Source organism: Tiliqua scincoides, chromosome 4, assembly GCF_035046505.1.
Source record: "Tiliqua scincoides isolate rTilSci1 chromosome 4, rTilSci1.hap2, whole genome shotgun sequence".
Taxonomy (NCBI): Eukaryota; Metazoa; Chordata; class Lepidosauria; order Squamata; family Scincidae; genus Tiliqua; species Tiliqua scincoides.
This window is the reverse complement of record NC_089824.1, coordinates 30,494,947-30,567,035: the sequence shown is the minus strand read 5'-3', so window position 1 is coordinate 30,567,035 and position 72,089 is coordinate 30,494,947. Positions and strand designations below refer to the sequence as shown.

At 45.0% G+C, this 72,089-nt stretch overlaps 1 pseudogene; it reads left to right on the top strand.

Moving 5' to 3' along the window:
* Window positions 1-38,375: 38,375 nt before the first annotated feature.
* On the top strand, window positions 38,376-38,503 carry LOC136649856 (5S ribosomal RNA; annotated as a pseudogene).
* The last annotated feature ends 33,586 nt before the right edge of the window (window positions 38,504-72,089 follow it).

The window sequence follows — 72,089 nt, the reverse complement described above, 5'->3', positions numbered from 1 at the left end:
CATTGATAGCACATTTGAGCCTGAGATGCTTGCTCACAACAATAGGAAAATTATTTTGGATTGTATTCTAATATCCTCTCTCATGAACAAAAGGTTCTTCAATTCATGCAAGAGGTGGGTTGATTTTCACCTATCTCCCCCTTAACCTTGGAATGCCTGTACCCTCTACAGTTCTGTTCCAGAGGGTCTCCTGACCCTACAGAGTGGGTTATGGGAAGGCACATAGTGCTGCCATACTGAGGAGGAGGAACGTTTGCTTCTGCAAGTGTTCCTTGGGATACAACCTGATGTGTCATAATAATTCAATGATGGATAAATGATTGCAAATTAGCTTTCCTAATAATGCACAAGGTAAGGATATAAGAACATAAGAACAGTCCTGCTGGATCAGGCCATAGGCCCATCTAGTCCAGCTTCCTATATCCCACAGTGGCCCACCAAATGCCTCAGGGAGCAGTAGGTGAGTAGATAGGCAGAGATCTCACCAGTCTGTCAAGGTGGGTCAGGTGATCACACAAGATTGCCAACTCTCCAGAGTGGGAGAAAAATCTGGAGCTGGGACCCCAAAGTAAAGAGGCAGAGCCCAGATGTAAAACGGAAGAAGCCAGCAGTGGTTCTAAGATTACCTGAGATTAACCTCTACCATCTGTGTATCTGAGGGGAAAAGTAAGAAAGAAGAAAACTGGAAAATGAGTCCTTCTCTGGCCACATGGCAATTCTATTGCCAACAGACTTGACACTGGTCCAACCCTTGGTGTGACAACTGGACGATTGCCCTTGGGAGGCAGCATCCCCATCATCACAGCAATAGAGTTGCTGTCCCCTGACATGGTTGCCAGGGCAACCAGATTGCCAAGGCCAATGTGTTCCATCAGGAGAGGCTGTGGGGTGTTCCTCTGTCACTCTCGTAGACAGGGCAGCTGCTAGGCTTGTTCCCTTTCACTGGTGTTCCCAAGGCTCTCTGTTAAAAACAGTCAAGCGAATATTTTTAGAACATTATGAAACTGCTCGAGAAAACTGTATTGCAGTGACCTCCAAAAAACTTTGGTTTCTCACAGTAACAGTGTATCTAATGGGGTTTTCCTGTTCCTTGGCTGATCCAAACCACCTTCATCCTGCCCTTATCTGCCTTCCACCTCCTCTATCTTGCTCCTTTCCTGCACAAGTCTGTCCTCAAACTGAAATCCTCTTCCCACACAATGGTTGTTCCCACCCCCACCTGGAACGAGATGCATGTGTTTTGCTTTGCACCAGATGTAATCAGAAAAAGCGATAATGAAAATGATATGATACTCCGACAAAAAGCCTGAAGTTCTGTTGTTATAAGTATATGGAGAAGAAGTCTACATTTTCTGTCTGTGTGGATGAAAACAGTGGCTAAAATATAAAGAAAAGACATAGGATGGTTACCAGGGCAGTACAAAGCAAAATGTTGAGCCAACGTAATACAATTTTTAGCCTGCATCAGTTGTACCTGTCTTTTAATTAGAATTGGAAGGTGTATCATTTCATTCATTGAGGGTTCAAAAAATCAATAGAGTAACCTGGGTTTTGTTGGGAATGATTGTGGGTTTTGTTTTTGTTTTTTTTTTTTTGCTGAAGTTGTGTGTTCTGATTGGTTTCCCCTATTAAATCTAAAACTTGTTGGTTGGACTGAAATGGAAAGCTGAAACAAAGGAGAGTATCAGGGGTTAATTGGTTTGATGCAATGTCTGAGTGACCAAGGAAGCATCAAAGACACAGGGGTTCTTTGAGCAACACCAATCTAACTAATAAAATGGTCTGCCTTATGTAAACAAGTATAATTATCTGTCAGTGTTAATTATTGTGTGGTGGGTTTGTATTAATGGAATCCTATAAATTCTGGCTCTCTGCCTATGGCTCTGTCTTGTTCAATTTGCATGTAAAATATCTCCCCCGTATTTAGAGGGACACTGTCTAGAAGATTTAGGCTTGGTGGTGGTGGTGGTTTTGTTAAAGACACAAAAAGGCTTCCCAAAAACATGATCAATACAAATGGTTCACAACAAATATGAAGTATCAGCTAAAACAGATTGCTAAGTCCACGGGTTTGGTTTCCTTGCACAGAGTATGAAAAAGCTTACACAGTCATCAGAACTGCCACTGGTGTATCACTGATTTAGCACCTCTTGAACATTTCTGGTATTGGTGCTGGCATACCCTGAGTGGAGGTGAAGAAGCTGTTTCAGGAGCTTACTGAGCTCCTGAAGTAAGCTTTGTCTCCTTACTTCCTCCTCTTCCCTCTTGCCCACTCTGTTCTGCATTTCAAGTGGCAGAGCTGTAGAGCAGGGACCACACTGCCAAAAAAAAGTGGGAAATGACCTTTTTTTTTAAAGTGGGGAGGCTTTCCTTTTTTTTCCTGTCCTGACTCTCTATTCTGCAGAAATGTTCACTGCCAGCAACCATGAGGCAAGGTAAGACAGATACAAAAATTGTGGGCTATAAACACACTCATGCACACAAAACACACAAACACCTCTCGGTAAAATAAATCAAAAAACGTTTATCCCTGCTCAGTGTTCTGGTGGATTCTGTAAGGCAGAATGGGTCAGGGATGATGGGAGCAGAGCAAGGATGTTCTGCAGTGCGCATCTACTGGTCTGTCTTTGTTCTGAGAGTGCAATTCATCCATGTGGCACTGCACATTTTCTTAGGTGATTAACTGAGCTAGCTTTGTGACTGCTTTTAAGCAGAAAGAGATTATCCGCTGCATGAACATCAGCAAAATGCTTGTCACACAAACAAGCCCAAAATTCTTCACTTTCATAACATGCCTGGGATAATGATAGTGTGAAGTCAATTTTCACCAGGTGAACTGTCTCTGAGGGTCCAATCCTATCGACAGGATATACTGGTGGATCTTGGGATCCTCTAGTGCAGGGGTGCCCAAACCCCGGCCCGGGGGCCACTTGCGGCCCTCGGGGGTTCCCAATCAGGCCCTCAGGAAGCCCCCAGTCTCCGATGAACCTCTGGCCCTCTAGAGACTTGCTGGAGCCCTTGCTGGCCCGATGCAATTGCTCTCAGCATGAGGACAACTATTTGACCTCTCACCTGAGCTGTGGGATGGGGGCTCCCTCCACTACTTGCTGTTTCACATCTGTGATGCAGCAGTGGCAGTGAAGGAAAGGCTGGTCTTGCTTTGTGCAAGGCCTTTTATAGGCCTTGAGCTACTGCAAGACCTTCATTCATTCATATAAGTTCCATCTCTGATAAATTCATTTATGTAAATTTATTCAAATTTTAAATGTAAATTAATTCTTTTTTCCCCCGGCCCCTGACACAGTGTCAGAGAGATGATGTGGCCCTCCTGACAAAATGTTTGGACACCCCTGCTCTAGTGCATCTGGTGGAGTGCAGTAGCCACACTGCCATTCTGTGCTCCCACCAGTGCAAGGTTCACAAGGACATGCACAGGCAATGGCAGCACACAGATCAGCTGGCAGGTATGTGGGAGGTGGAGGCGGATTGGGCTGGACCAGGGGTGGGGGGAGCAGTTATGGCAGTGGCAGCAAACAGCCTGGGTGCACCACCCCAGGTTTACCTCTTTGGACAGTTCAGTTGGACCTGCAGTGTCCCAGTCCCACTGGCTACCCTCAACCCCTCTCCCCCACCTCCTCATCATAGGCAGACAGACAGGCACTATTGTAGTGTCTCCTGCAGTAGGGACTTCCTCTTCTCTTCCCCAACACAGACTGCACTGCTCCTTCATTTCTCAAGATGAGCACAGGCAGGTGCTTTCTCAGCTCATCTTTCAACACTCTGGCTTCTCCATGACTGGGCTCATGGTTCAGCCCTGACCTGACATTGTGGGTCCTTTCCTGTACTCTCTCCTGGTAAGCCCATAGACGTACACCCCCTTCCTACTGTTACTCTAAGACCTTGTGGCAGCATCTGCCTGATTTAGCTCCCGAGAGATTGAACCGTAGCCATATTTACCCTGTGTGTAGGAGGAGCAAGATGCTTGACCCCACTGACCTGCCATTGCCCACAAATGTATTGCTATGGATTTTATTTTATTTTGATTAGTTATGTTCTTGAACTCATTTTTGCACAGAAGGACAGGGCATAAATTTATTATTGTGATTATTAGTTTTACTATTATTATTTGCATGTGAGCAAGTCCAATGAGACATGTTGAAGTACCATTAATTATCAACTTTAATTGTGAGCTAATTAGCCATTCCTTCTGTTTTAATGCCAACAACCATTATGGCATGGTTGTTGGAGTGTCACAGGCTAGGTGGGGGAGACTCAAGTTCAGGTTCTCACTCAGCCATGAAACTATGGCCATAGTCAGCCTTCCTTTATAGGTGGGGCTGCCATGGTTCTAAGATGGAATGTCTTAGAACCTGCTAATGTCTGCCTGCTAATAAGGTATGATGGATTATCAAGTGGTAGTAAATTGGCAGGAAGAGTGCCCATTGATGTTCTGCGCTCAGCATTTCCACTCCATTTTGCCCAGCTTATCCTAGCCTGGCTCAGCCCTACCCTACATTACATCAACAACTGCTCTTTCTCCTAATCTTCCTGCTCTTGTGATTTTAAAAAGAGCAGAAGAGCAAGTACATGGAGGAGATGAAAATAGAGGCCTAGAGTGTCTCCTGGGAGATGATCTAGGCAACCATGGTAATCTCTTCCACATGCTTCTTCCTCTCCCATCCGCTTTAAAAAAAATCACAGGTGTAGAAAAAAGAGGTACAGGCTGCACTGGGTGATGTGCACAGGGGAGTGACACCGCTACTAGTCAAATTTTTTTAAATCTTGGTATTTTTGAATAATACCATCATGTTATATGTCATTCAATGCATACTTTCATGCAGAACGCAATGAAACAAACCACATTGAAATATCTCTAATTTATCAAAAGTTTATAGCCAAAAAACCAGAGGGGTGGGGCAATCTTGCATTACCATGCCCACCGCCCAGGGTGTTGCCCCACCCACTGAATGAGAGAAGGTCCATCATGGGAGTGTCATGCTGGCCTCCTGCACTGGGTGATACAAACCCTAATGACACCACTGGTGTGATTATAAATGCAAAAAAAAGAGATGAAAATTTAGCACAGAAAAATGCAATCCAAATCATTTAGATTACCTTAAATGAAACCCATTCTGATATATATGGCATGATCTGTGTGTATCTTTAAATAAGACAAAGATTACAAATCTCTCCCTATTTGTGCTTTGCCGCTCCGTCTCCTAAAAAATGCCGTTCATATGCAGAGTTGGCTCGATGAATTGATATGATGAGACGGAGGTAGACAGAGAATAAGAGCATAATCTCATATAAAAGATCACCATCCTCTTGTCAGATTATGCCTTGGCCAGTGAAAGGCCAGGTCCAAAATTTGTATGGATTAATAAGGGCAATACTGCATTCATTTATTGAGTTGTGCCAAAATATTTTCCATGGGGAAGCAAAAATATGTGAAAGAAGGAAACTGCATAGTGGTTCTGATTCATGAAAAGTTATATGACACATCAATGAAAGAGTCAGAGATCCAGCTAAGTATTTACACCCTTCTAATCTATGTTAAGTGATCAATTTCGATACCTTGTCATGCCAAGGTACAGAGCCTTTGTGTTAAGAATTACGCTAAGGCTGTTGAATCTATAGTCTAAATTGTATTTTGCATCTTGGCTTTGTTGTGCTGAATCTTGTTTGGATTTTATTCTTCAGTGGATTTTATTCTTTTTCTTCTTTCCTTTCTACAATGGCCTTTGGTTTTTAGCAAATGATGTATTGATAAACTGGAGTTCATAAAGCAGAGTGAACCAGACTAGCTATGAATGTCAGGTTTTGACCATGTTTCCCCTAGAGGTGACCAATCCACTTCAGTTTTGCCTCTAAATATCAGAAATTTTCTAACTCCTCCCCCCAAGGATGATCAGATGTTCTCTTTTTCCAGGACATGTCATCTTTTTTAGACTTGTGTCCTGGAAAATAACTTAAGTGTCCTCCTTTTACCTGTGAGCAGGTCCCTGCAGTCAGCGCATAGCCTGCTTGTAATTATATGTAATAAATTATATGTAATAGTTTTAACATAAGAACATAAGAACAGCCCCACTGGATCAGGCCATAGGCCCATCTAGTCCAGCTTCCTGTATCTCACAGCGGCCCACCAAATGCCCCAGGGAGCACACCAGATAACAAGAGACCTCATCCTGGTGCTCTCCCCTACATCTGGCATTCTGACTTTAACCCATTCCTAAAATCAGGAGGTTGCGCATACACATCATGGCTTGTACCCCATAATGGATTTTTCCTCCAGAAACTCGTCCAATCCCCTTTTAAAGGTGTCTAGGCTAGACGCCATCACCACATCCTGTGGCAAGGAGTTCCACAGACCGACCACTCGCTGAGTAAAGAAATATTTTCTTTTGTCTGTCCTAACCCGCCCAACACTCAATTTTAGTGGATGTCCCCTGGTTCTGGTGTTGTGTGAGAGTGTAAAGAGCATCTCCCTATCCACTCTGTCCATCCCCTGCATAATTTTGTATGTCTCAATCATGCTCCCCCTCAGGCGTCTCTTTTCTAGGCTGAAGAGGCCCAAACGCCGTAGCCTTTCCTCATAAGGAAGGTGCCCCAGCCCCGTAATCATCTTAGTCACTCTCTTTTGCACCTTTTCCATTTCCACTATGTCTTTTTTGAGATGTGGCGACCAGAACTGGACACAATACTCCAGGTGTGGCCTTACCACACCTTGTTAAATTTAATAACACACAATTGTTAAATTTAATAACAAGTAATATAGGGTTTAAATGAACCACATGAAATCAATATTCAGGTGTTTTTAGCTTTTATTTTGTCATGTCCTACTTTTTTCTTGGATGTCCTACATTTTGGGGTGCCTTGTTCTCTTTTGCAATTGACATCTGGTCACCCTGACCACCCACCCCCCAAAAAAATCAAGAAAAATTTGATTATTCACTGAGGCTGCAATCCTAGCACCACTTACCTAGCAGCAATTCTCATTGACCTCAATAGGACTGACATCTGGGTAGGTTTGAATAGGATTGTACTGTAAGTCCTTTTGAGGCCCACCAAATGCCTTTTCAGCTGTCCTACCCTGCCAATCTGTATCTCCCCAAACAACATTTTCCCATTTTCTTTACATTCCAGGGCAGCAGGAATGACGGGGGGGGGGGGGGTCAGGGTAAAGGATGGCTTTTTCTTCTTCCTTCCACCCTGTCATCTCCATACATGCTTTTAGCATCTGGAATACCAGGAACTTGTCCCTTGGAACTTACAGTATAACCTTTCAAAGGGATACTGCAATAATAACTTCTTCTAACGAGTAAACTTAAATGTGTTAAGGTTATAAGAGATGGAACCTTGGCTTTCCCCAGGTGTGAGCAGGATGCACAAACACAGCAGAGTCCTTTAAATGCAGCAGTTGTATTATAGAGCAAGGGTTTTCACAAGTAGAGTAGTCAGTAAACAGTCCAAGTCATATACGATGAGCAGTCAGTTCAGTATTAACAAATCCAAATCAGCTTTCCACAATACACAGTCAAAGTTCAGTCCACAGTCAGTAACAACATATACATACATCCAGCCTCCAAAGTCTCAGGCAGCAGTTCAACAGTTGTCTCCCTCTACACTCCTACTACTGCACTGGAGGTTCAGCAGACTAACCCTTAAGTAGTCTGAATAGCCAATCAGTGTAGGCTCAGTTACACCCAGGGTGTGGTAGTCACAGGTGCTGGTTGATTCAGCTGACTCAGCAGCCTGCACCTGTCCCTGAACCAATATGTTAGCTGTGTCTCTGGCTTTTACAGAGCACTGAGCTAACATCCTCCTCCTTGGTTCAGGCCATTTATATTGTTCAGACCCTTAGTCCCAGCATCTTGCAGTTTTCCTGATGCTTAGCCATGCCTTGCACTTTTGTCAGTGCATCTGCCATGTTTTTGTTTGATTCACAATACTGTAGAGTGATCAAACCATCTGTCACACACTGTTTCACATTCTGGAAATGTACATCCGTGTGTTTAGATCTGCCCCAAACACCAGCAGCTGATGCCATTTGAATGGCGGCCTGGTTGTCCTCCATTACAGTTATTGGTTTCAACATTTGTACCCCAAGATCTATCATTAACTGTTTGTACCAAACAAGTTCTGAGCACTGTACAACCAATTTCTGAGCGTGGGTGCGAAAAGTTCATCATAGTCAGTGGCATCTTGGCCAAATCCTTGTGCAACCAACCTTGCCTTGCATTTTGGATGACCATTGGCATCTCTCTTTACTTTGAATACCCACTTGCAACCAATTGCCTTTTCTCCAGGTGGGAGATCAGTTTCCTCGTACACCTTTAACTCACTCATGGACTTCAGTTCAGAGTCAATAGCCTCTCTCCAGGCTGCCTGTTCGTTACTGGACATGTCTTTTATGGAGTCAAATGACACGGGTTCAATGGATGCCTGACAAACTGTTCCAGGCTTGAACCTGTCAGGTTCTCTCCTTTCCCTGGTGGACCTACGAAGTATAAAGCTGTCCTCATCCTTGGGTTGCAGTGCACTGTCAACTAGTGTAGGTTCCTGTTGATGCCCATTCATGTCTATTTCCTGTGGTGTTTCACTATCATGTGCTCCTCCTTCAGTTGTGGAAGCAATTTCTTGGGCAATTTCTCACGGGTAGGGATGGTAGATCGTTGCACTTCGCCTCTGTCTACCACTGGGAATGAGGATGTGACACAGGGACCCAAGCGAGCCCAGCCCGTGGTATCTTCTAGGAATTTTGCACTCACACTAATGACAATGTCCTTTGAGTGCAAGTAACCAAACCAGAATGCTTTATAGTTTGATTCCTACCCCAGGAAGTACATCTTCCTACTTTTCTGCTGCCCCTTCCATCGCAGCCCCTTGGGGATGTGTACAAATGCAGGTACACCAAACACATGCAAGTAGTCTAAAGATGGTATTCTCCCATGCCAGAGTTTATATGGTATTTGGCCAGTTGCAGAATGCCAAATAGCATTCTGATTGTGTGACGCACACATATTACCTCACCCCAATACTTGAATGGTAATCCACTGTCCTTCAGCATGCAAAACGCCATGTTCTGCAGTGTCTGTCCACGCCTCTCACAGTGTGCATTATGCTGAGGTCTATATGGGGCTGATTTGCGGTGCTCAATCCCTTTGTCTTTGAGCAGCCTTTCAAATCTTTGGTTCATAAATTCTCCCCCATGATCAGTAATAATGCATTTAGGCAATTTTCCTGTCTTTCTATGCACAAATTTCAACCAGCCTTCCACATTCTGGCAGGTTTCACTTTTTGTTTGCAGCAAATAACAGAATCCATAACGCGAATGATGGTCTTCTATGGACAACACAAAGCGAGCCCCTCCCATGCTGGGTGAGAATGGCCCTATCAAGTCCATGAACACTAAATCAAGTATGTCATTTGTATGATAATTTCCAGGCTTCCTGGTGGGAGTAGCCTTTGACTTAATTGCTCTGCACACCTCACAGTCCAAATATAAGCCACATGGTTTCAACTTAATCCCTTCAGAGTGTTCAACAGTTTTCCTGAGGGCTGGGAAACAAGCATGACCCAGTTTCCGATGTAGCTTATGTATGCAGTCCAAATGAGCTGGTTTATTTGCAAAAACAGACCCCACCGTTCCTTTGGGGGATTGCAACACATATAGATCTCCCTGCAACTGAGCAGTGGCCACATGCCCAGCAGCTTCTTTGATCTGGCATTCCTCAGCAGAGAAATGCAGGGTATAACCCTCCTTCGTTAGTGCAGCAACAGAAAGGAGATTGTAGGTGAGATTTGGAACAAAAACCATTTCAAGAGTTCTTTTGAGCATAGGCAGAAAGACATCACCTTTCCCTTTAACACTTGCTGTGACCCCATCTGCCAGTGTGATGTACTGGCTCTGTATGGGCTGAAAGAATTTGAACAGTCTCTTAGCATTGCAAATATTTACAGTGGCCCCACTGTCCACAATAAAGTTATCAACACAGTCTTTAGGCATTTCAGTTACTGTTAAATGGACCCCTCCTCCTTTGCCAGAACACAGGGGTTGTTTTCCCTTCCTGGATTTACAGTCCTTAATCAAGTGAGAAGTGCTGTTACAATGAAAACACCTCCTCATGGCATAAGCCTTCACAGACTCATCAACAGGGTGATTTGAGAATTCCAGAGCTGTTTGCTCTTTGCATTTATCTCTCTGAGGTTTGTCTTGCAGCAATAAATTATCCTTTCTGCACCGGTCCTCCTCAAGGAGTCGGCCTGTTATGCTTGCAAGAGTCAGGTCAGCACGAGGTAACACCTCCAGGCTTGTAACAAACATCATAGCTCTGATCCAGGGAGCATAGGATGATGTAAACCTGCTGGAGTTCTGAAAAAAACCACTTCCTTTTCTTAGAGTTCCCTTAGAGTCCTTTTCATGAACTCAGTATGGTGCAACATGTCCCCTCCATTCTAGAGGCGTGCCCTGAGCAACTTTTGCATTAAATGTATTTGAGCTCCAACACTGTCTCTTATGTAAATTGCTCGCAGGGCATCCCAGCATTCTTTCGCTGTGCCTAATCCATCAATGTGGACCAGCTGCTGGTCCTCTAGGGTCTGGCCAATAAGGCACAGAGCCTTTTCATTGTCCCTGTGGTAGGCCTGTATAAGCTCTGCATTGTCTTCTTCATTGAAGGTTCCTAGGTCAGGTGGATCAATTACCACTTTCCAGAGGGATTCTCTTTTCAGCAGCAGTGAGACTTTTCTAGACCAGGTGGCATAATTAAGTCCATTCAGGCAGGTTATTAAATACCCTGTGGTAGAGACTGTACTCATTTCCATGCTCTTGATATAGCCACCTGCAGTGTTAACAAACAGCAGCTCCTGCAGCACACACCAGCTCACAGGATCAATGCAGCAGTTCCAGGAATCAAATTAGCAGTTCCTGGGCCCATAACCCATGTTAAGATTATAAGAGATGGAACCTTGGCTTTCCCCAGGTGTGAGCAGGATGCACAAACAGCATACACAGCAGAGTCCTTTAAATGCAGCAGTTGTATTATAGAGCAAGGGTTTTCACAAGTAGAGTAGTCAGTAAACAGTCCAAGTCATATACAATGAGCAGTCAGTTCAGTATTAACAAATCCAAATCAGCTTTCCTCAATACACAGTCAAAGTTCAGTCCACAGTCAGTAACAACATATACATACATACAGCCTCCAAAGTCTCAGGCAGCAGTTTGACCATTGTCTCCCACTACACTCCTACTACTGCACTGGAGGTTCAGCAGACTAACCCTTAAGTAGTCTGAATAGCCAATCAGTGTAGGCTCAGTTACACCCAGGGTGTGGTAGTCACAGGTGCTGGTTGATTTAGCTGACTCAGCAGCCTGCACCTGTCCCTGAACCAATATGTTAGCTGTGTCTCTGGCTTTTACAGAGCACTGAGCTAACAAAATGCACATGATTGATGACTAATTTGAAGAACTCCTGGTTTGAATGCTATTCTGACCTTATTCTGGCAATGTCATGGGATGTCAGAATGTTTATAACTAGCCTTCCCTGCGAGCTGCACGGCTGTGTCTGTGCAACTGGAATTTAAGGTCCTCACAGCTTCCAGCTGTGGTACTGTGGAGCTGCCCTGCTCAGTCACCCAATGGCTCCACATGCTTCTGTCAGAAATTAGAGGAAACATTGCTTGTAAATGTTCATGCAAGAATAGTGTGGAAAAAGATAAACCAGGAACCAGGAAGCCATTTTCTCCTGTGAAGCCAATTACTATGGTAATAGGGTTGTGTTTTGGCTAGATCAGAGCATCTTTTAGGCAACTTACTTTTACCAATAGTCTTTTTTTTTAAAGGAAATAACATGAAGCATAAATGAAGGAGGATAAGGAAGGTAACCTGAAAAGTATTTTTCTCCCACCCAAAACTGTGGGAGTGATTGGCACTGACATTTTGAAGAGGTGGAATTCAAAGCAAGTTTCAGAATTCTTCATGAGGAGAAGCATCTGAGCATTTTCTAGATAAGCCAGATTAGTTCCTATAAGACAAGTGACATTCATCAGTGAGATTCTGCACATCCCTGGTGGTCAGAAAGAATAATGAATTTGCAACGAACTATGCAGTGGTTATCTATCCTCTGGGAGTTACACAACGATGTGATTTTTAGTTTGCAGCTAATCAGCTGGAATCAATTTCCACTTAATTTTCACCCATCCAAATCTATTATATTGAAGATGTCGGTAAAGCTGGCAACAGTTTATTGAAATTAGACAGCTATCAGAAGGTAAATGAAGGTAAAACCACTTCCTTAAAGGGAAAATAATTTATTTACCCCAGCAGGTTTCTGACCTCCCAATGATCCACTGTGTTTACTTGCCAACGGCTTTTTAAAGGGAGGTGGAATTGCCTCTGTCGTAGGTGAGAAACACACCATTTTGTCCAGCCATGTACTAGATATGAACTAATACCTGGCTCATTTTTCACCATTGAAAAATGAACCATGAAGCTGTTTGTTCTTTAGAGAGGAAAAATGAACGAGGCATTAGTTATAAATACCTGACAAAATGCTTAGCAAAGCAGAAAAGGACTGGCAGTCCAGGGTGAAGATGAAGTAGCTTTTACTTGAGTCCCGTAGTGCAATTGGATTTTGAGTCCCGTTGTTGGATTTTGCACCTCAAACACAATTTCTGTGTTGTTAATGCATTTTCTAAAATGAGGTTAGGAAAAAAAAAATCATTATTATTAAGTATCCAACAATCCTAAATTGTGGTGACCCATGTGACTGACAATAACATTCAGAGTTTTGTTAATTGGTTAAACAGTATGTTTTTTTAGTGATTAATGGATAGTGGATATTGAAAAACATATTGCAAAATGATCTTGAATATATATGGATGAAATAAACAAATAGATCCTTTTGTCTCTCAATCACACTTGCCATAGGTCATGAGATGGTTACTGCCAGCAACTTAAGGTTTGAATAGGAAAGGGACATCAGACCAGCACCTTGAGTTGAACCTGGAAATGAAATGGGAAATGAAATGTAGTTATTGTTTTAAGATTGACAAGATACATGTGTTCCATGTAGAGGACAATTGCTTAGAATGGGAGCAACATCATAAAACTCTTGCCAATGTTTTCCTCCCTTTGCCCCTGGTAACACCAGCCTGTATGTGACTTGGCACCAAGAAAAGATTGCGTATGCCAAGAGAAAAGCTGTTGAAGATTGGATATAGCCAAGCATCCTTTTGCTGCCCACTTGGCTTAAAATACTATTATTGTTTCACTTCCAGAGAATGACAAAACCCCAGTAAGGGATGAAGAAGAAACACCATGCCCAGTGGCAACTTGCCAGTCACAAGAGGAATATTCCCTACAGCTTTGAGTCTTGTCACATTGCATCTGTACACAAATTGAGAATGGCGGAGTGCTAAAAGTACTTCCTCTGTTGAAAGAATTGTTTCAAACCAGCTATTAGCCATAGTTGCACATGCAAAATCTGCTGTGTGAATGGCCTGCATGGCTGTATGTAGCAGTAACCTTGAAGATCCACCACCAGTTTTGGGACATGGCGAAACATTGTCCATGTGTATTGGCAGGAAAGGGAGTGAGGAATCTGAAAGTGAACCTCAATCAGCAACAGTGTTGTACTACTACCATGTAAATCCTTCCTTGTCTGGTGATTTTGTTCTCCTACAAGTGGTATGTGTGCACTAGCATAGCTGGGAGGGGTTCCAGGGCCCCAGGTTCCAGGCCTCCAGGTCAAGTGGGAGGTACCACTTCCCCAACGGGGACCATTGGAGAGCCCAGTTGAGTCCAGCCTTCCAGAACCCTCTGGCGGCAGCTCACTGCCTCCCCACACCTCAGAAGGCCTCCCGAGGCCTGGGGAGACAGCACATTGCTTCCCCATACACCAGAGCAGATCCCAGATGGGTTGAGACTGGGGCAGAAGGAGGTGAGATTGGCGGAACTCACTACGCCAGATCCTGAACTCCATGTCAGGCCCGAAGGCCTGACACAGAGTTTAACAACTCTGCACCAGCAAAATAGTAGTAGCTATTTGGTGCCATTGCTCCAGCAGGCACCAGGAAGCTCAGGACTGGGCTATGAAGCAGCTTCTAATGGCTGTCAGTTTCATTTGGCTTTTGTTTATAAGCGCAAACATCTAATACCCATTTAAAAACCACAAAACTTTTGAACTCCTGCACCTAACTTACAGAAATTCAACAGTGATCTTACCTATCTGCATAACAAGCATTTCAAACAAATTGGTCATGAAAACATGGGGAAAAAACCAGCAAAAACATCTTTAAATTATCAAACACAAATTGCCCCTAGAATGAAAACTCCATCACTTATTTGGCATAGATGTAGTTGCATTTCTCCCTTTATGGAAGGTTTCCATTCCTACAAATTTCATTTACTTATGGAAAGAAATTTTAAAAGTTAAAGTGAACTGGACTTTGCCTGTTGAAATCAATGGAGAAAAAGTTTTTTTTTTTTTTTTAATGAATCAAAATGGAAACAAAGCTACCATCTGAACCAGGCACAAAATAAACCAAATTGCTGAAATGAGCCAATGAAAATCAATCGAGCCCTCGAACCAAGCAATGGAATGAAATGTGAAACAACCTTTTTTCTTTGTGCACATCCCTGAATAAAATACTTCAACTAGTAATTACCATTTTCTAGAAATGAATCCAACTCCCCCCCCCCCCCCGAGCAGCTGCAGGAGATCACCTTTAAAATAACAGTAACAGCAGGCTATGGTGAAATACGACAGTTTACCAACCCCATTCTGCGAGACTGCCTGTGCATGTTTGTCCATGCACAAGCAAGTCTGTGGATGTTTATTTTTTATGTTTCCCCTTGCAAACATGATCAGGAGGAAATGTGATAGAAAGAGCAATCTCAACTCAGGAACAAAGAGACTTGTCCACTTAACATTAATAGCAATGAGCACTACCTTTTGTATAGTTCCCACTGTGCTAGTGTAATACTGCGAAAGAAGAGACGAATGGCAGAACACTCATGATACAAGCCATGGCTGGAGAGGTTTGCACCTATGGATTGCTCCTTTAATTGCAGGTTCGATTATTGCCTGTTGTAAGTAGAAAATCCTGCACTGGCATTGGAGGAGGCAATGCCATTAGTACTCAGGGAAGGCAGCATTTGACAGAGGCACATAGAGAAATGTACACAGCAAATGACTGTGAATTGTTTCTACATGGTATTTAAATGGACTTAATTTTGCTCACGCAATTCTCAGTATAATTCTTTTGGCAATGTAGAGGAAGCAATGCAAGCTGGGAGATGGCACTACCCTGCTAGGAAAGATGCCAACATAGATATACTGTGCATTCAACAAAGAAGCATGGGAGATGCGGTTTCCATCATCCATCTATCCTTATTATTGTATCCTCTGTTATGGATCTCCACAAACTGAAGTAGTTGTTGTTACTGAAAATATGTAGGAAGAAAAGATAGCTGTATAAAGTCATTACCCACCAAACTGAACACCACCCACCTGGTGTTTAGACGTTCTAAGCACCGGCCAGACGACAGCACATGGTGTGTCTCAAGCTTGTTCTAAGATCCCTTTCACATAGTTACATCCAAACTATCATATGCTCCATCCTACACTAGTTTTCTCTGGTCAATGTGGCTCTGAGGGACCACTTTGATAACCATTTATTCCAGGAGACAAGGAACCTGCCTTTTGCCAGGTAGCTCTCAACCAGGAGTGCAGTCAAATTCTTGTCTGGCAAGGAACTTACTGGCATGTCGGATCTGGTTTGGAATGTACTGGCATGGGAACATCCTGGCAGATCTGGTTAGGTCAGCAGGGAGTTTCAGGTCAACAACCAAGCAGGACCTCAGCAACAGTCAGTCTGAAAGTTTCCTGGAAGCAAATCATGGAAAGAAAAACCTTCAGGAAACCAGAGCAGTAGCTACAACAGAGGTAGTCAAGAAGAACATGGATTGCAAGCCCTGAAATGGATTTGCCGTTCAGAATGTTACTTAAGAGCATGACAATGCTAAAGACGATGGAGGGGTTTTAAAAATGTGACCACACATATGATTTTGGTCTCCAGGGACAGCTGCATGTGAGGGAATGAAAGAAACCAGTCAACGTAATCTTCATATATGTTTTCACACACTTAGGACTTCGGTTGCCTGCAACATGAAAAAACGTCCCCCAAAGAGTAACCAAGTGCCCGTGAATTCCCATTCGCATGTCATCTATGAATTGTTCTATTGCTGAACAAAAGAGCTTTATTAAGTTGTGGCTTGAAGCTCGGTTCTGTGTCAAGGAGTCATTCATCACATGCAAGTTCCTGCTAGCTGTCATACTGGCAAGTCCTATCAAGCAGACTTGTCCCACAGAGAGTGAGAAAAGTCTCATTATTCAAAGAGTGAGCTTTTAAACTACTGCTTTGTGCCTCTTTCCTGAAGCAGTGGAAAGTTCGCTTCCACTGGAAAAGAGGGTGCTGGAGAAGTATTGTAAAAGTTGGCATGTAGACTATGTTCTGAAATAGGGAAAATTGGTCTCAGGCAGTTCAGAAAGCCCAATACCAATAGGCACCTCTTTCCAGAATCAGCCTTCTGAAACACAGCTGGCAAACACAGCTAGAAAGGTGTTTTCCACAGTGGTGCTCAGGACATGGAATCCTAAAAAGCAGGGGTTGTGGGTAACAATTTCTGCCTTTTCTCCCCCCCCCCAATCATTTGTCCACTAAGTGAAAAGCATTCAGGTGATGCTTCCTCCAAGGTTGCTGAGACTGACTTCCCTTTTGTTCTGCTGCTGAGCTAGGAGAATGTAAGCTGGTAACAGCCCAATCCTAAACTGCACTGGTGCACCCAGGCCTCACAGCCTGTGCTGCATCCAGTGCAGCTCAAGAGGCGGCTGGAGGTCTCCTTGAGGTAAGGGGACGTATTTCCCGTGACCCTGGGTAAAGCCCCAGCCACCCCTATGAGGCTTCTTAGATCCAGGCCAGCTATAGAAGTGGCACAAATCTGGGAAGCCCCATGTAGGGCTGCCTGGCCAGGGAAGAGGATTAGGATGCAGTGTGCACCACTGCTGATCCCACCCCACCCTGGCTCAATCTTTGCCCCAAGTCTGCCCTCCCATCACCCAGAAAAACCCTTCCCTGCCTCCAGAATGCCCTCTCACAACTCTCCCAGACCCCGCACTACCTGTGCCGGCAGGCAAAGGAATGGAATGTGGCACCAGCAGGACAATGTAGGCCTTTGCATCAGCCCAGCTGGCTCTCAAAAGTGCCTTGGCAAATTTGTGCCACTCTGAACTGGCATAGGGATGGCCACACTAGCTCAGCTAAGGGTAAAGATTGCACTGCCAGTCACATTTACCTAGTCATTTCAGGTCTGGTCATGTTTATTCCTGGAGGGGTTCAGAACACCATCATATACCCCTGCTAATTGGGTAAGAGGCACTTTTTCAAGTGGGTGCTCCTTTTTTTAGCAGGGGGAGAGTAACTGGCCCACCTCACCCCAGCACTGTCTGTTCTAGTGGCTGTCTGCTGGTATTCATTTGCATCTTTTTAGATTGTGAGCCCTTTTGGGACAGGGAGCCATTTAGTTATTTGATTTTTCTCTGTAAACCGCTTTGTGAACTTTTAGTTGAAAAGCGGTATATAAATACTGTTAATAATAATAATAATAATAATAGAGGGGAAATACCTAACCCACCATAGTCTCGTCCCTTTCTAAGGTGTCAGACAGATGGACCGACTGGAGCCGTACAGCTCTGTTTTGCCCCCCCCCCCACCAGGAATGCTCCAAAGGGAGGGGCCACTTGCCCACCCTGCTGAGGCTCCCTGCCAGGCTGAGTGCTCTGCCTGCTCCAGCTACACCACCACCTCCTGTGCTCTCCAGTGTTTTTATCTGGTGCCATCACTGGGTAGAAAAGCTGGAGGATGTTGGATGCTGTTTAAATGCTTGAAATGAACTCCAGAACGTCTGCGGTTCCTGATTTATTCCATTTAACCCCCAAACAAACACAGATTTTGCTTTCAAATCCTTAGGTATCAACAGGGCATAATGTACAAAGGAAGCCTTTTCTCTTTGCTTTTGCATCAGCCCACCTGCTCTACCAAGTGGAATAGGATGGTACTTCAAACTGAAGCATGTGTGTGTGTGTGAAACTTATCAGAACAGAGACATGCAATGCAGAGGCGGCAGGTGAGGCAGAACTGCCCTGTCGTTATCTATGGGAAAGCATTGCAGCTGCCCCACCTGCTTACACCTGAGGAGTCTCACCTTACACCCACTTTCTTAGCTGTAAAGAGAGCCTCCTCAGGTGTAAGCAGGTGGGGCAGCCGTGGACCACAATGGGGCGGTTCTGCCTCACCTGTCACCTCCACACCACACATCCCTGCATCAGAACAACCTGTATGTGTCCACTATTCAACCCAGTTGCTATTTTCTCTCTTTTTATTGAAGATTCACCCATAGGCTCTGGTGCTAAAATGCTGACAGATCCTTATTCAGAAAGTAGCAGTCCTGGCAGATGGTGTTGTAACGCAACAGTGCTTCTAATGTAATTATTTCATTGCTTCTTTTATGAACTTTTTTGGAGAAATTGACCAAAGAACAACCTGCCCATTACCTGATGTGAGGTATATAAGAACAGTGGGACCTGCTGTCAATACAGTACTCCATTAGTGTCTACTGTCCCAAAAGTAACTTTGCATCCTATTTTGGGGAACATAAGTTTCAGGCACACAATTCTAACACTCAGTTCACAGCAAACACAAGTCCTATAGAGCTGACGAGGTGAATGGTTAACAGACTTTGGGTTTACTTCTACTGTAGATTAAATTTACTTCTACTGTAGATAAAATATTGGGAATAAGCAATGCCACATGATGATTGATTTTTGTGTCTATCTTAGGGAAGAACTGGATGGTATAAGAGACATGGAGATACCAGTGTGCCACTTCTCTTTTTCCCCTCTTCCAAACAGCATCTTTCATGGCATGGCATGGCAAGGCAAACCTCTGGCCCACAGGGAGGAAAAAGGGCTAATGGTTGAGGACAACACTTGGGAGGTTTCCTGAGGGAGAGAGAGCTCACAAGGAAGTCCAGACAGGCTGCCCTCAAGGGGGTTGGAGGACCTGAATGATAGATTAACTCCCTCCCCACCCTGGAGCCGGAAGCTGAGCTAAGCCCTTATGTCTGTTCCCAATCCCTCCTATCCATTCACCATTTGTGGACCTCCAGACACCAACCTCATGACTTGAGCTACCTATCAAGTCATGACCCCAACTGGATGGAACAGCCTCGTCCTTAGTACTCAGGTAGGACAACTTGTGATGTGATGTCTGTGCAAACTGCATTTCTCTGCCCTCTGTCTTGCTTAATTGGCTATTATAAATAGAAATAAGAAAATGCACAGTGCAATGACCATCACAACCCACATTGTGCTGCACAGATTACAGGAAGAAGCAGTGTTCAAATTAAAAGATGAAAGGGAAGGTAGAGGGCTCTTATGAAATCCAAAAGGACCACCCCTTAATATCCTCTCCCCTATTCTAACAAATCTTGATCCTCTGTAACCTTCTAAAAACCTTATCTGGGGGCCTTCACAAAAGGTACAGGGACTGGCCATCCTCTGCACTTTCTGTAATTGAACACTAGAAAGTAGGAAGAAGACACAAAGTCACAGCATTTTCATTACTTTTGCAAGGTCTAGTTCCGCCCTAATGTCCTTTCTTTAGTTTCCCTTAACAGGAAAAATGATGTTTACTAGGGAAAGGGTGCTGGGTGCTGATTTCAAATAATCAGTCACAGCTTTGGCTTAAGATCTCAAGTCAGTATCGGTTCGCACCTTGAATGCTCCATTTACAAAACAGCCCATTGGCTCACAGATCACAATGTACATAACATTGTAGAATCACAGATTCTGTGTTCCATTATTCTCAACAGATCCGTATTTTGAGGGCCATAGTTGGGGTTATTACATAGGTTTTATGACAGACCCATTTAACATTCAGAGTGCAATCCTATCTGCACCTTCAGCAGGCGCAACGGCTGCTGCTCAAGCCAAAGGAGTCACAAATGTGCCATAAAGCACATTTGTGACACGTTGTGAGTAAGCAGCACCAGTGCAGGGAAGCCTGTGCTGCCCCTTCTACACTGCAGTCAGAGGCATGGCCACCAGCAGAAGTAAGTCCACCACCAAGTGCACAGCACATGGGGCAGGATTGCAGAAGGGTGTTTCAGAGTCAGGAAGGGGGTATTTTAGAACAGTGGGATGGCAGGACAGTGGTGAATCGGGCCCAGAAGAGGGTGGAATTGGTGGAGGTCTCTTCTGGCATATCCTAACCCTCTTCCCTGGCCAGGCAGCTTTACACCAGGTTGTTTAGTCTTCCACCAGCTTAAATAGCTGGTGAAGCGCCAAGTCACCCCATAGGGCTAGCTGGGGCATTACTTGGGGTAAGGGGAAAAATATCCCCTTACCCTGAGGAGACCTCCAGCCTACTCCCAGCTAGCATTGGATACAGCACAGGCCATGTGACCTGGCTGCACCAGATCTAGTTAGGAGATCATGAGTTGCCCATGTCTTCACTATACAAATCCCAATTGCTCAAACTTTCTTTTTTGACTAAGAGAGGCTTGCTCCGCACTACATGGGAAACACAAAAATTATAGATTACCATTAAAATGGCAGATTATAAGAATACATGGCCTGGTTTTTTAAAATAGCACATGGAAGTGCAAAATGCATCTGAATTACGGGGTCTAGCTGTGGTGGGGCTTTAGGACATTGTCCCTCTTGTGGTTCTGCTTTGATTGCCCCCATATATCTTATTTTGAGTACAGTAGAAAAAAAAAACATAAATTGAAAGCTAGTAGATGCTTTATTCACTGCTGAAACAGAGACGCCTGCGTTGGCTTGGTCATGTCGTGAGAATGGATGATGGCCGGATCCCAAAGGATCTCCTCTATGGAGAACTCGTGCAAGGAAAGCGCCCTACAGGTAGACCACAGCTGCGATACAAGGACATCTGCAAGAGGGATCTGAAGGCCTTAGGGATGGACCTCAACAAGTGGGAAACCCTGGCCTCTGAGCGGCCCGCTTGGAGGCAGGCTGTGCAGCATGGCCTTTCCCAGTTTGAAGAGACACTTTGCCAACAGTCTGAGGCTAAGAGGCAAAGAAGGAAGGCCCATAGCCAGGGAGACAGACCAGGGACAGACTGCACTTGCTCCCGGTGTGGAAGGGATTGTCACTCCCGGATTGGCCTTTTCAGCCACACTAGACGCTGTGCCAGAACCACCTTTCAGAGCGCGATACCATAGTCTTTCGAGACTGAAGGTTGCCAATACTATGAGATGCTTTTTTCTATTAAAATAGTGTGTGTGGGGGGGGGGGGTAAAGTCCTAAAGCCTCTGTACTATGATTCTTCTCTAATTTATGCCCTTCCCTGGTTACTATTTTAAACAACAACAAAGAAACGCACCGAGCCACATTAAATGTTTCATGTAACATCACATTTGGCCCTTAGTGTATCTCATCTGCCAATTTGGTGAAGCTAATAGTTGATATGTAGTGATGACTACAGTTGTGATTCATTCACATGAACAGCCTCTATTCACTTCTTCCATATAGTCCCTTACTTCAGAAATTAATATAAGAACATAAAAAGAGCCCCGCTGGATCAGGCCGACCCAATGTTGACCCAATGTGCAGCGGCAGTGAAGAAGGCCAATTCAATGCTTGGGATCATTAGAAAAGGTATTGAGAACAAAATGGCTAATATTGTAATGCCGTTGTACAAATTGATGGTAAGGCCACACCTGGAGTATTGTGTCCAGTTCTGGTTGCCACATCTCAAAAAGGATATAGTGGAAATGGAAAAGGTGCAAAAGAGAGTGACTAAGATGATTACTGGACTGGGGCACCTTCCTTATGAGGAAAGGCTACAGCGTTTGGGCCTCTTCAGCCTAGAAAAGAGACGCCTGAGGGGGGACATGGTTGAGACATACAAAATTATGCATGGGAAGGATAAAGTGGATAGAGAGATGCTCTTTGCACTCTCACATAGCACCAGAACCAGGGGACACCCACGAAAATTGAGTGTTGGGAGGGTTAGGACAGACAAAAGAAAATATTTCTTTACTCAGCGTGTGGTTGGTCTGTGGAACTCATTGCCGCAGGATATGGTGACAGCATCTGGCCTGGATGCCTTTAAAAGGGGATTGGACAAGTTTCGGAGGAAAAATCCATTTCGGGTTACAAAACATGATGTGTATGTGCGACCTCCTGATTTTAGAAATAGGCTATGTCAGAATGCTGGATGCAAGGGAGGCCAGCAGGATGCAGGTCTCTTGTTATCTGGTGTGCTCCCTCGGGCATTTGGTGGGCCGCTGTGAAGCTGAACTAGATGGGCCTATGGCCTGATCCAGTGGGGCTGTTCTTATGTTCTTATAGGCCAAAGGCCCATCTAGTTCAGCTTCCTGTATCTCACAGCGGCCCTTAGACAGTGTGTGCCAGCGGTAAGCCAGCACATTGAGCCCAGGATTGGGCTCTAAGTAAGAAATTTTATATAATAATAATAATAATAATAATAATAATAATAATAATAATAATAATAATATTACAGGTATTTTTATACCGCCTTTCTTGGTGCTCAGATTTCTCCTTAGACTTTATTCAAGGCGGTTTACATAGGCAGGCAATTTAAATCCCCGTTGGGATTTTTACAATTTGAAAGAAGGTTTCTATCTTTCAAGAAACCACAACATTCAGATGTTTCTTTCTTGAGCTGGTCGCACATTCTGGCCTCCATCCTCCCACGCTCAGAGCAGATGGAATAGCTCGGCTTCAGCTTGTCAGCTGCTTCAAGGTCGCACGGTACCGGCGGCCTCGAACTGGCAACCTTCGGATGTTATCTTCAGGCAAATGGAGGCTCAACCCTCTAGACCAACCAGACCTCTTTTTTATCTTTTCCAGAATAACAATGGTTTGTAGATTCATCTATTGAATGTGCAAGGGCATCATGTGGTTTTTATAAGCTGCTTGGAGTCTAACCAGAGAAAAAATGGAGTAGAAGTGTCTTCCAATTTTTTTTTTTAAGTAAGAATTTCTGCATACTAAATTCTCCATTGCATTTTAGTTTGTTGAAAGAGAAACAGTAATTTACTGTTTTTACTGCTTCTTGGACAGTCCTTGGCCTGGTAATTTAATTCTATATTCGTTTAGCTCAAATTATATGGAGGACATCTGCAACAACTCCTAACAATAACTACATTTCAAAACAATTACACAGTAATAACTGAAGCTGCAGGAGAATGTCAGCTCAGGCAAAGGAAAGGGGGGGGGGAAAGAGGAGCAAACACATGAGGCCTGAGGAATCAAATTAGATTTGATCCTTAACTGGAAAAGTGAAAATGTATAGAAGGTGCACATAGTAATATTAGGATTTGTTATCACTGGGCAATGTATTGGCAACCTTCAGTCTCGAAAGACTATGGTATCGCGCTCTGAAAGGTGGTTCTGGCACAGCGTCTAGTGTGGCTGAAAAGGCCAATCCGGGAGTGACAATCCCTTCCACACCGGGAGCAAGTGCAGTCTGTCCCTGGTCTGTCTCCCTGGCTATGGGCCTTCCTTCTTTGCCTCTTAGCCTCAGACTGTTGGCAAAGTGTCTCTTCAAACTGGGAAAGGCCATGCTGCACAGCCTGCCTCCAAGCGGGCCGCTCAGAGGCCAGGGTTTCCCACTTGTTGAGGTCCATCCCTAAGGCCTTCAGATCCCTCTTGCAGATGTCCTTGTATCGCAGCTGTGGTCTACCTGTAGGGCGCTTTCCTTGCACGAGTTCTCCATAGAGGAGATCCTTTGGGATCCGGCCATCATCCATTCTCACGACATGACCAAGCCAACGCAGGCGTCTCTGTTTCAGCAGTGAATACATGCTAGGGATTCCAGCACGTTCCAGGACTGTGTTGTTTGGAACTTTGTCCTGCCAGGTGATGCCGAGGATGCGTCGGAGGCAGCGCATGTGGAAAGCGCTCAGTTTCCTCTCCTGTTGTGAGCAAAGAGTCCATGACTTGCTGCAGTACAGAAGTGTACTCAGGACGCAAGCTCTGTAGACCTGGATCTTGGTATGTTCCGTCAGCTTCTTGTTGGACCAGACTCTCTTTGTGAGTCTGGAAAACGTGGTAGCTGCTTTACCGATGCGCCTGTTTAGCTCGGCATCGAGAGAATGAGTGTCGGAGATCGTTGAGCCAAGGTACACAAAGTCATGGACAACCTCCAGTTCATGCTCAGAGATTGTAATGCAGGGAGGTGAGTCCACATCCTGTGTTTTCTTCAGGCTGATTATCATGACCATGACCTGTGTTTTCTTCAGGCTGATTATCACTGGGCAATACAAAAATGCAAAAATGCATTTTTCCAAGGGTCGGTTTGATGTTGTGAAAAATAGTCTTTCTGTAATCTTTTTTTTTTTTTTTTCTTATTCTGCATTAAATCAGAAGTCACACCAAGGCACTTTGTGGAAAATTCAATAGTCAGATGGAATCCAAATATTCAAAGTGATTGAAAAGGAAGGTTTTACCCAGGTCCAGAGGTCAATGGAGCTTCACAACTACCGGTAAGACATGCAGACAGGTGATAGGGTATTTCGGTATTGCCAACCACCCCAGCTCTCCAGACATCATACAAATTGTGATACTAACTGTCTCCAGTTTTATAAGAAAGACCCCAATATAATAAAACTATTTTATTTCATTTTTAAAAAATAGTTACATAAAGACATGGGGCCTACATTTTTTGAACCAAAATTCCAGTTCAGGAATGCAACAAATGGAGCCCATTTCCCAACCCTTCAACCAAATCAGTGAAGGGTAATTACCTGTTCCTTTTATAGACCAGGACCACTGCCAGTATTCATGAGGCAGACTGAGACAGTTGCCTCCGGTGACAGGTTGACAGGGATGGGAACTGCCAGCACCCCTGTCTGCCTCCACTGCCATCCATGCCTTCACTTCCACTCCTCCTTCTGTGCTCAGTGTATTTGAAGAGGAAGATGGGAGTAGAGGAAGCACAGATAAAAGAATCTAGAGAGTTGGGTCACCCAATCCTAGCCAAATCCCTCCCATTGATGCAGCCACACCAATGAAGTGTGTGATGTATCCACAGGAGGGCCACAGTCAGAAAGGTCTTCTTGGGGTAAATGAATGTTTGTTTGCTTACTCCAGAGAAAGCCGCTGCAATGGATCTCCTCGGATCAATACTTGCTGTTTAGCAGGTGTAAGTCTGAGGTGTATAATGGCAGTGGTAAGGGAGACGGACGGGGTTAGCATATTGGTGTACACAAGTGCCACTGATACGGCCTTCCTCCCTGCCCTCTGCCCTGCCTGGGACAACCCATGTTCCTCCCCCACCCCATTTCATCCCCACTGTCTTTGCATTTACTTGTGCAGGCCTCCCAGGCTGCCACCACTTACAACAGTGTATTCACAATGGCTGCTAGTAGCACACTGTGTACTGAAGAACCCTGTTCCACTATTGTAAAACTTCACACGTGCCAACCCAGTTCTGGTAAGGATTGGGCCATAGGCCTAGAGAGTCTCCATGGACCAAAACAACTTGATTTGGGGAGAAATCCACCTGACATAGTACAAGTCTACAATTTGCAAGTTATGTTTCTAACACAGAATACTGATGACTTGAAAAGTTGCATTTAATCTTTGGAGGGCCAAGTAGTCACCTATATGAGTGCTTGTACTGCATCCCTATGATCTTTGACATGGATGTCTTTAACTTTCTCCCAGTAGGGTTCTTTTGAAAATTTATTGATGTGATGCTGTTAATTAAAGGTTAATCTAGTTTTTGGCATAGAAAAGGAAGCTGTAACAGTATGATTCAAGCGCAAGATTATTGCATGTTGGAATTGCCTTCTTCCACAGACAAGAAAATTACTGCAGCCTACCTGATGCGTTTCGCTGTTTCATAGTCATACATAATTATAATGATTAAGAAACTGTTGCATAGGAATTTCTGTAACAAGTGCCAGGACAACTGGTAATGTTATTCACATTGATGGTTAACAGCATTTGCCTTTGATTAGGCCCATCCTGTTTTAATTCTAGACACTGTTATATTAGTTAGTGCTGAATCTTCCGATTCACAGGTCAATACTAGGCATGTCTACTCAAAAGTGAGTCGCGTTGTGTTCAGTGGAGCTTGCTCCCAGGAAAATCTGTATAGGATTACATCTTCAAGCAGCCCCATCCTATGATTCAGCTGAGCAGCTGAAAGTAACATTCCAGCAGCACAGCCTGGCCTAAGTCATTGTAAAACACCATATAGCACACGTAGTGGTGTTGCTAGGGGGTGCAGGCCACACCGGGTGATGTGCACAGGGGGGATGACACCACTATTGGCTAAAAAATTTTAAATCTTGGTATTTTTGAATAATACTGTCATGTTATATATCAATCAATGTATAATTTCATGCAGAATGCAAAGAAACAAACCACATTGAAATACCTCTATTCTATCAAAGGTTATAGCCAAAAATCCACTGGGGCGAGGCAATAGTTCATCACTTCATCCACAGGGTGCAGATCGCATCCCCCGCATCCTCTAGCAATCCCACTGTACCGAGGTCCCACATGTAGATATAATACAATGCAAATGTAACCAGCAAAAGGTTGGACACGCATTATTTTTTTCTGAGATTTTTTGAGCCTAGATAACATTTAGGGTCAGGTTTTGTTGACTTTTGCATTTTCTCAATCATGTGACATGACACCAACATACATCCATGTGAACTAACCCAGGTTGGGAATTTCTCAGTCTACTAACTGGACAAGGAATCCAAAATAAAGTTAGTTGAAGAAGAATATCACGGGGAAAATAGTTCATGTGAATATAGTGTCGTGTGAATCATTCCTCAGTTGTCTTCATTCAAATTATTATTGTAGAAATGTCATGTCGGTTTAACTTGACGTGCTTCTTTCAAGGATTGCTTTTTCATTTCCCTTCTAGCAGAGTCCCTTGCCACTGCTGATTGCTATAACAATGTAATCAAACACCTCTACAGACAACTAGAAATCTAATTGTTTTTCAATACTGAATTGTAATTAAACTAGAAGGGAATTGTGGGGGCAGCCAGAGAACAGAAATGTAGAAATTGGCTCTGAGGTTTTGATGCGCTGTACAGATAAACAGAAAAGGTATGGGAACAAAATTGCTATATTAAAAACAGAAGTTTTTACTTTCCCATATGTGAAAAACTGCAGAGTTTGAAATATCTCATTGGATTTTTTCTCTTTTTACATTTGAGAACAGCAACCATTTTTTCTTGACAAATTTCAATATCTGTATTTCAGTACGCTACTACAAAACATAGAGTGATTGGGTGGAAAAGAACAGAAAGTTCTTTCAAATTATGTTTCGATGAGAGGATTATTTCAGAAACAAAAAGCCTAATCTAATATCACTGTAAGTATATTATCAAAACCTGATCAAAATGCTTTTGCTGGCTATCAGCAAAGCATATGTTGGATGGGATTCAGAGGTTTATACTGGCTAAATGCAATTAAGGAATACGACAAAAGTTGTAAATGTAAAGTTAAAACATGTTTTATTCAAGAAACAGAGAGCATGGCCCTTTGTGCAGATGAACTACCTCTATTTTTCTAAAAAGAAAGTCAAGAACTAACATCTATATTATTCTGTTGTGAGACCCTTGAGGGTCATGGCCCACCTATTTCACTACTGCTGGCCACTCTGAACCTGAACCACTTTGATGGGATGAAAATAACTAGCTAAATAAATAACAAGGAAATTGTCTTTGTTGAGTTGAAGGTACACATTCATATTAAACAGGGAAAAATTATTTATTTAACTCCATTGACATACATAGAGCTTGACAAAGCAACACGATACTATAGCATATCCAGGCAGTGGCGCAGTTAGAGGGTAGCGAATGCCTCCGTTTTACTCCCACTGCCCAGAGTGGCTCCAAAGGGGAGGGGGATGGGCCGCTTGCACACTGCAGTGAGGCTCCCTGCAAAATTTACAGCCCAATCCTGCGTTGCGCGGAGCACCCAGGCTTGGCAGCACCGAAAAGGGCTGCCGCCAAATCCTGCGCTTCCTGCACTACCGCAGGAGGCTTCTCGGGAAAAGGGGATGTTCATCCCCTTCCCCCGAGTAAGGTAAGCAGCCCTGCAATGGGGCTACTCACTTTACCACTGACCAAAAGGCCAGTGGTAAAGGCACCCGAGTAGGGTGCGCAGCCCTGCAAGAGCGCTCTAGATCCTGTGGAGCTCAGCTCCATGGATCCTTCCACCCGCCCCCTGGCACGCCTCTCACCTGCCCCTCAGCATGCCTCCTGCCCACCCTCACCAGCCTCCCCCCTCCCCGGAATGCCTCCCCCACACCTCCGTCCATGCCCCCACCTCCCGTTCCGCAGCCCAGCATTCCAGGAGACCACTGAGCAGCGGAACTTGGGCCACCGCCGGCACTGGGCTAGCACTGGTGGGAGCCCGGTGGCGAGCCGGGCTCACGTATGTGCCTTGCGACACGTTTACAACTGTGGCTGGCGGCACAGAGCCATGCCGCCGACCACAGGATTGGGCTGTCAGTGCTTTGAACCCCCTCTTGCCACGGCACTGTATGCAGGATGGTGGAGATGGCTTGAGTGTTGAAAGATGCACAAATCTCCTGGACGAGTGCTATAATCATGCAAACCACCACCACCACCTCACGGTTTTGCAGGTCTCTTTGTTGGAGAACTATAAAGTATGTTTTCAACTGTTGTCTTCAACTGTGGCCAGCAAGCAGATCTGAAAAGTGGTCAAGAAGGTCTTTTGGGACAACCACCTTTTATTTTGTTTTTAAGCAGGTCACTATTGCTGCTTGCAATCACCAAAGCAATGGCCTCTCCTTGTTACTAGCACTTTCTCCTCCAAAATATTTAGCAATGCCAGTTGTGTGATGTAATGATATCTCTTTGTGAGTTTCTTTAACTCCTACTCCATTTCATAGACAGCAGTTTGCAGGGGTCAGGAAATGTGCTGCAATACAATAATGTTGCATCATGCAGTTTACTGCATCATCATACGTTATTGGGTGAGAAAGGAGGTGTCAAAGGGCTGCTGCTTCAAGCATCAACCATCCACTGACTGTGGGCAAAATCCCATCCAACTTTCCAGCAATGATACAGCCATGACAATGAGGAAGGCACTGCGTCCAGAGGAGAGGGCAGTCTTGGAGGCCTCCTCATGATAAGGGAACATTTGCTGCTATACTTTGGGGCTACATTGCATCAGCACTGGAAAGTTGGATAGAATTGTGCCTTCGAACATCTAGTTCTGACCCGAAAGACACAGCCAGATGAAATCTTAGAAAGAGTTGATTTCTAAGACTATGCATTCTATTGAGGGGCTCTAATTCTAAGTACTATATGTGTTTCTACACAATCCGATTTCTAGGTCTCCACAAGATTGATACAGAATGAGGGACTAGATACAGATTGCAATTCGGTTTGACTTCCATCTACAGTTCATTGTTCAATGCTAATTGAAAACTTATTTCAAATATCTTTGCATGGCTATTTCAAAGGGCGCAAGAGGACACTGGTAGCCAAATTATAACATAAGGTTACCCCTGTGTGATTTGATCCCCCCCCCAATGGACATTACTGGATGGTGGGAATGATTTCAAATGATGGTGATGATGCTTAGCAATCTTTGCTGTTTTTTCCCCCCAGGTCAAGAAGATACTTACAGAAATGAATAATATGGAAAAGTCTGGATGCTTGTTAACAGTGTGCACCTTCAAATAATTCAGTTCCCAGCAAGCTTCAGTTGACTTTCATATTTCAGTTTTAGCTTGTTGCAGTATTTTAATCTTTGTTATGCAGGTGCAACAAACCCAAGCCTATTCATATTCCAATTAGCGAGTTTATTGCCACTGGCACCATCCTCTCTTGGGCAAAGCAAGAGATACTTACTGGGAGGTTATGGTTGTTTATGAAGGTGAGTCTTAAAAATTAATGGTCACCACACATAGTAGGAAATCAAAGCAGTGTAGGTATGTAACCTTTAAAATAATAGAACTTTGTAATGTAATTAATTTATATAGTGTCCAATTATCAGTTTTTAGTACAAAGTCGCAATAGGGTCTTTGCTATCAGGAGAAATGTACAAGCACCATTCATCTTATGTAAGGGGTAACTAAAATAATTGGCCATAAAATCTTGGAAAACGAGGATTATTTAAATAAACAACATAAAGAGAGAACAGAAGTGACAACACTGCTGTTGAGTGGGATTGTTAATAAAGGAGTCATAAACAGCATAGCTCATGCAGTGGAAGCTGTAGGAATAAAAACGTGTGTTGCATCCAAGCAACTAAAAAAAATGGACTAACAACTCAATCCTGTTCTCCCCCCCCCCAATGATGTAGCAACACCAAAATGGCTACCACTCCATCCTTTGCAGGGGGCAATCGCAGAAGCCTCCTCTAGGTTAGGGAACATTCTAACCTAGAATGTTAGCTTAGAAGGGTCTACTTGGACCTGTGCTAGCGAATTTACTGCCATGGGCTGCTAAAGGAGGCTAAAGATTATCAGCTGCCACTGTTGCAGAATCCGTCCCCTTATTATTATTATTATTATTATTATTATTATTATTATTATTATTATTATTATTATTATTAACAGTATTTATATACCGCTTTTCAACTAAAAGTTCACAAAGTGGTTTACAGAGAAAAAATCAAATAACTAAACGGCTCCCTGTCCCAAAAGGGCTCACAATCTAAAAAGATGCAAATGAATACCAGCAGACAGCCACTAGAACAGACACTGCTGGGGTGAGATGGGCCAGTTACTCTCCCCCTGCTAAAAAAAGGAGCACCCACTTGAAAAAGTGCCTCTTACCCAATTAGCAGGGGTCCCCTTCCTTGAACCATCATAAGAACATAAGAACATAAGAACAGCCCCACTGGATCAGGCCATAGGCCCATCTAGTCCAGCTTCCTGTATCTCACAGCGGCCCACCAAATGCCCCAGGGAGCACACCAGATAACAAGAGACCTCATCCTGGTGCCCTCCCTTGCATCTGGCATTCTGACATAACCCATTACTAAAATCAGGAGGTTGCGCATACACATCATGGCTTGTACCCCATAATGGATTTTTCCTCCAGAAACTTGTCCAATCCCCTTTTAAAGGCGTCTAGGCTAGACGCCATCACCACATCCTGTGGCAAGGAGTTCCACAGACCGACCACACGCTGAGTAAAGAAATATTTTCTTTTGTCTGTCCTAACCTGCCCAACACTCAATTTTAGTGGATGTCCCCTGGTTCTGGTATTATGTGAGAGTGTAAAGAGCATCTCCCTATCCACTCTGTCCATCCCCTGCATAATTTTGTATGTCTCAATCATGTCCCCCCTCAGGCGTCTCTTTTCTAGGCTGAAGAGGCCCAAACACCGCAGCCTTTCCTCATAAGGAAGGTGCCCCAGCCCCGTAATCATCTTAGTTGCTCTCTTTTGCACCTTTTCCATTTCCACTATGTCTTTTTTGAGATGCGGCAACCAGAACTGGACACAATACTCCAGGTGTGGCCTTACCATAGATTTGTACAACGGCATTATAATACTAGCCGTTTTGTTCCCAATACCCTTCCTAATGATCCCAAGCATAGAATTGGCCTTCTTCACTGCCGCCGCACATTGGGTCGACACTTTCATCGACCTGTCCACCACCACCCCAAGATCTCTCTCCTGATCTGTCACAGACAGCTCAGAACCCATCAACCTATATCTAAAGTTTTGATTTTTTGCCCCAATGTGCATGACTTTACACTTCCTTGAGCCGAACTACCCTTCTCCCATTCCTTTAGCTGCCTCATGAAACCCCCCCACCCTATCCCACCTCACCTGCCATCCTACCTGCCTCAGTTGGTGGCTGGTAGTCCTCTAGTGAGCATGGAAAGGCTCCGGCCTTTCCACTGGCACCCCGGCAGCACATTATTCTATAATTCTGCTGGAGCATCTTTTACAACTGGCAAACACAACTGCCATGTGTTCACTGCCAGTGAAACACATACTGTGTTGACGATTGGTCCTAATAAAATTGGGCCATAAGACTGTACATACTGTAATGGACTGTACAGAAAGAGAGAGCCCAATTCTATGCATGTTTATTCAAAAGTGAGTTGCATTGTGTTAATTGAGCTTATTCCCAGATAAATGTGTATAGGATTGAAACTTCGAGAGAAGACCATCAGAAGTGTTTAGTTCACACGGTAATTTATCAGTACAAGATAAAATAATGTGCTGGTTATTGTTGTTTAAAAATATATTATATATATAAAAATTGTTGTTTAAATATATATATTTGCAGCAATTATTAAACCAACAAATTAAAACATTAAATCGTGAAATCAGCAGACAAAATCCAAAACATCATTTTGTAGAGAGCAAAACCCATCATAGGCAAAAGGCCGATCAGGATAAATAGGCCTTAATTGTACCTTTTAAAAACTGCTAGGGACTAACAGCCATGTGCGACTCTCAAGGGAAGGGATACTACAGCCAGGAAGTGCTGCTACAAAGGCCCTCCCCTCATTCCTCCCGATTGTACTTCACTGAGAGGCTAGTTAATTTCCCCCTTTACTCATTTTAACTGCTTTGCTGTCCTCATAGGATTGATTCATATGTTACACGAAAAACATGGTAGCAACGTACTCATGGCTGCTTTTCATGCTACTCTGATAGAAAACAATCGTGTAAATAGATCGTCCAGCCCAGTCCTATCAGGGTTGTGATGTGCCCTATTGAGGGCCATTTTGGGACCACTGCTTCAAGAGGTGGCAGTGCTCCCTGTCCACCTCCCGGGAACTCTGGGAGTAGCCGGAGCAGGTAAGGCAGCAGCAATGGCAGGGAAGGGGCAAAACTGAGTGGGGAGTGGGAAGAATAGGGGCGTTGAGGCTGCAGGAGGGGATGGTGCACACTGGATTCTATCCCCTCTTTTTCAAGCCTCCACACCCCCTTTCTCTCCTCAGTTTTTGCAGATAACCCTGGTGCTGGTATTGTGTGTGTATGTGTGTATGGGGGGCGGATTTCCCTCTATCCACTCTATCCCATGTGTAATTGTATATGCCTCAATTGTGTCCTTCCTCAGGTGTCTTGTTTCTAGACCAGTGGTTCTCACACATTTAGCACCGGGACCCACTTTTTAGAATGAGAATCTCTCAGGACCCACCGGAATTGATGTCTTGACCAGAAGGGACATCATCAAGCTGGAAAATATTTTAACAATCCTACACTTCCTACCCACACTTATCCAGGAGTAAGTTCCATTGACTAACATTGTTAAAATATATACAGAGTAGCCTGTTAAAAGTACAGGTCTGTAACATTTTCCCAAATGCAGTCACATACCATTTTATCATCAAGTCTAATATATTAAAAATAAAATATTGAAATGAATGGGGACCACCTGAAATTGGCTCGCGACCCACCTAGTGGTTCCCGACCCACCGTTTGAGAAACACTGTTCTAGACAAAGAGTTCCAAATGTAGCCTTCCTAATAAGGATGCTTAAGGAATTGTCAACAGGAACAGGTTAGAGAAGCAAGGAATCAAAAGTAATTTTTAACGGTCATTCAGAGAACACTTTGCAGCCCTGAAATCCCGCTTTTTACCTCAAAAATGCTACAAAGCCCTACTTCCACCAGGCATCTATATAGAGCTACATATAAAGAAAGCCACAGTCTTTCGTTAAATGCACATGCATTTACTTCAGCCTGATGCTCATATTACAAAACCCATCCACGTGACTCCTCCAGAGACTCTGAACTGAAATCTGATGCACTTCCAAGCATCATGCACTCTGGGGGATATTAGCTTGTGTGGTCGTAAAATGATGGAGGTCCCTCTTTGAAGTGAATGATGTGCTACAAATTGCCGGCCTCAAAGACAACAATTTCAGGTTTGCTAGTGGGGGGAGGGGGGAGGAATTATATGTCAGATCTGTGGCTGCTGCTGGAAACTCCACCACATAATCCTCTATGTAAGATTCCATCTCCAAGCTGCACCTTGTTCAGTAAGAGGTTTCCACTGTGATGGAGCTTCTGCTGTTTTTGTTGGCATTTGTTCTGCACAAAACGTGTCAGCAGATTTTTTTTAAAATCAGCACCAATTAAGTCATCTTAGTAGCGCTGAGAGAGTCCCTAAGCAACAGGCTTGCACAATATACACAATGAGACATCTGCATCCTCATTGAAAATCTCTCTCTCCCCCCCCTCTCTCTGGGAAGAGGAAACCTAGTTTCTGGCCCCTCGCTGTGATCTTATTAAGCTGGTTCTTGTTGCTTTGCTATAGTTGTTGGTTGGGGGGGGGGATGCATCTGTTTTTTTTTTAAACAAGGGATAAAGAGCCTTTATGGCCTTTCCTCTGGGCTCCATGAGGCTGGTTAAGCAATCAAGGAAGAGAGAAACTACACCTAGAAATTGATGGCTACCAAACCAGGCCAGCCCAAGGGTTCCTAAAACCTCAAGCAAGGTTTCAAAAGCTGTTGTGATCCCCCTTCAGCAACACATGGCCATGCCAAATGCGGTCCCCCTTAACTGGTAGCACATCAGCTACTTCATCCACTGCTCCTTCTTCCTGAAAATTAGCAATTTTCAACGTTTTCCTGCTCACGGCTCACTAACTTTTATGGTCTTTGGCTCTTGTGATGTCACTTCTTCCGGGACAGTCTTCTGGGACAGTCTTCCGAGTTCTGTGGCTATGTTTTTAGGGTAAGTGTCTGTAGGAATGAATTGTCTGTCCCTCTTCCTCCACCGGCTTGTTGTAGCAATGAGACTGCATTGGCCGGGGTAGGGCGAGATAGGATTGGGCCCACAGTCTCTAACTTGGCTATCTCTGCACAAGTTGTACTATAGGTATAAGCAGTTCTTTTTTTTGTAAAAAATAAAAAAAAAAGGTGCAGGAACTCACAACTTGTTAATCATTTATTTATTTATTTTTAAACCATTTTTTATTGGAGAAATAAAATGTTTTTTATGTGCTTCCCCCCTCAAGATGAACTTACTTCTGAGTAGACATGCATAGGATTGGGCTGTCAAATCTCCCCATCTCCTTCCCCCTAGCTACTTTTTCTACACATGGGGGAAAATACTGTACAGGTGCACTTGTAGTGTGTAGTATGTAGTGTGGCACTACTTCGAGGAGAGGAAGCAGTGAAAGGATTCCGAAAAATGGCTTACATGAGTTCCATGTAGTAAAATTACTCTAAGCAACTGTGGGAGTAAGAACAAAAAAGGAATTCTTACATGAGAGGGGTCCTTAGTTGCACATAGAAACAGCTACGTTTGCAAACAAGCGATTAAATATGGTTTAATTCAGGTATCAGAATACTCTGTGTCTTTGGGAAGGTGCTTGGCATGCAATTGTATGCTGCCCTGAGCAGCTGCTGTGCATTGCTGGAGAGGAGCTGCAAACGCTGGCTAGCGGAGGGCACGCTTGTGGGGGAAGGATGAGGAGGATCTCTGGCAAGGCTGGACAGCACGTTGTACACATGTAGAATCCCTTTTCACCTGCCCTTAGCATGTGAAAACGGGTGCAGATATATATCTCTGCCAGGATTAAGAGCCCAATCCTAGGTATATCTACTCTGAAGTAAGTCTCGTTCTAGTAGTCAATGGAGCTTACTCCCAGGAAAGTGCCTAGGATTGCAGCCTAAGAGCCTAATCCTATGCATGTCTACTCAGAAGTCAGTCCCACTAGAGGCAGTGGGGCTTCCTCCCAGGAAAGTGTGGAGAGGACTGCAGCCTCAGAGCCCCTCCTCTGCCTGTCTCCTCAGAAGTCAGTCCCAGTAGAGGCAGTGGGGCTTCCTCCCAGGAAAGTGTGGAGAGGACTGCAGCCTCAGAGCCCTTCCTCTGCCTGTCTACTCAGGCTGCAAGGCTATGACACTTTCCTGGGATTAAGCCCCATTAAACACAATGGAACTTACTTCTGAGTAGACATGCATAGGCTTGGGCTCTCAGGCTGCAAAGCTATGCACCCTTTTCCAGGAGCAAGTCCCATTGAGCACAATGAAACTTCCGAGTAGACACGCCTAGGCTCGTGCTGCAGATTGGCATGGGGGCTGCACCAGCCAGCTTCCTTCCCCTCCTCCTCCACCAAGCCAGTACCTGGGCATTCCGTGGGTGCCGCAGCCCATCTCCCTGGCTGGCTGGCTGGCTGGCTGGCTGTCCGTCCTCCTCCTCGGCGTCGGCGCATGTCCCCCGCGCCCTCCACTGGCTTGGAAGCTGTGCAGGGAAGCAGAGCGCGGGGGGAGGGGAGGCGGGCTGGGCTCAGGCGAGAGCTTGGGGATGGGGGCAGGAGGGGGTCATTGTGCGGTCAGGCAGGGGCCAGGCGCCCGCCCACCCTGCACCCCCCAGCACCCACCCAGCGAATGCCTATGTTTTGCTCCCCCCCCAGAATGCCTCGGAAGGGGAGGGGCCCCTGCAAAAAGGTGCCGGAACTCCGTCCCCCCACGTTCCATTAGAAAAAAAGCCCTGGGTCTAAGACCATGTACACACAGAGCACTTTTAAAAAAGTTTTGGCAATGGAGGACACATCTACCAATGGTTATTTGCCATGTGGCTAAATGAAACCTTCATGTTCTGAGATATCTCTCTGGCTGCAAGCTGTTAGGAATGAACAGAAGAAGTCTATCACCTTCATGCCCTGTTTGTGAGCATTATTGAATACTAAACTTGATGAAACACCTGATTAGGTGAGCTGTGGTCTCATCCATAAAAGTTTGGTTGTAACCAATTAACCACCAACATTTGCGGTAGGGAAGGGGCTGGAGCTCAGTAGCAAGACCCGTGTTCAGACACATGAGGTCCAATCCTTGACATCTCCCAGGTAAAACTGGGAAAGAGATCTGCTGTCAATCAGCGAAGAAAATAATGACCCAGATAGACCAACAATCTATGATCATATGTTGCACTGTTCACCCAACCTGCGTCTATCCAAGACTCTCTTGCCAATTTGAGTGTTGGAAGAAAGTGCCAGATCCCAGCTAAACATTTGGGAACCATCAAGGTATTTAATGAGGAAAGTCACTTCAGAAATACATAGCCTATTTATTCAGAAGCTAGCTTGAAGTTTACCTTTACGCACCGTTGACAGAGATTAGTCATAGCAGGAAGGAGGAATGTATTTGTCTGTCTTCTTTACAAAAGGCCATTAAAATGTTTTAAAAGTCCAATAAACAGCTTTGCATGACATCAACTCAGTTTAGTTCAAAACCTTTCATCCCTTACAATCCTGTGTGCAAAGATGACAGAGCTTGAAACAAACATATTTTTTAAAAATGAGGCTCAGGGTATTACCGTTGTGAATGTAAAAAAGGTATTTGTACACAATCAAGTTAGGTAATGATGCAAAAAATTGCTCCATAAATCAATCAGTCCCCTATACTTGTTTCATTAAGAGATAATATAACTGTGATATCATTGCAGTCAAATTGGCATGGCTTCTCCAATTTGATATCCATCCAGTTTTTTTTAGCAGGGCTCAGCACTTTTGAAACAAAGGAATGGGGGTGGGGAGAGGCAGTGCAGATGTACATTTTCATGATGTTTTACGCATAACAGCAAAGACAGCACATTAGTCATCAAGGCAAGGAGTCTATGTAGAATACTAACTCATGTTTGAGGGAAAGCTGCCCTTTCCTGCACTCTGATAGGCTAACCACAAATTGAACTGAGTATTTTTTTTTTTTTTAAGATGCGGTTAAATAAAAATTATGATACATGATGTGCCACATTCTGCTTTCTCAGAATGCATGAGCAGTTCTCAGGGGGCACATGTCAGTGAACACACAGGAAGCAGAGTGCTGAGGCTCCTCGTATCATATGTTGTAATTAGGCCAATCCAGAATCTCTCACACACATGTGCATTCTATAGTGAAAGCAGAGGGGCTGTTTTGGTGGGGAGCGGGTAAGAAACTCTTCAGTTCAATGATAGCTGCCATTTTTTCTCTGAAGAAATCTCCTCATCAGGAGGAGAACTTCGTCAGGAACACATCAAGATGAATTATCATTAGTTACACTTAGGAATGTAGGAAGCAGTTTTATATTGAGTCAACTCAGACCGTGACCCATCTCAGACTCAACTCAAACCCATCTAAGGGCCAAATCCTATCCAATTTTCCAGTGCCTGTGCTGCTGTGCCAATGGGGCGTGTGCTGCATCCTGTGGTGGGGAGGCAATCACAGAGGCCTCCTCAAGGCAAGGGAACATTTGTTTCCTTACCTTGGGACTGCATTGCAGCTACACCGGTGCTGGAAAGTTGGATAGGATTGGGCCCTCAGATAGTACAGGAGGGCCCCCGTATTCATGGATCCTCTATCTGCAGTTTCACTTAACTGTGGTTCCTGCACATGCCCGATCTCATCTGATCTTGGAAGCTAAGCAGGGTCAGGCCTGGTTAGTACTTGGATGGGAGACCGCCTGGGAATACCAGGTGCTGTAGGCTTGTACCATAGTCTTTTGAGACTAAAGGTTGCCAACCGAGGCCCCCACACACACCCCACTTCCTCTGGAACCACCCACTGCACCTACGGCGGATACTGGGAGATGCCTGTAATGTCAACCCTGATTAGCAGTAACCCTTAGAGAGGAATTTTCTCTGCCCTATCTGGAGATGCTGAGGATTGGACCTTCTGCATGAAGAATATTTATATGGGGGGGAGCTCCTATCCAACATAAAGAAGACATCAGCAACAGCCACCAGGGTGGATGATATGCTGGGATGAAAAGGGACAATTGTTCTCCCCTGGGAAATAAAAGAGAACCACCACTTTGAAAGGTGCTTTGCCTTGTAAGCAGGACTAGCGCCATTCATGGGTAGTACTATTGCCATGCTCCTGGGGGTCCTGTAGCCAATCTGGGCATCGAACCTCCTAAAGTGCTCCCTACTTGTTCCTTGATGGTGTGCTGGATGCTACTGCTATCACCAGTATGAAGGTTCACATGTTGGCCGAAGCATGTGGGTCTTTATCAGGTGTGAAACCAACTGCCATGATTGGTCAACCCCTGACACTATTCCAGGAACTCTGAGAGGAATTTTATCTGAGGGGTACAAAATTTCTTTTGGTCCCCTTTGCAAAAGGAGAGGGGTGAAACAGAGTGGGGGAGGGTGGTGATGGGCGAGCAGAATGGAGGCAAGGAGGGGCAAAACAGGGTGGGGGGAGGGTGGAGACTGCTGGAAAAGTCTTTGGAGCCCAGAACTACCCACCCATGTGGCATCAGCAGCTAGATACAGTAATATGGAAAACCAAACACACTCCTAGGTCTCTCCAAAATCTTTTAAATATAAAAAATCATGCCAAAAATTAGCATCCTATTTATCCTATTTAGGCTCTTTCATCCTATTTAGGCTCACACTAGAATGGAAAGTGTCTTGTGAGTGCCAAAATTTGTTTCTACAGCAGCTGCAGTCTTACAGCTGTGTCCCTGAGCTCCTATACACTCCTTCATGGTAAGCAGATCCACAAGACAAAGAGCTACTGTAGCAGGCCAGTTTCCTCCCAGATTTGACATTGTGCTAAGGAGTGTCATGTATGTATTCCTTGGCCTAGCATATAAGGCTTGCCGGTAGGTAAAGTAGCTGCAGCCTCATACTTGTGGTAAAGTGACCCCAGCATCCTGTGTGGGCAACAAGTCTGAATAGATGGGAAAATGTAAGATCCCAGGAAATTTCTGGGCCCCTCCTTTGGCTCCTGGGCCCCCTTTTTGACCCTGGGCCCAAATTACCCCCTTTACTCCCCTCTCCTAGGCCCTGCACTATTCCTGTTGGCATGAGCTAGCACTGTCAGATCGTACTTTATGGCTGCTGCTGACAGAACACATGTAACGCCAGAGTGACAGCCCAGAAGGATTGTTTGCTAGTCTCATTGAACTCAGTGGGAATTACGTTTGAGTAGATCTTCATAGGATTGCACTGTAAGGGCCCAATCCTATCCAAATTTACAGCACCGAAGCAGCCACAATACAGCCGCAAGGTAAGGGACCAAACATTTCCTAATCTTGAGGGGGCCCGTGACTGCCCCCGCACCATAGGTTGCAGCACATGTCCCATTGGCACAGCTGCGTGAGCACTGGAAAGTTGGATATGGTTGGGCCCTAAATCTCTGGTCATCTGGAGTACAGTGGGCCCTGCAGGTTTGTCATTTGCGGATTTGATCTGACACGGATGCTGACCTGAGCTGGATGGCTTCACATGACCTTCTGGATGCGACTGGAAGTGCCTTCCTGTTGTGTCCAGGAGATGTTCTGAGGTATAGGAGGCTGTGGGTGGTCTCCCCGGGCCTCAGAAAGCCTACCGTAGGCATCCAGAAAGCACTTCCAGTTTTTTGACAAACCAGAAGTGCCTTTCAGAAGCCTCTAGCAGAACTTCTGAGGCGTGGGGAGGTTGCACGCAGCCTCCCAGCACCTCAGAAGGCCTGCCAGAGGCTTCTGACACACACTTCCAGTTTAGCAAAAAACCAGGAGTGCCTGTCACAAAGATCAGGCAGGCCTTCCAAGATGCAGGGTGGTCACATGTGGCCTTCCTTGCCGCAGAAACCCTTGCTGGAGCCTTCTGATAGACACTTCTGGTTTTTGAGCCCTGGCAGATTCCACTATCTGCAGATTTCAGTATCTGTGGGGGGTCTGGGAATGCATCTCCTATGGATACTGAGGGCCAACTGTATGTGGCTTGATAAATGTGGTCTCAAGCAGGACACCCTCTTACAGTAAATGCATTAGGGCCCAATTCTATTTGATTTTCCAGTGCTGGTGCAGTTGTGCCAATGGGGTATGTGCTGCATCCTGTGGTGGAGGGGCAATCACTGGGGCCTTCTTAAGGTATGGGAACATGTTCTCCCTTACCACGGGGCTGCATTGTGTCTACACCAGAGCTGGAAAGTTGGATAGGATTGGGCGCTTAGTCCCCTATGCGCATGTATTTTCTGGTTGTATTGGCCAAGGTGCAAGGAGGTTCTTTTGTTTCAAAGTGTCTGGTGTTTGCACAGCAAAGGCAGTTAGCAAGGAGCATTTGATTGTATTTATGCCTAGCATTTGTATTCTGTTCATGTGCACTAGTCCTGATCTTGTAATATACTGAATGCTTCTGGGGAGGCGCTCATCTCCCTCTGTGTGCATTGATTTCAGCAGATGAACAGCCTGCCATTTTCAATATCTTTTATTGTGGCTGTAGAATGCTACAGGCTCCTTTATAAATCAGATTAGAGAATACTTGCAAAGAAATTTGGATTGTGTTCCAAATCTGAATAAGCCTTTCCCTGCATGCATACCATCAGGCAGCTTAAAATATACCCATGTGCAGCCATCTTGCAGATTTCATACTACTTAAAAGATTCCAGCTTGATGATCTGAACTACAGCCATGGTCATCTTTTTTTCAGTGATATACTAATAATTTCTGCTAGGAGGGATCTGCCTTGGGAATAGAGAAGCGGGCAAGATGAATAACTAACATGTCACAAGCAGTGTGGTCCTATTGCTGATTTTTAACAATTGGTTTCTTGCCCAGCCATACTGCAAACTAGGGGCCATGAGATTTGCAGGCCCTGAGAAGAAGTGGTGGCAATGGATTTTTCCACTGCAAGAATACATTAGGATTAGGTAAAGTGAATCACTGGGAAGGGGATACATTTCACTGAGAAGGAACATAGAATAACAGCTTACTTTAATGTGGCCTCCTCTTGTACGTATCATCCAAAAATTAATAGCCAAATTCTGTCAATGTCTACTCGAAGTCATACTGTGTTCAATATAATTTACTCCCAGGAAAGTGTGTATAGGATTGCGGTCTTAGGGCCTGATCCTGACCCTGTGAACGCTGGCTTACCACCCGGGCGCACTGTTGCAAACGTGCTGTAAGGCACATTTGCGAGCCTTACTGCAGGCCCACCGCTGGAGATAACCTAGTGCGAGCTTATGCTGGTCCAGTTCCAGTGGTGGGCCCACGTTCTGCTGCCTGGTGGTTGCCCGGACTACTGAGCAGTGGAGCGGTGAGTGGGGGTGTGGGGGGAGGTGGGGAGGAGGCATTCTGGGGCAGGAGAGGCGGGAGAAGGCGGGCGGAAAGGAAGTGTGGCAGGGGAGGAAGCAGGGAGGGAGGGGGCAGGACCAGTGGAGCCTGAGCCCCATGTTGAGCCATGCGGCCCAACACAGAGCTCTCTGATTCTGCAGCAGTTCCAGACCTGCCGTAGAATCAAGTAGCCCCATTGCGGGCTACTTCCTTTACTCGGGGGAATGGGATGAACATCCCTTCTCCCAAGGAGGAGACAGCGTCTGCCTGGGGTCCCCTGGCTGCCCAGGCAGCCATTTCACTGCCTCAGCAGCCCCGCACTTCAGGAAGCTCAGGATTGGGCTGTTAGAACACAATCCTATCCAACTTTCCAGAACTGATGCAGCCAAGCCAATGGGGCGCATTCTGCATCCTGTAGTAGGGCAGTCACGGCGGCCTCTTTGAGGCATTTGTTCTCTTACCTTTCTTTAGTTATTTTGTTCTCTTAATATTTCTTTACTCAGTGTGTGGTTGGTCTGTGGAACTCCTTGCCACAGGATGTGGTGATGGCATCTGGCCTGGACGCCTTTAAAAGGGGATTGGACAAGTTTCTGGAAGGTGTGCAAACCTCCCGATTTTAGAAATGGGTTATGTCAGAATGCCAGATGCAAGGGAGGGTGCCAGGATGCAGGTCTCTTGTTATCTGGTGTGCTCCCTGGAGCATTTGGTGGGCTGCTGTGAGGTACAGGAAGCTGGACTAGATGGGCCTATGGCCTGATCCAGTGGGGCTGTTCTTATGTTCTTATGTACCTCAAGGCTGCATTGTGGCTGCATTAGCGCTGGAAAGTTGGCTACAATTGGGTCCTAAGACCCAGTGGGCTGGATTACGCAGGATCCCTCCTAGATATATTACATCCATGATAAGGGGTGTGAGCAATGTAACACGCAACAGTTGCCTACATAATATGTGCATATGAATTCCTGTCATTCTTCTGCGCATTTTCTGTTGCTTGAGCAGAGGGAGTAGCAGCTTCTCAGGATCAGAAGCAAGTTGTGTTTTTTCAGAACTGTCTTAACTGGAAGAAGTTATAGCTGAAAAGGACTCCGTCTTCCTTGAAGGTGAAAGGTTAACGCTGAGAAAATGGAGGGCAACAGCAGTGACACCCCTCCCCCCAACCAGTCAGAATAAAGATCAAAGCAGGGGAGGTACTACATTATGTGAAGAAAGCCTGTCTAGACACAGAGGAGATCTTTCTTTCTAGAAAATACTATAGCGGGGAAGTGGAGACAAAGAAGAATAGGATAAATGGGCCTTACCATTGCTGGGAACATAAGTAACAAGTCTGCTGAATTGGAAACACATGTTGAGGGGGACGTTGGTTTAATTGGAATGTCAGGGACTGGTTAAAATGAGATATCAGCTGCAAGGTTAAAATATTAGTGCATAAAGTTGAGATGAGCTGGGGGTAAAACAAGAGCAGCAGGAGGAGTTAAAACATGGGTTGGGAAAACAATTGAGCCCACTGAAGGGGAAAAAAATTGGTATTAAGCTGAGACTGCAAAGACCATTTGGAGTCGAGTGAAGGATTAGATATGGAAAAAATTGATCCTTGAATATTGCCAAAGACCTTCTGGAGGGGATAGAAGGCAGACCAGGAAATGTTTGTGCAGTTGAAGGAAGTTTGTAACAATGCCAGGGGAGTGAGCCTGACGAGGGTTAAATTACCGACATATCGATGGGGAAGGCATTAGTGGGAAAACGGAGGAAGGAAGCGTGCTCCTGGATGCAAAGAACAGGCCAGGGTTCTTTCCTTTCGAAAAGATACTGGACCGATAGCAAAGCCAAAGTTGAAAGAATTCTGAAGTTAGCACCTGGAGACAAGGCCATTGTGATAATGCTGGGGTCACAGAAACAAACGAGATTTAACAAATGTAACAGAAGATTAGCATTTTGATTAGAGAGTAGGAAATAGCTACTCATATAATGGGTACAGTCAGCATTATTTATTTAAAAAAAACTGGATTGGAAAAATGTGAAATGACTTAAGGAAACCTGGCAAGGATACAGCCGTGGCGGGGGGCAAAGGGTGCAGACAGAGACTTATTTAAGATGCATTGGGGAAAGATAAAAATCAACACACATCTGAGAAAAAGATATTGGCAAACCTAACAGGGAAACAGAGAACTGCATGCCTAAGTATGTATGCTCCTTTACCTTGTTCCGAACTTTTTCAACAAGTATTTACAGAGGCTTCGCTTAGCTCAGGTATGCTGACTAGCTTGACTTAATTGGCACATGCCAGCAGGGACAGGATGCTGCTTTTCAGGACAAAAAGAGGTGTGTCTTTCTGCATCCATCTTGTAGCCACTATTTGTTACATGTGTGGAGCGCACTGAAATTACTCAAGCATAAATTACTCAAACATGTCCTGGAATGACTCATGGGGATGGACAATAGTTCAGGTGGTGGCTCACATGCTTTGCATGCAGAAGATCCCAGGTTAGTCCCCTCCTCTAGCATCTCCAGATAGGGCTGGAAAAGATCTTTGTCTGAAACCCAGGGCGCCATTGCCAGTCAGTGTAGAACAGATTATATTCAACTAATGGGCCAATGGTGTGACTCAGTGTAAGCTGTGCATGTTAACATCTGTCCCATTGGGGTGTGTATTCATGACTCGAATTGCTGGAACAGAAAGGCTTCAGCTTGATCACAAATCTGATCACTCAAAGTGTCAGATCTGCTGGCAAGGGGGAGGGGGTAGCAGCCTTCCATCTGGTCAAAAGGAACCTTTTTCTACTAGTAGATCCACTCAAGAAATGACTCTGTAGCGCCATTAATTTACCACCACATTCATGTTTTTTAATGCATTTGTGGGTTGGGGTGGAATTAATAGTTTATTTACTCCAGTGAAGCATCCGTGGAAACCTATGCACAAGTTATTATTTATTCGCTTAATCAAAAGTTTGAGGAATTGTTGAAGCAAAGGGAAGAGCAAAAACGAGGGTCAAAGAAAGCAGTGCTGAACACGGTTTACGTATAACTCTCCGGGCAAGCAGGCTCACTGGTTTCAAGAAGCACACCAGTAATTCACATGGAAGGTAATGTAACAATGCACCCAGACCTATTTCATCAACAGTTCCATTGTGCCATCAGCAAGGGGCTGCAGGTCAGGTCACCCCAGGAAGATTATATGATTCAGCTCTTTCATAACAAACTCTGTGTGTTTTTTGTTTATTTCTTAGTAGCAGGCAGAAGGATCAATTCATCAGATGGAGTAAAGGCACACAAAAGAGAAGGCACAATCCCTGACCTAAATCAACCACAGCCCAGAAATTATATCTTCAGGATTGGCTTGAGCTACAGGGGTGGAAGTCATGATTTGCAAGACTTTGGCTAAAGTGCAACCTGGTGCCTGCCAAACAGAGCATTGCTTCTCATCTTGCCACACTTCGGTTCCTGGCCTCATTATACGGTTGGTGCACATTTTCTCTTACATTTCCTAAAGTTGCATAAAATGCCATGCAAAGCAGCCACTGGGAGACAGGATGAGAATGAGTGGATAAAGCGTCTGCATTATTTTAATTGCCAATAAGAAAGAGTCACATGACCTGGAAAGCATCACAGATTTAATAGAGGAAGAAGAGAAGACCTAATAAAAGACTGACTGCTGATCAGTCAAAAAACACTGGGGCACTGCCCAGCCAGTGCTGAACATTTTTAAGTCCAAAAGATTTCCATGGGGAAGCAACACACTCTTAAATTACTAATGGGCAGAAAAATGACAGAAATGTGCCAAATTTTGGCTGGATGTTGCCTTTTGTATCTATGCTCAGTAAAGCTGATGCTCGGCTAGAGTTTAGCTATTATCTGTAATATTCTTTTCACTATGAGAGAAAAGACTGGCATAGCTCCTCCAGGCAAACTCTGGCACCCACCCTCCTCCTGACCTCGAAAGCACTTCGTTTTTAGTTCCCATGACAGTGTACTAACCACCAGCTGCTGTGAAGCGATCACAAGGGACCAGGAAATCTCCAGCTCAAAATGCCTTGGGCGGGGGGAGTGATGTTCAGTGCCATGAACACACATGGTTGCCAGGTGGATTAGGGTTGATCTCTTATGTGATAGCCAGTGCCCACCCTGGGCCACTCAGCAGCCATGTGCTTGCACTGCACTGGATGTCACTCCCACACCACCAGTGGCATACCTAGGGGAGTCCATGGGTGGAAGTGACCCCAAGCGGCATGGCTGGAGGGGCACTGCCACCAACCCAGCAATGCTGCCCCAAGGCTGCCCATGTCTGCTGTGCCCCCTCCAGAGGCGTTCTGAGGCCAGGAAAGGCCATGCATGGCCTTCCCGACCTCAGAAGACCTTCTAAGGCCTCCATAGTGCCTTTAAACATTGATTCCAGTTTTCAGCTGAAAACCAGAAGTGACTAAGGTCCTTCAGAAGTCTTACAATGGGGCAGCGCCTCCAGGCATGCCTCTGGGTGCCACAGTGGCCAGGGCTGCCACGGCTGCTCTGAATCAAGACAAGTAGAAGGGGTGACCCTTTTCCCCAGGTTGCAGTTTTAATGAAATATCCCTCCCTGACTCACATGCAAGTTGCTACTTATTCCCAGAAGAATAAGTATATATTTGCACCTATATTCATTTCCATCCCAAGGCAAATGACAGCTCAAATGAGGATGATTTTCATCAGGAACACAGCACAGAGGGCAAATGTTGCTCCAGAGGTGTAGTTTCTCCTCCCCAAAGAGGAGGGCTCCCCTCCCCCAACACCATAGTCCCAGTTCAGATCAGGGGAACTATAGCTTCCATGTTTAAAGCAAATAAGTACAATTATCCCGATCGCCCAATTAAAGGGGTGATCGGAGTTTGTTTAGCCTGGCCTGGAACACAAGAGTCTCCTCCCAGTGGGGGAGTGGAAGAGGGCTGGAGCTGGCAGCTAGGGAGGGCCTCTTAAAAGGCACAATACCCAGCCCTCGTCCTCCTTTGAACATGGGCACCGTGGGAATACCCGCCCGCCCGCCCTAAAGGCAGTCTGAGTTTTACTGGTCGCCATTTGGGGCCGGGTAGGAATTTTTTGCTGCCTGCCAAGATTGGCCAAAGGGCAGGCAGCTTTTTCACCTACCCCAGACTGTCATGGGCCAGGGGTTACCCCCCCTTTCAAGCTGCCATTGATCACTTTAAGAAGGCAAGTGGTGCAGGTTAGGAGGTGTGAAGTTGACTTCAGGCATGCACCTTCAGGCGGCATAGGCAGGGCAGAACCCAGTTTCAGTCCTAAGGGGCTCGGCGGCATGAGGACGCAGACGGGGCCCTGGCCGGGACCGTGGGGTCCACCTCAGAGGCTCAGCGGCTTGAGGTGGCACAGCCCACGGTCTGGCTGCCTTCCCCTTAAGGGACAGACATGGATGAGCTGTGTCGCTCAACAATGGGGCGCGACTTGGAGTCAGGTGCATGCCCGCCTGGGGGTAGATGTGTTCTGGTACCGCCCAGAGGTCCCACCTCCGCACCACAGGGGGCTTCACTGCCTCGGATGCTGCAGGTCTCAGCCTTCTGTTGTAACTGCGAAATAAAGTGGCCCTTTCTCCCATACCTGTTGTCTCGAGTGTTCATTGGACGGTGCAAAAACAAAGCAAATAAGTACTTAATATAGATCACATGTAGTGTAATGCTAAGTGTCCTTCCACAGCAGAGTACAACTGTGTGGGATTTTCACATTCAACCCCAGGGGTGTGTTTTCTCATTCAAGCACTGGTGCTCAGATCTTATCAGCCTTGGTCCTCACATAGCAGCTCATAGAATCTGGTGGAAAGAGGAGGAGAATACCAAGAAACAGAACGGGCTGGTGGAATGGTTCGGAAAGAAAGCACACAAACTGATTAGGCTTAAAGATTCCTATCTCACAAGCACTAGGTGATGTCAAAATGTGCCTTGTTATACATTTATATTCAGTTGTGTTTCCATCCTCATCCTTGCTTATTACAGGAGACAGCAACTTGTTCAGTACAAACAACTCTTCATTGAAATTCAATATATTCAGCACCCTGGAAATGCAACTTAAGCCAGAGGGTCACAGGATATTTGCATATTTTCAGGACTAATATCATTTGCATAAAATAACTTGTCAAGAACCAAGCAATAGCCAGTGAACATGTTCCTTTTGCAGCGTCTTTTATACAATTTCTGCAATGAGATTGGAAGCAGCATTCATTACAGTGTTTGTGGAGTGGTTTCCCAGTTAGCCAGACTCCCAGGACAGGTTCTGATTACTACATGTTGATAAGTGGACAGCAGGAAACATGTGGAACTTGGTTGCTTGTTAAAGGTCGCATTATCATGGATCTCATCTTGGACTCTTATTTTTATTTTATTTTTTAGTCTGAGTATGTTGATTGTAGATTCCATCACTCATTCAATATAGAGATTGCAAGGGGGAAAAATCATTATAGAAGGGCAGGGGAATAAGTGCTTGTCTGGGTCCTCAGTGTAAACTAAAAATAGATTCAGACAATAATGTATTCCCCTGCTTTTTTGTAATGATTTTTTTGCAATCACCATATAATAAACTCCAGGGGGAACTAGAGCCTAATCCTATGCCTATCTTCAAAGAAGTAAGTTCCATTATGGTCAATGGAGCTTACTCCCAGGAAAGTGTGGCTAGGATTGCAGCTACAATCATCTAAAAAGATCAATGAGAGATACTCAAATACTGGGCCTAAAAAAAATGTCTTGATGTATTATATTGTGTACAATGCCATCTTGAGTTTTTGGGGAATTAGGCAGGATAAAAATCTTTTTAAATAAATAAATAAATAAATAAATAAATAAATAAAATGTACATTTTTAATCCGCAGATAAACAGGCTTCGCCTGTACTTCATTGACTTTCCATCATGTACAAAATTGTAGCAAGAAAGCTACCAAGGCCTCACCTGTAGTGTGCTTATTGTATGGGTATTATAACACACTTGCTAGCCAGCCAGCCATTGCCACTGACCCACACCCACATCCACAACCCCACTTACCCACACACATGCCACAGCTAGCACAAGAGGCTATGAGCTTGTGTTTGGTATCTGTGGAAATCAGCGAACAAACCCAGACCTGTCTGATGAGGATATGGGAATGGGACGGAGTAACTGCTATGTTTATATTTGCTAAAAAATAGGAGAACAGCCATTGTGTTCTTTCTGTCTCAATGTCCTTGCATGCATCCCGTATTGTGTCTGGCACCTTGGGAGAGTAATCTGATTAACTCTGCATAACTCCTCCTATACCTATTCTACATGAAGATTGTGACAGCCCAGATTGGGCTTTAGCACTGGAGGAATGAGAGTTCTGCCAGCGCTAACTGCTGCAAAAGTGCCATCCTGCCACCTGCCAAAGCAGGTGAGTCAGAGAAGAGTCTTGATGGGGAGGGCAAAATGGGAACAAGGAGCGCAAAACTGGGTGGGCAGGGGACATAATCGGAAGCAGGGAGGCAGCGGGAGGGGCTGGATCTGGTAATGGTGGCACACACCAGATCATATCCCCCTTTTCTCCTTGCTCTCATCAGACTTGTGCTAGCCTTTGTGTCATTGTCATTGATCCTAATTAAAAAATTACTGAATTAGTTATGACTTTGGGATTCTTTTCTAAAACACACTTACTTACCGCACCTTTTTTTAAGCAATAGTACAGTTCATCTGCTCAGTATATGATGAATACTGCGGGTTTGAATGTACTAAGAAAATTAAGTATTAAACAAATACATACATTATTTATATGAGTCGTATAACTATTTAAATGGTTGTTTAATCTGGGCCATTTCACACAGGATGTTTCTTTCATATGAAAATAACCTCTCTCTAGGAAAAAAACAAAATGGATACTGTATGGGAAAACCATGCAAGTTGATATTTTGTGACAGTGAGGACCCGATCCTACTGGGGAAGTACCATTCCAACAGTGCAAGATCCTTTACTGTGGTGTGAAAGCCATGCTGCACCACGCACTGCTGGGCCACTGCTGCAAATTGTGAGAAGTTTACAGCACATGGCAGTAGCTCCAGGAGGCTCTGTGTGAGCCGGTAAGTTGGCAACAGAGGCGGAGAGTGGAGTTCTGGGGGTCTTCTGAGGTGGGGAGGGAGAGATGGAGAGGGGGCGGTTCAGGGGCATTGTGAGATGGAGGGAGGGCAAGAAGCAGGCCAGAGCAGCAGCATCTTGGTGGCAAAAGCATGTGCCAGATCTTATCTTCAGTTTTTCAGCCCACCCCTTCCCCTTTCGCTCCTTGGTCTTACACCAGCTGTGTAGGTGGGATGGTCCAAGGAGACCCAGAGGCTGTCAGAGGGGCTATGCAGAGATAAGTACAAATACTTATATCTGGCTGGTCTCCCCCACTATTGGATGCAGTGTTCACTCCACCAGAGCAGCTGTATCGGCACCAATGGTGGGGGATAGGATCAGGTGGTGACACATACATGGCAGAGGCTGCCCACTGGGGAGTAATTGTGATCTCCTCTTAGGACAGTGTGCACAAGTGCAATCTCTCCTACACAGAGATTATTGCCATGTAGGATAAATGACAGATCTTGATCTTGTCTTATGATAAATGAATCGTAATGGAATCATTGCGCAACTAACCTAAAAGATGACACAATCATTTTTGCAATGTGCAAGTGAATGATGGAGAACAGCTGACAATCTACCAGGTTTTCAGGGCGACTGAATAATAATAATCATAATGAACAATAATAACTAACTGCTTCATCATCACCACAAATATTTACATTATGCTATCAATGTAAATGTTGTTTTATAGAATAAAAAATAGCAAAGGGTAGGTCTCTGCCCCAAGGAATTTACATTCTAAACAGATTAGATGATAGGTCAACCTAAACAAATGGAAGGAGGAGCACATCACTATTCGATGGGGCTGTCACTTAGTAGCAAAAGGTTCCAGGTTGCTTTCTATGCAAAAGGTGCCAGGTTAGTCCTTGGTATCTCCAGGCAGGGTCAGAAAAGATGCTTGTCTAAAACCATGAAGAGCCAATGCAAGTTGGTGTATACTGAGCTACAAAGATCAATAGCTTGACTCAGTCTAAGGTAACATCACAATCTACAGGGCAATCCAGTAACAGGGCAATTGTATCCTGGACAACTATGTCCCAATCGAATGCGTCTCAGTTATTGGCAACCCTGGACATTTGCATCTGGTTTTTTTGTGTTTGTTTATGTTAGATGTAATTCATTAATTTAAAAATGTGTTTAATTAAATTTAAAAAGGTAAGTGACCAAGACATAAGTAACCAAGGCTACAATCCTATCCACACTTTCCTGGGAGTAAGCCCCATTGATTATAATGGGACTCACTTCTGAATAGACAAGTATAGGATTGGGTTCCAAGATACTCAAAAAAGACACAAACATCCAAGGACTTCAATGACTGGGTTGCTTTTTACTGGGACACAATCATCCAGGGTGCAAATACCCTAGTACCAACAATCCTATTGATGTTTATGCTGAAGCAAATCACATTGCATTCAATGATGCTTACTCCCAGGAAAGTGTACATAGGATTGCAGCCTTAGAGACTCAGATCCATTTCTTTCAGCACAAATCTTTTAAAGTCAGCATCAACAATGTCGATTCAAGGATTAGAGAGAAAAATGTCATTTTGCTAAAGAGAAAACTGTTTGGGCTGTACAGTTACCAGCATTTTGCAGATGGTGGATTTCACACTTCTCTTTCAGTCAGCTTCTGAAGCTTTTAATGGAGATGTTGCATGGTTTGGCTGACATTTAAAAACACACGCACACCCCCTGAGATGCAGGAAAAATAATTGTAAAGCCACCACATTTAACAGGGTTATTCAGGGCATTTTTATTAATCTGCAAGGCTTTGCGATAAGTGACCTCCTTTGCACCTTAGCCAAAACAATTGCTCATTAACATACATGTTCAGTGAAAGGAGAAACTCTGTGTTTTTAACTAGACTGATTCAGTTGTGTTAAATCTTTTTCCTCATGTGGATCCCAACTACATTGAATGGTGTTCTGGAAAATGCAGTAGACCCAGTTTTGCAAGTGTGCATGGAAAGGCATGTCTGCTTGTGCAACATCACCCTGGATTTCTGCTATTTCCCCCATGTACCTTCAGCTCCCTGGGCCTTATCCCACACCATTCTAGGAGAACTAGACTTTTTGTTGAGGTAGAGGGTGACTGGGGAAAATGGGATGGGAAGGCCACTTTGCAACAGCAGAATTTCGCTTGCACAATTTAGGGTACAATCCTATTCATGTCAACTCAGCTGTAAGTCCTATTGTGTTCAATGGGGTTTACTTTCAGGAAAGTGCATATAGGATTGCAGCCTTAGGATCCAAGCTACAGTTAAGTTTGGGTTCTAGGTTGAGGTGTGGAAAAGAAATGATTAGGAATCCTGAGATTTTTTTATCTGTTACCCTGCACATGCCTGATCTTGTCTGATCTTGGAAGCTAAGCAGGGTCAGGCCTGGTTAGTACTTGGATGGGAGACTGCTTGGGAATACCAGGTGCTGTAGGCTTATACCATAGTCTTTTGAGACTGAAGGTTGCCAACCATGCATTTTTCTCCCTTTCACTACTAGGGGCAGATAGAGAGATGTTGCCCATTTGCTGGCAGATTTTATTTATGGAGGTTTCACTGACCAGTTTAATTCTGTTCATCCTAAGAGCCATTGAAGTGACGCTGCACTAGGACACATGAAATGCATTTTAACCCTATGTCAGAAACAAAACAATAAAAAAAATGTGCTTGTTTGTTTAGAGGTGTCTACTATGTAGATTTTGTGTAGTTTACAAATGAACCCAAGAAAATGTATTTGATAGCAAAGGTCAGTATGTGTTACAATATGTACAGCCTGTGCCACTTTGCCAGCACTGCATTCAGAGCCCCTGGCCACCCATGCAGGCATGTAAAGCACCAAATAGTGCAGGGGTTTTGGGGGGGGGGGGTTACAAGGAGGTGGGGAGGAGGTGTTTCTGGGCAGGAGGAGGGCAGAACAGGGGCAGAGCAGGAGGGGGCAGGATCAGTGGGGGCCTCTTCTGCCATATTGTAACACCCTTCTTAGGCCAGGCAGCCCTACAAGGGGCCGCTTGGACTTCCACCAGCTATATGGCTGGCAGATATCCAAGTAGCCCTATGGGGCAAGCTGGGGCATTACTCAGGGTAATGAGTAATCCTTTAGCCTGAGGGGAAAATATCTCTTACCCTGAGGAGACCTCCAGCCATCTCCCAACTAGTGCTGGATGCAGCACAGGCCAAGGTGATAGTTAGGATTGGGCTGTGTGAGTTGCTTGTGCTTAAAACCAAAGTTCTTCCCCTTAATCACACTGAAAGTCACACGCACACAAAGTTGGTGCCTATAGAAACAACAATTCAGCAAACACATGAGTTTGGACATCCTTGTAAGTGACAGCTACTTTGTTATTTAAAAAAAAAAATAAATCTTCAATCTAATGTGATGTTCCAGTTCCAACTGGGATTGAACCTATCACAAGCATTTTGTGAAGCATTCCAGATGATAATAAATTACTCAGCATGTGAATGAAACTCAGGAAGGAAGATGACTAGCTGAAATCTTTTTTGCACATTAGGCAAGTCTCCAGGGATAGGAATTTGGCCAGGAAAGCCAGAATCATATTCCAAGGGCAACTACAGAATAGGTGATAATAATTTTCTATATAACATTTCAGAACAAAGGCAAGCTAAATCTGGGCCACACCACCATGTTTTGATTTTCTTTGGAGTTCATGTTCAAGGAGTTCTATTGTTATATTGCAGATAGCTACAAAATGAATATATAATACAGGAATATTTTTATACCACTATTCATTTAAATTGTTCTTTATGATAAAAGCCAAAGTTCTGCATGCTACTGCCAACAACTCTGTGTGAGTCAAGCAGAAGCATGAAGTCTGCAAATTCTTCTCTGCAGAGCAAACAATTGAAATGGTTGAATACAATGGTAGCTAATATAACACAGGAGACTGAGAACTCAGGAAGTCTCTAACCTCACCTGTCCCCTGAACTCACTAGATGGCCACAGGAAAATTGCACCTTCTCAGCTCCCCCATCTGCAATATTGGTTTAATACAGTGGTTTCCAAACTGTTTTCTACTGATCCCTTGATCTACTGGACCATTGGCTACAGCTCCTCATTAGGGATACAATCCTTAACATTTTATAGGGTGGCAGGTTTTTCACAAGGATTCCATAGCTCCCCTGGCTGGTTTCCATGTCTCCCTGGGACGTCACAGCTCACAGTTCTGGAATCACTGGCTTAATAATACTTTCTGTAAGGATTACAACAAGATAATACATTGTTACCAGGTGTGCTTGAATATGCATTTAACATGAGCACACCAGGAAAATCAACTACATGTGCAGGATCAAGTGTTGTGGCACATGGCACAACCCAGTGAATTGGCATGAAATAAGGAGAAAGGCAAGGATATAGGTGCAACAAGATATGGCTTTTTGTATGGATAAATATACAATAACAGGGCAGGAAAATCAACAATGCTATAACCACAAGGCAGTAACATACACATAACTAGGCCCTTAACATCAGTATTATGTAAACCAAAAGAGAAAGAGGAAATCCTTACAAAGAAAAGGGGGCATTTTATGCCACCAAATGGATGAGGGACCAGGGACTACCCAGGAGAGATTACCCAAGGTGACCAGGGGCTAAAGTCCAGTGAGTTGTGTGATAGCATAGGAAGGAGGTAGAAGAGAAGTAGAAGACAAAGAAAGAAAGAAAGAAAGAAAGAAAGAAAGAAAGAAAGAAAGAAAGAAAGAAAGAAAGAAAGAAAGAAAGAAAGAAAGGTTGCAGTACAAGACCAAGGCTTGGGTTGAAATTCTCTGTAGACTGGATCCAGGGCTGCAGGCAACGAAGGAGCCCCTGTGAGCCATAAACCACTTCACTCTTTTACAGGTGGAAGCACTCCCACAATCCAATTCAAGAAGGACATCAGTTGAAAGCAGTGATTTTTCTTGATCTGGAAATTCCTGATAGATCAGTTGAAGGGATCCATGCTTTGGAGGCCTGGAACAAGTCTCTAAGAAGACTTTCTTCTTTTATTACCACAAATAGGGTAGAAGTCTGAAGTCTAGAAGTTCTCAATGGTAGACTTCTACCACTTCAATATCACATGTGAAATAAACATAAGCAAATTCCTGCTAGTTCATGTTTTCTACAGTATCTTGTTTGCCACAGTGGCCAATCAGATGAGTTTAGGAAGCCCAGAAACAGGACAGGTAGGCAGGACAGCTCAGTCCCTACTGCTCCCCTGCAGCATTCAGCATTCAGTATCTGCAGTATTCAGAAGCATACTTTCCCTGGGCCATTTATAGATGTGTTCTGAACACTTGAAAACACTATATAAACGCTAAGAATTAGAGCATGCTGGCACCATGAGCAGTAGAAAACCTGATAGCTATGAGCAAAGTGGCCTTTGTTGTTGTACTGGGAAATAAAATACTTGAAATCTTGCAAAGGCCAACCATTCCAATTCCACGCAGACATGCCATACAAACACTCCCTGATTTTTCCTCCTAGAACTCTTTTGGTTCTACTAATTTAGTATAACGCTTGGGATGGACTAGCTAGCAATCAACCTGGAATCCTCGGTACATCCATAATAAACAATGCAACCATGTGCATTTGCCTCTAAAGAGCTAATACACAAATCCTTCTCCAGGCGCATAGCCAATGAATGGAGCGGACGCATAGGCACACCATCTAACTGCACCTCTCAGCCCTTCATTGCATGTATAGCAGTGAACAGAGGAGTGGTGGGGAAGTGGCTTCCTTTCCTTCTGCACTTGTACTTTGGGATTGGAGATTGCTGCTGAGGGGCTGTTGGGAAAGTGAAATAAAAAAGGCAGGGCAAATGAGAAGGGAAAGAATGGGGGGAAATGAAAATAGAGATGCTGGGAGTCCTGCAGCTCTTTAAAAAAAGATTAGCTTGCAGGATAAAGAATATGTTGTTCCAATGGTTCCCAAACACACTGGAGCCATGGTGCCCTTCACACTCAAAGGGGCACCACATGGTGCCACATGGCCTTTTCTTCCTGGCTTGCTGGGCTGACATCGCATGGAATTTCATACTATTAGCATGAGATCTTGCAAGAATAGTGGAAGATCTTTCAGAAATAGCTCAAGCGCTCATGGTATTCATGCTATGCTTGCTATATTCACTATATTCGCAAGAGGTTTTGGCAATGTCAGGCTGATGAGCCAGGAAGAAGTGGCCACATGGCACCGTGTGGTGCACACTTTAAGAACCTCTGTGTTATGCTAAAAGGGGTATGGGAAATGAGCTTCTCCTGGACACATTCCTGAGTGGTCGTGGCTTATGGTGCTGCCATGAGAGAAGAAAGAAGGAATGCAAGAAGGGGCTATGGGTGGAATTCTCCACATGCACAAACACAAATACACTTGCACACACATATGTAGGTTTTGAGATGAAGAGTCCAAACAAATAATCTGCTATCACTGAAGTCCAGAGTCTTGTTTTGAGAATGGCCATCTTCATTGTAGGAGCCTGGGCAAAGATCAGTTTACTAAAGAAGGGTGAATGAGATAGAGGGGTAGGTCAATGCTGACACCTGATACCTCTGCAGTGGCCATCTGCTGGGCACAGACATCAGGCTGCAGTGAGATTTGGCTCCGCGATCACTTTTCAAACTCTGCAATGCCTTTTATGTTCCAGAGTGAAGAACTTCATTTTCTACTTCCATTTATGTGCGGAAATAAATCACTGGGGAACATAATTAAACATATGATGCTTGAGGAAAGTAGAATAAAAATTTGAGATAGAACATATTTAACCTGCATTTTGTCCTCAACGTGTTAGATAATGCTTAATGAAGCATTTTATATCCTATTAAAGCTTTATAGCACACAGAATCTCCTTCGTTCAAAATGCTGGGAGCCAGCATATAATTACAGTTTAAAATTAGATAATACTTATCAAACATAAACACATTATATAACTCTCCCTCTGTGTTGTAATCGCCCTGTTTATACAACTTGTTGTAAAGGCAGAAAGCTGCTATAAAGCATGTGTATTGGCTGATTTAATTATTGAATCTTGGTATTCATGAGGGTTCCGTTCCCAGAACTCATGTGAACAGCAAAAATCACATTAAAGCAAATCCATTTAAAAAACAATGTCCCTTTGCTAGGTGATTTAAAAACAGCCTTACTGACCTTTGTAATGCATCAAGCAGACAATCAGTCTCTCTCTGGGTGCTTAGAAAGTCTTCACTCAAGCAATCCCTTCCTACACCAGGAGCTGAAGCATGGGAGAGGGAGAATGGAGGAAGTGATAATCACTGCCATTTAGCATTCTTTCATGTGCTCAGGGAGGGGTTGCTTGCCTTGGTGTGAAGCTGTTCTAAGTGCCTGGAGAGAGAATGATTGATGGATTGTCAGCTGCCCTCTCTCCTATTAAGGAGGCTATTGTTAAATGACTTTTTTCCTTTAATTTAAAGGGCCCTTCTCATCACTTTGAGATAAATCTGCAGGTGAAAAATCTGTGGATAATTAGGTTCTACCTAATTAACAAAGGATCAATGTTTGCTGCATCCCAATCCCAAATACAGTGGTGCCTCGCATAACGAAATTAATTCGTTCCGCGAGTCCTTTCGTTATGCGAATTTTTCGTTATGCGAAACGCGTTTTCCCATAGGAATGCATTGAAATTTAATTAATCCGTTCCTATGGGCAAGAAAAGTCAGAACAAAGTCAAATTTGGTTTGCAAAGTGTTTATTAAGTGCTCTTTAAAGGCATACATACTGTACTGAGGATTTCAAAAATTTCAAGCACAAAACTTCAACTTTTTAAACATGACAGAAAAACATTTAAAAATCAGCAAACAAGAGGCAGGACCATCTGACTTGAGGCTCAACACTGAATCTGAACAGAAACAGTCACAAACAGTCCTTGGACTGTGCAAAACTCTTCAGAAAGTACATTTTTAAGGCATGTAATCAGGGACATCATACAGAAACCAATACAGAAACTTTTTAAAATCACCAAAGGACTCTCTAAGGCTCTAGGGGACACTTGTACACAAACATTTTAAGGTGACCAAGTCAGGCTGAAGTGTCTCAACCTACAGGACCAGTCTTTTAAGTCAGGAAACTGGAGGCAGACAGAACTGTCTCCACATCACAGCAGCAGTCGTTTACGTTCCCAGAGCTGCGGAGGGTCTCTCTGGGGATGGCACGAACGCTGGTCAACTGGGAAGGCGCAGTAGAGTAGGCAGGGACACTGGCAAACGTGGAGAAGACGCATGCAGGAACGGTCTCAGGCTGTCTGGCTAGGACAGAAGCAGTTTTCAGTTAGCCAAAGACAACCTGGAGACAGACCCCTCTGTCCCCCAAGTCTCAGCATCACTGCTCTAACTTACCAGACAACTTGGACAATGCTGGCAAACTGGGAGAAGCAGTAGAGTAGGCAGGGACACTGGCAAACTGGGAACGGTCTCAGGCTGGCTAGCTAGGACAGAAGCAGTTTGCAGTTAGCCAAAGACAACCTGGAGACAGACCCCTCTGTCCCCCAAGTCTCAGCATCACTGCTCTAACTTACCTTAACTTAACAACTTGGACAACTGGGAGAAGGCTTCAAGGCTTGACTTCAAGGCTTCTAGGAGGAGGAGGAGGAAGAAGGCAACTGGGCACCACTGGTAGAAGCAGCAGGTTCCTCTTCCACTCTTTGCTTCTTCATGAAGAACCTGTCCATGGTCTGCTGCTTCAGTCGCCTTTTCAGCACCCCTCTGAAAGAGGACATGATCCTTCTATCAAACATGTTCGCAAGGTCATGTACCAGAGCCTTGTCTGGGTGGTGCCGCTGTGCATAAGTCTGCACGTTTTGCCACTGTTGGCAGATGTCCTTCAGTTCCGTGGAGGACAGCTGTTCCTCACTTGTCGCTTCTTCCTCTTCCAAAGAGGCCTGCTCCTGCGTAGCCGCTGCCTGCAGTTCGACCAGCTCCTGGGTGAACAGCTCCCGGTCGTGGTCCTCCACCAGCTCGCAGATGTCCTCCTCTGTGACCTCGAGGCCCATGGTCCTCCCCAAGGAAACAATGTCCTCCAGCACTGTTGACTCTGGTGCAGGCGCAGAAGCATCAGAGTCACTTGTTGCCACACACTCTGGCCACAGGTTGCGCCAAGCGGAATTCAGATTTCTCTGGCTGATCCTGTCCCAGGCCTTGGTGATCATCTTCACGCAGCTGACGATGTCGAAGTAGTCTCTCCAGAATTCATGCAGGGTGAGGTTGGTGCAATCGGTCACCTCAAAGCAGTGCCTGAAAAGCTCCTTGGTGTACAGTTTTTTGAAATTGGCGATGACCTGCTGATCCATTGGCTGGAGTAGTGGGGTGGTGTTAGGCGGCAGGAACATGATGTTTATGAAGCGGAAGTCCTCTAACAAGTCTTCCTCAAGGCCTGGAGGATGAGCAGGAGCATTGTCCATCAGAAGCACGGCCTTCATCGGCAGGTCGTTGTCCAGCAGGTACTGCTTGACAGCAGGGCCAAAAGCCAGATTGACCCACTCCACAAACAGGACGCGTGTGACCCAAGCCTTAGCGTTGGATCACCACAACACGCTCAGCCGGTCTTTGTTGACCTTGTGCTTCCTGAAGGCCCATGGGTTCTCAGAGTGGTACACCAGCAGGGGCTTTATCTTCAGGTCCCCGCTGGCGTTGGCACAGAAGAGGAGGGTCAGACGGTCCTTCATGGGCTTGTGGCCAGGCAGCTTGGTCTCCTCTTCAGTGAGGAAGGTCCTTTTCGGCATCCTCTTCCAAAACAGCCCGGTCTCATCGCAGTTGAAGACCTGCTGTGGAAGGTAGCCCTGTGTAGTCACGACCTCCAGGAACTCCGAGGCAAAGTCCTCAGCCGCAGGAACATCGGAACTGGCAGCCTCTCCATGCCTGACCATGCTGTGGATTCCAGATCTGGTTTTGAATCTTTCAAACCAGCCTCTGCTTGCCTTGAAGACTTCTGGCTCGGCTGAGGTTCCTGGCTCTTGCTGTACGAGGTCTGTGTGCAAGGCCTTGGCCTTCTCACAAATGACAGCCTCAGTCACGGTGTCCCCTGCACGCTGCTTCTCTTCCATCCAGATGAGCAGCAACTTCTCCACCTCCTCCAGAACAGGTGGCCGGTTCCTCACGATCCTGGTGACTCCCTTGGCTGCATCTGTCGCAAGGATCCTCTCCCTCATCTTCAGGATGGTCCCGATGGTGGATGGATTCCTCCCGTACTCCCTGGCGAGGTCTGTCAATCGTGCTTCTGGATGATCTCCTTCTTCATTTCTAGCATCATCCTTGTCCTCTTCCTGGCCTCTGCAGGAGCAGCCTTCTTGGGACCCATGTCAGCAGTTGCTACATTCGCAAAAACAAAAGGCAGTGCTTCACATCCGCTTCACGCACACCTTCCCACCCCTGGCCAAACCTGCCTGGGACCAAAAAGTGGCATAACACCCCCCACCCCCCAACACAGGAGAACAAATGCACATGGTGAAGCTACGCTCCCTACCTGGCCAAACCTGCCTGGGACCAAAAAGTGGCATAACACCCCCCCACCCCCCAACACAGGAGAACAAATGCACATGGTGAAGCTATGCTCCCTACCTGGCCAAACCTGCCTGGGACCAAAAAGTGGCATAACACCCCCCCACCCCCCAACACAGGAGAACAAATGCACATGGTGAAGCTACACTCCCTACCTTTCCACTGCTTGAGATGTCCCTGTGAAGAAGCTCCTTAAATCCTGGTCTGGAAAAACGGTTGCAAATGAATTCCACAGATTCCCCAAACTGCTGGAAAAACTCCCCTAACCTCCCCAAAACAGTAGCCCAAAACTGCTGTTGGCCAGCTGGCCCCCCAAAACGTACCTCAAATGCTGCCCACCACTTCCCAAAAGTTATGAAAAGTTCAAAGAAACTTACCTTAACTGCTGGTAGTAGGTTCCCCAAGGAGTTAGTGAACTGCTCAGAACTGCTCAGAACAGTTGACCAAAGACAGGGTTCGCCCAAAGCACAGGCTCCTGGAAGTCAACCCTGGAACTGCATGTGGAGAAGTGAGCCCAGGCTGCATTGGGGAGGCTTTTTAAACCTCCAGGCACAATGCATCCTGGGTATTAATGGTTGTGCGATTTAAAACAAACCAGGACAGGACAATAAAAAAAAAAATTCGTTATGCGAAGCATAAGTCACAAAAATTTGTTATGCGAGTTACCAAACTTCGCGAACCACTTTCGTTAAGCGGGTTTTTCGGTGCGCGGGGCATTCGTTATGCAAGGCACCACTGTAATCACAAATCAGAGCAGGCTGTTATCCTGCTCCTTTGAACTTGCAGAACAAGGTAAGTGGCCCATAGAACTGCAACACATTTCCATATTACATTTATGTCTGTCATCTAGCACTTAGGATGGCATAAATGAAGTTTCCAGGCAGTTTCATCTCCAGACACTGTCCAGATCTAGATCTGCTTAACAGGGCTGTAGCTAGGGGGCACCAGGGGGGGCTTTGCCCCCCCAGCCAGCAGTTTGCCCCCCCCCGGGGCATTTTTTCCAGACTTGTCATGTAAATGTGGTTGAATGTCTTCCAATTTAGCTTCTGTTCCTTGAGAGCTCAGCCCCTCCCTGCAGGCAGCCTCCTCCAATCAGCTCAGGCTACTATGGCTCAGTAATTCACCTTAGCAGCAATCATTATTATTATTATTATTATTAACAGTATTTATATACCGCTTTTCAACTAAAAGTTCACAGTGGTTTACAGAGAAAAATCAAATAACTAAATGGCTCCCTGTCCCAAAAGGACTCACAATCTAAAAAGATGCCAAGGAATACCAGCAGACAGCCACTAGAACAGACAGTGCTGGGGTGAGATGGGCCAGTTACTCTCCCCCTGCAAAAAAAAGGAGCACCCACTTGAAAAAGTGCCTCTTACCCAATTAGCAGGGGTTAATCATAGCAATCTGTTGATAGTCACAGGACACCAGAGAGGTGGGCATGAAAAAGCCTGGAGGGAATGTGCTCAGTGCCTTCAATTTCCCTCCTGGGAGCTGAGTAGCTGTGCAGGCACTTTGCGGGACCCTGGAGGCTGCTGCTGACTCTGGTGTCATTTGGGGGTGAGCAGGCAGGAGATTTTGGATAGACCATTTTGGCTGTTTGGGCCGGGAAGGGCCTTGGGGGCGGGCGGGGGAGGAAACCATGGGTCTGGCCTCTGAGATTTTAGATCAGGGGTGTCCAAAGTTTTTGGCAGGAGGGCCACATCATCTCTCTGACACTGTGCCGGGGGCCGTGGAAAAAAAGAATTAATTTACATTTAAAATTTGAATAAATGTACATAAGTTTACATAAATGAATATATTAGAGATGAACTTATATGAATGAATGGAGGTCTTGCAATAGCTCAAGGACTATAAAAGGCCTTGCACAAAGCAAGGCTGGCCTTTCCTTTGCTGCCGCTACTGCATCACAGATGTGAAACAGCAAGCAGTGGAGGAAGCCCTCATCCACAGCTCACATGACAGGTCAAACAGTCGCCCTCGTGCTGAGAGCAGTTGCGTCGGGCCAGTGTGGGCTCCAACAAATCTCCAGAGGGCCAGAGGCTCATTAGAGACTGGGGTATCCCTGAGGGCCACATTGAGAGACCTCGAGGGCCGCATGTGGCCCCAGGGCTGGGGTTTGGGCACCCCTGTTTTAGATGAACCATTTCTGCTGTTTGGGCCTGTCCTCTTTCTGTCCTCTTTCTGTCTAGTCTGGCTTCAGTTGGAGGTGATTTGATGCCCTTTTTGCAACATTTTTTGTGCGCAGGAGGAAAGAAGGCTTGGTGCTTCTGACAGGGATGGGGGGGACAAGAGAGAGAGAGAGAGAGAGAGAGAGTGCATGTAGAGTGAGTAAAACAGGGTTCTGGAGGGCTCCTTGGAAGTAATGACCTCTGGTCACCCTGCCCCCATCCAGAGCACACGGAGAGTGGGGCTGGTCAAGAGAAGCTACAAGAAAGGTCGGGAGAGATTTCTACCTGTATTGGCAGGGGGGATGGGGAGGGTGCTATTTCTTCTACTGTGGAACATGGTAATTACTACGAAGGTACTGCTGCGGGGGACAGAGAAAAATGTTTCTGTTTGGAGAAATCATGGTGGGGTTTTTGCCTTTCCGACATATTTTTAAAATTAATGGCTGCTGTTTGGGGCTGGGGAGACCCTTTTTCTGGTGGAGAAAGCATGGAAAGCATTTGAGCTAACCAAGAACTTGAGTGTGGAAAAGTTTCTAAGCAGGGGCACGTCCAGGGGAGGCCATGGGTGCATATCCCTTCAACTGTCCTGCCAGCAGGGAAGGGCACCCACCAGGATGGAGAGCAAAATCGGGTGTCAGGGAAACACCCACTGGGTGGGTACCAAGGAGATTGGTTGGAATGGGAGCCCAGGTCTACCCACCCAACAGATAGCCACAGAGGCTATAAGCTCAATTTGGAGCCCAGGTCTACCCAAGCAGGTAGTCCAGCAAATAGCCACAGAGGCCTGAGGGAGGACATGATTGAGACAGACAAAATTATGCTGGGGGTGGGTGGAGTGGATAGAGACAGATACTCTTTTCCCTGTCACATAACACCAGAACCAGGGGACATCTACTAAAATTGAGTGTTGAGAGAGTTAGGACAGATAAAAGAAAATATTTCTTTACCCAGCGTGTTAATTAATCTGTGGAACTCTGTGCCATAAGAAGTGGTGATGGCATCTTACCTAAATGACTTTAAGAGGGGATTGGACAAATCTCTGGAGGAAAAGTCCATCATGGGTTATGAGTCATGATAGGTATGAACAAGCTCCTGATTTTAGAAGTAGACTACCTTGGAATGCCAGATGCAGGGGAGGGCACCAGAACACGGGTTTTGTCTTGCTGTCTTTTGTGCTCCCTGAAGCATTTGATGGGCTACTGTGAGATACAGGAAGCTGGACTAGATGGGCCTTTGGCCTGATCCAGCAGGGCTCTTCCTATGTTCTTATGTAGGCTATAAGCTCAATTGGGAGCCCAGGTCTACCCAAGCAGGTAGACCTGGACTCCAAGTCCAAGTAGGAGCCCAGCTCTACCTGCTAGCCACAGAGGCTATAAATTCAATCGGGAACCCAGGTATACCCAGCAGGAGGACCTGGGTTCCAAGTCCAGATGGGAGCCCAGGTCTACACAGCAGGTAGAAGTCCAGGCAGGAACCGAGATCTACCCATCCAGCAAATAGCCACAGAGGCTATAAGCTCAATTAGGAGTCCAGGTCTACCTGGTTGGTAGACCTGGAGCCCAGATCTATCCGCCTGGTTGACCTGGGCTCTGAAGGTAGTGTTCATGGCCCCCCCCCACCTATACAGACGCTGGATCCACCCCTGATTCTAAGGAGATTCAACTCTCAGAAAGATAGGAGAATTCAGCCCTACTAGGCAGATTCAATTATTCAGATCTTCTGTGCTTTGCTTTTTAAAAGTAATGCATATTGTAAAAAACTAATGTTCCAATGGCATTACTGTAATTGACTTGCATATCTTTCCTCTTGCTTTTATGTAAATAAATTTTATTTTGGTATGTATCAATGTATCAGCAATGTGTCATCTGCTAATGAAAGGCTTTCAATACAAGCAAATACTACCTGCATCACAGTGATGTTTTACTTTTGCAGGGATGCAAACCTGTGTATTGTGCTGGTGTGTAAAATGAAAGGATATGTTGCATGTTATTTCTATGTAGACAAATACATTTTACATTGCATACAGAGATGCATTGATTCTATGCAAATTATTGTTACATTGCTTCAATAATGAATGCTTCAATAACCCCCCCCCCAAATATTTTCTCTTCATGAAATTTGGGGGAGTTACGGGTCTTTGATGTTTCTCCGCACTTATCCCTTCATTTTGCACACCAGTATAGATACCCAACATACTTGCCCCCCCCCCGAAAAATTGGTTGCCCCCCATCTCTAGAATTCTGGCTATGGGCCTGCTGCTTAACTTCAGTATAGTTGCACCTTCTTCCCAGCCATTGCTAGCACCCTGTGTTCCTCCCATTGCACTGCTTGCCGCTGTTCTTGCTGGCTAAGGAGCTACTCAGCATGCATGAAACCACTGCCCAAGCAGGTCAGTAACTCAGATGTCTGTAAGCCAAAATATCCATAAGTCAGGGAGGTTGTATATAGACACACACCCCATAGATAAAGATCTGTGTGTGTGTGTGTGTGTGTGCACGTGCACCTCCATTAGATGAGGTGATGTGGGTTGCATCAATGGTAGATTGCAGGGGCAAGAGAAGGCGGGTGGATTTCGGGTGCCCTTCATCCTAAGTCTACTACTACTACAGCCTCCTTCCAGCCTGCCACAGATGCAGTCCATACTGATTCACTTTCTACCTACTAAAAGTGGATCACCCATCTCCTTACCATGTTCCTCAGGAAGTTTATTTGGTTGTTGAAGTGCAGGAACTTCCAGGCACCGCACAAATGAAAGAGCTTTTTCATTCGCATGGTCCCATTAAATCAAATGTGAAAATCTGGCATTTCTGCAATTGAGGAAACCATGCAAGATGAGTGGTGAGCAGCTGCTATTGTTTGTTTGCTTGTTTACAGGTGATGGACCTAAGGAGACATTGGGCAGTGTTCTGGGTTGCATCACCACTGTGCTCGTGTGAATGGAAGCAAATATAAGGCGGTGGGGAAATCTGACTCCCATGCAAAAGATTGAGAAAAGGGAAGAGGAAGGCATTAAAAGTGGAGGGAAGATGCAGATGAATAGATCAAACTGAAAAGGAAAAAGATAATGGAGAACACAGAATACCTTTCTTTGAGCTGGCTGTTTGGTGCCGATACCAAAGAGGCTGGGTGAGTGGAGATGAGTTTATGCTACACACTCCAGTACAGAGTGAAGCAAAAATTCAAATGCAGGTTTTCAAATCAGATCCATTAAAGTATTTTTGCACCATAGTAATTTTGCTTTATAGTATATTTGTATATTTGCTTGTGCCCACTAGTCCAACGTATCAATATTTTTCTGGGAATCTTCCCATCTCCCATTTGTTGATTGGCTTTTCCTTTTGACCAACTTTGGGGACCAGGGGGAGAAATGGGATTTAGAAAAGGAAGGTGGTGGATATCTAGTAGCTGAGGGTGCTAACTGCTGAAACTGGATCTCACGTTGGCAGGGGCATCCTGGGATGAGGATACTTTGGTCTTTTGATCATCCAGCCAGACTTATTTTGCCTTTATGGCAGGAGATCACAATTTTGAAATCATGCCTCTCAGGTCCAGTTGGAGCTGCCCCATAAACTGTGGCCACCTTTGGAAAATTCCACCTTGGAGGAAGGGGGGAAAGAAGAAAAAAATTATGCTTTTTGTATAATCACTGGATCAAAAGACAAATGTTTAGTGCCCGACATGAGAATAATGGAGTTCTGTAACACAGCGTTCCAAAGGAATACATCTAACACATACTGAAAAACAAAGCACAGCATTCCAAGTCTAAATCCGTTTGTGGATTAGCAGTTTAGCATTTACTGTGAAAGATAATTATGTGCCCTGGTAAAGAAGCTTATTTGCTGATTAGACCTCTTTCAGATGACTGCCCTGCAATTGCTGGAAGGCTAGAAACAAAGTTTGTTGAGAGAAAAATATGCTTTTGTGACAACAGAAATGGTAACGTTCACTTTTTTCCTTCATTCCTCGGTTTGTATTTTGTTTCAAAAGCAGTTGTGGGTCAATGAAGATAATTCCTCTGGAATACCAAACAAATGCATATGAAAAAATAATGTATCGTGAATTGTTACCGTATTAACAGTCCGACAGCATCAGTGTCTTCTGCAAGCTAGGTGAGTTTGCTTGGTTGCACACTGGGAAGGTGCCACTGGCAGAAAAGGAAAAGTGCTTGATGGCCTGGTTCTTTTTCTGTTTCCTCCATCAGATGACTGCTGGACCATGGATCCAAGGAGCATCCTTTCCCTTCATCTCACTATTTCCCTAACCCCTCCTTCAGCTTCTGCAGCAGAGACCACATTAGGATCACATTATCAAGTATAGGACAGGAATGGGCAAGAGATAGTTCATGGAAAATTGATCCGGCTCGTCCTCTTAGGTCAACAGAAAAGGCTTTTTTACAAGTGCCGCCGCCTAAGGAGGTATGTGGGGCGTCGGCAAGAAATAGGGCCTTCTCACTAGTGGCACCAATGTTATGGAACTCCCTTCCCCTTGACTTGAGAATGGCTCCCTCTCTTGAGACTTTTTGGCGAGGCCTGAAGACCCTTCTGTTTAAACAAGCCTTCTGAGTTCATGGCCTTTTTAACATCTTTTCTACATCTTTTAGTATTTTTTACTGGCCTGATTCCTTACGATCTGCTGCTATATGCTCTTTTTACCTGACTTTTTTATCTGACTACTGTTTTTATGATATCTGTTAATGTGTTATTATGTTTTTAGCTGCTTGCTAAACCATGTTTTAATCTGTTTTTAACCATTGTAAGCCGCCCTGGGTCCCTTTGGGAAGAAGGGCGGGGTATATATATAGTTATTATTATTATTGACCGGCAGTCTACCGAGTGACTGCTGGCTGCTGGGATTCTGGCAAAGAATTCTGGATGAAATGGTGCTTGGTCTGATCCAACAAAGCCCTCTTTATGTTCTCAGTTTTGCTTTTTATGTACATACTAGCACCATCAGTGTGAACAGCACTATACAAAGTACAAGAGAATGAAGGCCCAATCCTATGGGCCTCTAGTGTCGACAATGAGTTCCAGCACTGGTGCTGAGTGTCTCAGACATGCATAAGATACATCTGCAACACCCAGAGAGGAGGAAGTGCTGGCCCAGCACCAGTCAGCAGTGAGCTCAGTGCCAGACAGATGCCACCCAGAGCACGGTAAGAGTTCTGGGCAGCAGTGAGGTCTATAGGGACAGGGGGGAGGTGTTCTGGAGCAGGGGGAGAGTGGGGTGGGGGAAGGCTGGAGAATATTTATGGGAAGCCCTTGGAAGCATTTTCTGGGTTATGCTGGATCTGCAGTTCACTCTAATGGCCTCAGAATGGTCTGCAGAAGCGACCAGAAGCAATTTCCGGTCAAACTGGAAGTTTCGTCAGCAAACTGGAAGTCACTTCCAGCCACTTATATGGGCCATTTTCAGTCATGCAGTGGCCAATAGAGTGGGTTGCAGGCATGGTGTGACCCGGTAGAGACTTCCAGGGCCTTCCCATAAGCATTCCAGCACTACTAGGAGCATGGAGTCATGACCCACTGCAGAGGATGACATAGGTCACAGTGCTGAAATGTTCAGAAACCACAGGGCTACAGTGCCAAATATGCCCCTTTTCACATCCAGGGAGTGGAAGGAGTGGGAGAGGAGCAACCCATGCTCCTTGCCAATTCACAACCCCAGGGCTGCTAAGTCAATCCTTGGTCTTCTGGGGTCAGGATCCACATGCTGGTTTCCTAGGGAACAAACTAGTTTTAAATATTATCAAAGGATTGTCATGAAGCCAATTTATCTGGACTGCCATTTTGGGTATCCAACACCTCCTCTAGCAAGGGCAACACCTGGCATGAACAAGAGACGGAAAAGAAAAGAAACCTTTCAGAGGGTGCTTAATGATGTAATCCTAATGAAGTTTCATTGACGCAGCTGGTAGATAAATGAGGAGTTCTGTGTCATCAGCAACATAAATTGTTGACAGGGCCTATCTGTAATGAACAGGGCATTGGTAGTTCTGTGTTTAATTATTCTAGCATTGGGATATAGCTTCTAATTCCAGGCTGTTTATATTTCTTTATGACTGCGCAGTCAACAGAAAGATAATCATTTAACTGCAGTTCCCCTTTGCACCTATGTGCTTCTGTTCCTCTCCGGTTCCTTCAGCTTCAGGGAAAAAAAATCAGCCATCAGGGTATCTCCATCAGGATGAAACTCGACGTGAATGAAGCCCTTACAGTATATGCAAGCTCAGTAATATATGCTCCAGGGTGATGTGATTCAGATGGCTGGGTTGCATTAACTGTTGAGAAAGAGAAAGAGAGGCTATTACGTTGGTTTAGTTGCAATTGCTGTACCACAGGCATGCTGCTCTTTCAAGTGTTGGAGATAACAAAATGATTTGCTCTTGACTACTTCTTTACGTCAAGAAGACGAAGGGCAGGCACAATGAAAGAAAATGAGACGACGAGGCAGAGAAATGAGTTCATGCCTAGTGCACCTGTACTGGGTTAACAGCATTTGATTTCAAAACACAGCGATCCCACTCACTACAGTCCCACAAGCAAAAGGCCTGGCAAGACCTGCCTTCTCCTTTCTGACTCGGACCCCAACTGCAGAAACTGGGGCATTGCAACACCCCAGCCTGAGGACCTCCGCCTTCACCTGTTTAAGGGGGGAATGCAGCGACGCGATCCCCGGATCTTTCTTTTATTCCCAAGCAGGAGCAGTGGCACCACAAAACTGGAAGTGGGTCACAATCGTTATTTTTTCATTGTGCTTTGGGGAACCCTGCAGAGGTATCCATGAGGCTCCCCACACCCTTGGGGTGCTGCTGCTCCTTCCTGTGAGTAAAAGAAAGTCCCTGCCCCCCCAACAGGGGTGCGATCCTGGGGATCAGTCACTGCATGCCCCCCCTCCACCGCAAGGACTATGAGTATGAGACAAGGACAAGGACTATGAGAACCCCTGCCCAAGTGTGATAAATTAATCAAAAGCAAGGGATTGCAGTGCCTTTGAGGTTAACTCTGTTTCTGGAGTTAGGACATTTGCGCGCTTTCTCTCTCTCACTTTAATATAATAATATAATAATAATAATAATATACAGTATTTATATACCGCCTTTCTTGGTCTTTATTCAAGACTTTATTCAAGGCGGTTTACACAGGCAGGCTTATTAAATCCACGCAGGGATTTTTACAAATTGAAAGAAGGTTCTCTCTTTCAAGAACCACCACATTCAAGATGTTACACTCCAATCTGGTTTAACATTCTGGCCTCCATCCTCCCACGCTCCGAGCAGATGGAACAGCTCAGCTGCAGCTTGCCAGCTGCTTCAAGGTCGCACGGTGCCGGTGGCCTCGAACTGGCGACCTTGTGGATGTTAATCTTCAGGCAAATGGAGGCTCTACCCTCTAGACCAGACCTCCTGCCCCTTTGTCCATCTACCTTTGTCCTCACTGCAGTTGCCTCACTCCTCCTCCTACTACTGATTGGTGGAAAGAGAAGATAGAGGAAAGAAGTGAAGAGGAGGAGGGTGGAAAGACTAGAAGACCAGAAGGAGGAGGAGTGAAGATGAGCCACTTAGGGGGAGTGGCAGTTTGGTGGGGGGGGGGGAGATTGACATAGAAGAGGTAAAGTTTGGGGAAGGAAAAGGGGAGGAAAAGCTGGTGGGGGTGGGTTGGTATGAAGGCCAGTGGGGTGGAACCCACAGTAGTTCCTGCTTCCTATGCCTCTACCACCTGAGGCAACTGCTGAACCAGGTCTTGTGGAAAGGCTGACCCTGAAGTCAGGCTGAAAAATAGTGTCGAGTCCAAGAGTACTGCCTGAGTTTAATAGCTGAATGGGGATTCAAATCCAGGTTTCCTGGGTCAAAGTCTGGCACTCTGTGTGTTACATTGCATGGCATGTGATGCAGAGGCATCCGAAAGGAAAAAGGAAAAATAAAGAAAGAAGACACACACCCATATTAATTACAATCGGATTCACATTTGTGATTGTTCGCCTTTGTCTTATCACTGATCAGCTTTGTCTTAACACTGATTGGGCAAGGAAACAGGGTTATTCTGTCTCTCAAACTGGGCAAGTCAAATCTGTGCAAGCCTGAAGCAAGAGTTATTTAAATTTGCCCAGAAAAAATCCCCTCGAAAATCTGAACACCATCCATAACACTGTCTTTTGTACTTCAGTTTCAGCCTTTAACGAATACAGCTAACACAAATCCTGTTTGTAAACAGACCCCAAGATGGGGAGGACGGCTGAACTGTGTTTTGAAAGTACGTGATGTCATGATTTTCTGGCTCCATAAAGAAAATGAATATGGAGAATGATGTACTGGCTGTTTATTTTTATGTCCTTCCACTCAAGATGGCAAGCTGTTATCATTTATGTCACCCTTCCGATTTTACAACCTTAAACTTGTTTTCGCATCAACTCTGTGAGATCGGTCTCACATTTTGAAATGACGTGGAAACAATGACCTGCAAAAGGATTATGTTCATATTCATTCTTGACATTGCACCTGGTAATGCAAGACAGAAACCTACTTCAGCAAATGACTATTAAGTAATGGGGTGGGGAATCTCTAGGTCTCTTATTCCTTCTTTTGCTTTGTACATCTTACATCTTCCCTCTGCTAAAAAAAGCTTCACTCTCTGTTCTCAAATAATATGTACACATCAACACAACAGAATTTCCCCTTTTGTTTGCAATGGCAGAAACCCTAAAAATGCTACTTGCTGGAGCTGGACTTGTTCTCGCAATACCTGCTTTTGTGTTCCATTCTTTTCTTTCCACTTATCACTTAAATTCATATGTACCTAGGACCACTTCTCCTGAGGGCTCTTTAAATTTTGCTTCCTAAGTCCAATAAAGTAGTCTAAGAGAGCACTTCAAATTTATCTTTTAAACAGCTGTTTTCCAGTACTATAACTTGTGCCTGTCCTGAGTACCATAAAATATTTCAGGTGCTCAAAAGATTCCTGTTGTTGCATTGATTCCTTGTCTTCGTTTCTGAATTGGAACCATTCAGATCTAGGAATTATTTTTTATAACTCTATGCTATGTGTGCATCTAAAGTTGACTGTTGATCGTCTTCTTGTGTATTTCTTCTTTCACCCTTAACTGGTGAAGGAAACATTGATTAATTGAGAAACAGGTGTATATTTGTGCTTACCAAGGAGGGTAGCCAGAGGCCATTCCAGCTCGTGGGTTTGGGACCAAGCAGATTGGTCAGGGGGAAGGGGAGAAGAAACTGCCACTCCCACCTACCCCTCACCAAGCGCCTGCTTTCCAGGATCCCTAGAAAG